This window comes from Oncorhynchus nerka, linkage group LG8 (genome assembly GCF_034236695.1).
Source record: "Oncorhynchus nerka isolate Pitt River linkage group LG8, Oner_Uvic_2.0, whole genome shotgun sequence".
NCBI lineage: Eukaryota > Metazoa > Chordata > Actinopteri > Salmoniformes > Salmonidae > Oncorhynchus > Oncorhynchus nerka.
The window spans coordinates 60,669,387-60,741,475 of record NC_088403.1 but is presented as its reverse complement, the minus strand read 5'-3'; positions in this window follow the sequence as shown (position 1 = coordinate 60,741,475).

Here is a 72,089-nt window from a genome sequence, read left to right as displayed (position 1 = left end):
TCACTTCCTCCATCATCCCCTCTTACTTCCTCCATCATCCCCTTCCCTCATCTTCCATCTTCCCCTCTTACTTCCCTCCATCTTCCCCTCTTACTTCCCTCCATCATCCCCTCTTACTTCCCTCCATCATCCCCCTCTTACTCCATCCTCCATCTCCCTCCATCCCTCTTACTTCCCTCTCCATCTTCCTCTTACTTCCCTCCATCATCCCCTCTTACTTCCCTCCATCTTCTCCCATCTCTTACTTCCCTCCATCTTCCTCTTACTTCCCTCCATCTTCCTCTCTTCCCTCCATCATCCTCCCTCCATCTTCCCCTCTTACTTCCCTCCATCATCCCCTCTTACTTCCCTCCATCATCCTCTTACTTCCCTCCATCTTCCCCTCACTTCCCTCCATCTTCCTCTTACTTCCCTCCATCTTCCCTCTTCTTCCCTCCATCTTCCTCTTCCCTCCATCATCTTCCCTCCATCATCCCTCTTACTTCCCTCCATCATCCCCTCTTACTTCCCTCCATCTTCCCCTCTTCCACTTCCCCTCCATCTTCCCTCCATCTTCTCTTCCCTCCATCTTCCCTCTTACTTCCCTCCATCATCCCCTCTTACTCCCTCCATCTCCCCTTACTTCCTCCATCATCCCCTCTTACTTCCCTCCATCTTCCCTCTTACTTCCCTCCATCATCCCCTCTTACTTCCCTCCTCCATCCCTCCATCATCCCCTCTTACTTCCCTCCATCATCCCCTCTTACTTCCCTCCATCTTCCCCTCTTACTTCCCTCCATCATCCTCCTTCCTCCATCATCCCCTCTTACTTCCTCCATCTTCCCTCTTACTTCCCTCCATCTTCCCCTCTTACTTCCCTCCATCTTATCCCTCCTCTTACTTCCCTCCATCTCCCATCCCCTCTTACTTCCCCTCCATCATCCCTCTTACTTCCCTCCATCTTCCCCTCTTACTTCCCTCCATCATCCCCTCTTACTTCCTCCATCTTCCCTCTTACTTCCCTCCATCATCCCCTCTTACTTCCCTCCATCATCCCCTCTTACTTCCTCCATCATCCCCTCTTACTTCCCTCCATCTTCCCCTCTTACTTCCCCTCCATCTTCCCCTCTTACTTCCTCCATCATCCCCTCTTACTTCCCTCCATCATCCCCTCTTACTTCCCTCCATCATCCCCTCTTACTTCCCTCCATCTTCCCCTCTTACTTCCCTCCATCATCCCCTCTTACTTCCCTCCATCATCCCCTCTTACTTCCCTCCATCATCCTCTTACTTCCTCCATCATCCCCTCTTACTTCCCTCCATCTTCCCCTCTTACTTCCCTCCATCATCCCCTCTTACTTCCCTCCATCATCCCCTCTTACTTCCCTCCATCTTCCCATCTTACTTCCTCCATCATCCCCTCTTACTTCCCTCCATCTTCCCCTCCCTTCCTTCCATCTTCCCCTCTTACTTCCCTCCATCATCCCCCATCCCTCCATCTTCCCCTCTTACTTCCCCTCCATCATCCTCTCCCCTCCATCATCCCCTCTTACTTCCCTCCATCATCCCCTCTTACTTCCCTCCATCTTCCCTCTTACTTCCCTCCATCATCCCTCTTACTTCCCTCAATCTTCCCTCTTACTTCCCTCCATCTTCCCCTCTTACTTCCCTCCATCTTCCCCTCTTACTTCCCTCCATCTTCCCCTCTTACTTCCCTCCATCATTCCCTCTCGCCTCACCCCCTTTCCTTTCCCTGTCCACGATGCCAGGGAGGGAGCATTATTAATTAGTGGGAGTTAATTAGGCCCACTACAACCTCTCTACATGGCAACCTCTTCACTGCAACCTCTCTACACTGCAACCTCTCTACACTGCAAACTCGCTACACTGCAAACTCGCTACACTGCAACCTCCCTCCCTCCCGAGCATGCGTCACTACAGACCAGGGTTCAATCCCGGACTGTATCACAACCGGCCGTGAACAGGAGTCCCATAGGGCGGCGCACAATTAGCCTAGTATCGTCCTGGTTAGGGGAGGGTTTGGCAGGGTGGGCTTTAAAAGTAGGCCTTCATTGTTATAATAAGAATTTGTTCTTAATTGACTTGCCTATTTAAATAAAGGTTAAATAAAAAATACAGCCTCTCCACACTGCAGCCCCTCCACACTGCAGCCCCTCCACACTGCAGCCTCTCCACACTGCAGCCTCTCCACACTGCAGCCCCTCCACACTGCAGCCCCTCCACACTGCAGCCCCTCCACACTGCAGCCCCTCCACACTGCAGCCCCTCCACACTGCAGCCTCTCCACACTGCAGCCTCTCCACACTGCAGCCAAATAGACACTACAATTCAGATTTAAACTAGAGAGAGAGCGAGAGAGCGAGAGAGTGAGAGAGAGCGAGAGAGAGCGAGAGAGACAGACAGCGAGAGAGAGAGCGCGAGAGAGAGAGAGAGAGCGCGAGAGAGAGAGAGAGAGAGAGAGAGAGAGAGCGCATGTGAACATAAGGCAGAGGAGGATAAAGAGAGATAAAGATAGGTCAGAGCCATGTATAAGTACAGTCTTAGTATACTGCATAATCTTGGCCATATTTCATTTTTGGCACTGATACACCGTTAACATATGTGATTAATTTTAAAAGTTGGATATCATCAAAAAGTCATCCACCCACAGCAATAAGTTGACTCACACAATGAGTTGTTTCCAACTGGTAAGACATTCTGCCAGCTTGCCAACTTTTGGCGATTATTCCGGCCTCTGGAGCACTTGTCCAATCACAGCTAAAGCAGAACACAAACGATGGTTGTGTCACAGACTATGTCAGTACCATAGAGTTGGGCAGACTGTGTCTATGCCCTGGTGTTGGGCATACTGTGTCAGTACCATAGAGTTGGGCAGACTGTGTCAGTACCATAGAGTTGGGCAGACTGTGTCAGTACCATAGAGTTGGGCAGACTGTGTCAGTACCATAGAGTTGGGCAGACTGTGTCAGTACCATAGAGTTGGACAGACTGTGTCAGTACCATAGAGTTGGACAGACTGTGTCAGTACCATAGAGTTGGACAGACTGTGTCAGTACCATCGAGTTGGGCAGACTGTGTCAGTACCATAGAGTTGGACAGACTGTGTCAGTACCATAGAGTTGGACAGACTGTGTCAGTACCATAGAGTTGGACAGACTGTGTCAGTACCATAGAGTTGGGAATCATTATACCACCCTGTCCCTGATCTTCTCTGCACCAGATGTGTGCCCTGCAGCAAGGAAGAAATGCCATTATGATGAAAAGAGGTGAAAAAGGGTGAAGGAGAGAATGAAAGAAGGTTCTGTACGGTCGTGATGAATGCTATATAACACAGAAAGGGGATTAGCTGAAAAACAGAGGTTTCACAGGACCAGTCCTTGAGACCAGCTGCCCTTTAGATAGTGTGGACAGTGTATTGCTGCTTGTACTTCTCAGGGGGAAAGATGGATTTTATGTTTGTTTCAGACTCTTTTTCCCTATCCCCTTTTGATAACTTCAACTTTCTGGTTTATCTTTATTTCACTGGTAATGGATATATACTCGTACTTTCAACTGTAAAAAGTGATGATTTAAAAAAAATATGATTAATGAGATTGGTGAAAACGACATCTGCCAGGGTGCTTTAAGACTGGGAACAAAAAAGAGTATCGCAGTTACCTCAAATTATCCCCCCCAGCATCATTCACAGTCTCTTTCCTGTAAATTCACCAGCTGTACTGAAGTAATACACGAGGTTCTGATGATGCGTCAGAAATATCAAGTCTATTTCTTTCCATGTCTGTTTCTCCTCCACTTCTTTGGCTCAGTTGAGTCTCAGCTCAAGAAGAAGAGACGTTAAAGTCGCCTGCAAAGGCCAAGGTGAAACGAGAGGCCTTTTGTGTCCAGACATTGTGTTACAAGCGGATGAGAGGGAGAGTACAATCACTCAGCAGGGCTGATATGACTTGAAATTATATATTTTAAAGATCTTACCCCCGGTTACTGGTTCCTGTGATAGTGAGAGGCATTTGTCGACAGATAGGCTTAACTCTACAAACTCATCTGATGCAAAGGGCAACTCAATGTTACGATCTTCAAACTTTCAAAAGTGTTGAGATGAACTATTGTGTAGATTGGGGCAATGTAAACACTTACTGGTGTTCAATTTAACACTTTGAGAGTTGAATTAACTCCATCTTTGTCAACACAAACCTTCATCAATCCCTCTCCTGATATAATTAAACACCTATGTTGTGTTATTCAACACTTGAAAGAGATTGGAGAATAGGAGAAGATGTTTACATGAACAAGTAGTCTAATGTACACAGTCTGAGCAGTTAGCCTAATGTAAACAGTCTGAGCATGTAGCCTAATGTAAACAGTCTTAGCATTTAGCCTAATGTAAAGAGTCTGAGTACGTAGCCTAATGTAAACAGTCTGAGTACGTAGGCTAATGTAATCAGTCGGAGCACAGTCTAATGTAAACAGTCTGAGTACATTCTAATTTAAACAGTCTGAGAACGTAGCCTAATGTAAAGAGTCTGAGTATGTAGCCTAATGTAAACAGTCTGAGCACAGTCTAATGTAAACAGTCTGAGCACGTAGCCTAATGTAAACAGTCTAAGTACAGCCTAATGTAAACAGTCTGAGTACGAAGCCTAATGTAAACAGTCTGAGTACGTAGCCTAATATAAACAGTCTGAGTACGTAGCCTAATGTAAACAGTCTGAGTACCTAATTTATGTAAACAGTCTGAGTACCTAGCCTAATGTAAACAGTCTGAGTACATAGCCTAATGTAAACAGTCTGAGCACGTAGCCTAATGTAAACAGTCTGAGCACGTAGCCTAATGTAAACAGTCTGAGCACAGTCTAATGTAAACAGTCTGAGTACATTCTAATTTAAACAGTCTGAGTACATAGCCTAATGTAAACAGTCTGAGTACATTCTAATTTAAACAGTCTGAGAACTTAGCCTAATGTAAACAGTCTGAGAACGTAGCCTAATGTAAACAGTCTGAGTACGTAGCCTAATGTAAACAGTCTTAGCAGTTAGCCTAATGTAAACAGTCTGAGTACATTCTAATTTTAACAGTCTGAGAACTTAGCCTAATGTAAACAGTCTGAGTACGTAGCCTAATGTAAACAGTCTGAGTACGTAGCCTAATGTAAACAGTCTGAGTACGTAGCCTAATGTAAACAGTCTTAGCAGTTAGCCTAATGTAAAGAGTCTGAGTACGTAGCCTAATGTAAACAGTCTTAGCAGTTAGCCTAATGTAAAGAGTCTGAGTACGTAGCCTAATGTAAACAGTCTGAGTACGTAGCCTAATGTAATCAGTCGGAGCACAGTCTAATGTAAACAGTCTTAGCAGTTAGCCTAATGTAAACAGTCTGAGCACATTCTAATTTAAACAGTCTGAGCACGTTCTAATTTAAACAGTCTGAGTACCTAGCTTAATTTAAACAGTCTGAGTACCTAGCTTAATGTAAACAGTCTGAGTACCTAGCCTAATGTAAACAGTCTGAGTACATAGCCTAATGTAAACAGTCTGAGCACGTAGCCTAATGTAAACAGTCTGAGCACGTAGCCTAATGTAAACAGTCTGAGCACAGTCTAATGTAAACAGTCTGAGTACATTCTAATTTAAACAGTCTGAGTACATAGCCTAATGTCAACAGTCTGAGTACATAGCCTAATGTAAACAGTCTGAGTACGTAGCCTAATGTAAACAGTCTGAGTACGTAGCCTAATGTAAACAGTCTGAGTACATAGCCTAATGTAAACAGTCTGAGTACATTCTAATTTAAACAGTCTGAGAACTTAGCCTAATGTAAACAGTCTGAGTACGTAGCCTAATGTAAACAGTCTGAGCACATTCTAATTTAAACGGTCTGAGCACGTTCTAATGTAAACAGTCTGAGAACGTAGCCTAATGTAAACAGTCTATTCTTTTTTAATGTAAACAGTCTGAGCACGTAGCCTAATGTAAACAGTCTTAGCAGTTAGCCTAATGTAAACAGTCTGAGAACGTAGCCTAATGTAAACAGTCTGAGCACATTCTAATTTAAACGTTCTGAGCACGTTCTAATGTAAACAGTCTGAGAACGTAGCCTAATGTAAACAGTCTGAGCATGTAGCCTAATGTCAACAGTCTGAGTACGTAGCCTAATGTAAACAGTCTGAGCACGTAGCCTAATGTAAACAGTCTGAGCACATTCTAATTTAAACGGTCTGAGCACGTTCTAATGTAAACAGTCTGAGAACGTAGCCTAATGTAAACAGTCTGAGTACGTAGCCTAATGTAAACAGTCTTAGCAGTTAGCCTAATGTAAAGAGTCTGAGTACGTAGCCTAATGTAATCAGTCGGAGCACAGTCTAATGTAAACAGTCGTAGCAGTTAGCCTAATGTAAACAGTCTGAGTACATTCTAATTTCAACAGTCTGAGAACTTAGCCTAATGTAAACAGTCTGAGTACGTAGCCTAATGTAAACAGTCTGAGTACGTAGCCTAATGTAAACAGTCTGAGTACGTAGCCTAATGTAAACAGTCTGAGCACATTCTAATTTAAACAGTCTGAGCACGTTCTAATTTAAACAGTCTGAGTACCTAGCTTAATGTAAACAGTCTGAGTACCTAGCCTAATGTAAACAGTCTGAGTACATAGCCTAATGTAAACAGTCTTAGCAGTTAGCCTAATGTAAAGAGTCTGAGTACGTAGCCTAATGTAATCAGTCGGAGCACAGTCTAATGTAAACAGTCTTAGCAGTTAGCCTAATGTAAACAGTCTGAGTACATTCTAATTTCAACAGTCTGAGAACTTAGCCTAATGTAAACAGTCTGAGTACTAGCCTAATGTAAACCGTGAGCCTAATGTAAACAGTCTGAGTACGTAGCCTAATGTAAACAGTCTTAGCAGTTAGCCTAATGTAAAGAGTCTGAGTACGTAGCCTAATGTAAACAGTCTGAGTACGTAGCCTAATGTAATCAGTCGGAGCACAGTCTAATGTAAACAGTCTGAGCACATTCTAATTTAAACAGTCTGAGCACGTTCTAATTTAAACAGTCTGAGTACCTAGCTTAATGTAAATAGTCTGAGTACCTAGCCTAATGTAAACAGTCTGAGTACATAGCCTAATGTAAACAGTCTGAGTACCTAGCCTAATGTAAACAGTCTGAGTACATAGCCTAATGTAAACAGTCTGAGTACATTCTAATTTAAACAGTCTGAGAACTTAGCCTAATGTAAACAGTCTGAGTACGTAGCCTAATGTAAACAGTCTGAGCACATTCTAATTTAAACGGTTCCTGAGCACGTTCTAATGTAAAGAGTCTGAGAATTTAGCCTAGTGGTAAACAGTCTATTCTTTTTTAATGTAAACAGTCTGAGTACGTAGCCTAATGTAAACAGTCTGAGTACGTCCATTTCCGCTCGGCTTCTAATGTAAACAGAGGGGAGCACGTAGCCTGGAAATGTCAACAGTCTTAGCAGTTAGCCTAATGTAAACAGTCTGAGAACGTAGCCTAATGTAAACAGTCTGAGCACATTCTAAGGTTAGTGGAAAACAGCATCTAGTCTGAGCACGTTCTAATGTAAACAGTCTGAGAACGTGAGGCCTAATGTAAACAGAAGGAGGCAGTAGCCTAATGTCAACAGTCTGGGGAGTAAAGTAGCCTAATGTAAACAGTCTGAGCACGTAGCATCTAATGTGAAACAGTCTGAGCGATAAATTCTAATTTAAAGGTCTGAGCACGTTCTAATGTAAAGGAGTCTGAGAACGTGCCTAAGGGGAGAAAACAGTCTGGGAGCATGTAGCCTAATGTCAACAGTCTGAGTACGTAGCCTAATGTAAACAGTCTGAGTACGTAGCCTAATGTAAACAGTCTTAGCAGTTAGCCTAATGTAAAGAGTCTGAGTACGTAGCCTAATGTAATCAGTCGGAGCACAGTCTAATGTAAACAGTCTTAGCAGTTAGCCTAATGTAAACAGTCTGAGTACATTCTAATTTCAACAGTCTGAGAACTTAGCCTAATGTAAACAGTCTGAGTACGTAGCCTAATGTAAAACAGTCTGAGTACGTAGCCTAATGTAAACAGTCTGAGTACGTAGCCTAATGTAAACAATCTTAGCAGTTAGCCTAATGTAAAGAGTCTGAGTACGCAGCCTAATGTAAACAGTCTGAGTACGTAGCCTAATGTAATCAGTCGGAGCACAGTCTAATGTAAACAGTCTTAGCAGTTAGCCTAATGTAAACAGTCTGAGCACATTCTAATTTAAACAGTCTGAGCACGTTCTAATTTAAACAGTCTGAGTACCTAGCCTAATGTAAACAGTCTGAGCACGTAGCCTAATGTAAACAGTCTGAGCACGTAGCCTAATGTAAACAGTCTGAGTACCTAGCCTAATGTAAACAGTCTGAGTACATAGCCTAATGTAAACAGTCTGAGTACCTAGCTTAATGTAAACAGTCTGAGTACCTAGCCTAATGTAAACAGTCTGAGTACATAGCCTAATGTAAACAGTCTGAGCACATAGCCTAATGTAAACAGTCTGAGCACGTAGCCTAATGTAAACAGTCTGAGCACAGTCTAATGTAAACAGTCTGAGTACATTCTAATTCAAACAGTCTGAGTACATAGCCTAATGTCAACAGTCTGAGTACATAGCCTAATGTAAACAGTCTGAGCACATTCTAATTTAAACAGTCTGAGCACGTTCTAATTTAAACAGTCTGAGTACCTAGCTTAATGTAAACAGTCTGAGTACCTAGCCTAATGTAAACAGTCTGAGCACGTAGCCTAATGTAAACAGTCTGAGCACGTAGCCTAATGTAAACAGTCTGAGCACAGTCTAATGTAAACAGTCTGAGTACATTCTAATTTAAACAGTCTGAGTACATAGCCTAATGTCAACAGTCTGAGTACATAGCCTAATGTAAACAGTCTGAATACGTAGCCTAATGTAAACGGTCTGAGCACGTTCTAATGTAAACAGTCTGAGAACGTAGCCTAATGTAAACAGTCTATTCTTTTTTAATGTAAACAGTCTGAGTACATAGCCTAATGTCAACAGTCTGAGTACATAGCCTAATGTAAACAGTCTGAATACGTAGCCTAATGTAAACAGTCTGAGCACAGTCTAATGTAAACAGTCTGAGTACATTCTAATTCAAACAGTCTGAGTACATAGCCTAATGTCAACAGTCTGAGTACATAGCCTAATGTAAACAGTCTGAGCACATTCTAATTTAAACAGTCTGAGCACGTTCTAATTTAAACAGTCTGAGTACCTAGCTTAATGTAAACAGTCTGAGTACCTAGCCTAATGTAAACAGTCTGAGCACGTAGCCTAATGTAAACAGTCTGAGCACGTAGCCTAATGTAAACAGTCTGAGCACAGTCTAATGTAAACAGTCTGAGTACATTCTAATTTAAACAGTCTGAGTACATAGCCTAATGTCAACAGTCTGAGTACATAGCCTAATGTAAACAGTCTGAATACGTAGCCTAATGTAAACGGTCTGAGCACGTTCTAATGTAAACAGTCTGAGAACGTAGCCTAATGTAAACAGTCTATTCTTTTTTAATGTAAACAGTCTGAGTACGTAGCCTAATGTAAACAGTCTTAGCAGTTAGCCTAATGTAAACAGTCTGAGCACATTCTAATTTAAACAGTCTGAGCACGTTCTAATTTAAACAGTCTGAGTACCTAGCCTAATGTAAACAGTCTGAGTACATAGCCTAATGTAAACAGTCTGAGCACGTAGCCTAATGTAAACAGTCTGAGCACGTAGCCTAATGTAAACAGTCTGAGTACCTAGCCTAATGTAAACAGTCTGAGTACGTTCTAATGTAAACAGTCTGAGCACGTAGCCTAATGTAAACAGTCTTAGCAGTTAGCCTAATGTAAACAGTCTGAGCACATTCTAATTTAAACAGTCTGAGCACGTTCTAATTTAAACAGTCTGAGTACCTAGCTTAATATAAACAGTCTGAGTACATAGCCTAATGTAAACAGTCTGAGTACATTCTAATTTAAACAGTCTGAGCACGTTCTAATTTAAACAGTCTGAGTACCTAGCTTAATATAAACAGTCTGAGTACCTAGCCTAATGTAAACAGTCTGAGCACAGTCTAATTTAAACAGTCTGAGTACATAGCCTAATGTCAACAGTCTGAGTACATAGCCTAATGTAAACAGTCTGAGTACATAGCCTAATGTAAACAGTCTGAGTACATTCTAATTTAAACAGTCTGAGAACTTAGCCTAATGTAAACAGTCTGAGTACGTAGCCTAATGTAAACAGTCTGAGCACATTCTAATTTAAACGGTCTGAGCACGTTCTAATGTAAACAGTCTGAGAACGTAGCCTAATGTAAACAGTCTGAGTACGTAGCCTAATGTAAATAGTCTGAGCATGTAGCCTTATGTAAACAGTCTTAGCAGTTAGCCTAATGTAAAGAGTCTGAGTACGTAGCCTAATGTAAACAGTCTGAGTACGTAGCCTAATGTAATCAGTCGGAGCACAGTCTAATGTAAACAGTCTTAGCAGTTAGCCTAATGTAAACAGTCTGAGCACGTTCTAATTTAAACAGTCTGAGTACCTAGCTTAATGTAAACAGTCTGAGTACCTAGCCTAATGTAAACAGTCTGAGTACATAGCCTAATGTAAACAGTCTGAGCACATAGCCTAATGTAAACAGTCTGAGCACGTAGCCTAATGTAAACAGTCTGAGCACAGTCTAATGTAAACAGTCTGAGTACATTCTAATTCAAACAGTCTGAGTACATAGCCTAATGTCAACAGTCTGAGTACATAGCCTAATGTAAACAGTCTGAGCACATTCTAATTTAAACAGTCTGAGCACGTTCTAATTTAAACAGTCTGAGTACCTAGCTTAATGTAAACAGTCTGAGTACCTAGCCTAATGTAAACAGTCTGAGCACGTAGCCTAATGTAAACAGTCTGAGCACGTAGCCTAATGTAAACAGTCTGAGCACAGTCTAATGTAAACAGTCTGAGTACATTCTAATTTAAACAGTCTGAGTACATAGCCTAATGTCAACAGTCTGAGTACATAGCCTAATGTAAACAGTCTGAATACGTAGCCTAATGTAAACAGTCTGAGCACATTCTAATTTAAACGGTCTGAGCACGTTCTAATGTAAACAGTCTGAGAACGTAGCCTAATGTAAACAGTCTATTCTTTTTTAATGTAAACAGTCTGAGTACGTAGCCTAATGTAAACAGTCTGAGTACGTTCTAATGTAAACAGTCTGAGCACGTAGCCTAATGTAAACAGTCTTAGCAGTTAGCCTAATGTAAACAGTCTGAGAACGTAGCCTAATGTAAACAGTCTGAGCACATTCTAATTTAAACGGTCTGAGCACGTTCTAATGTAAACAGTCTGAGAACGTAGCCTAATGTAAACAGTCTGAGCATGTAGCCTAATGTCAACAGTCTGAGTACGTAGCCTAATGTAAACAGTCTGAGCACGTAGCCTAATATAAACAGTCTGAGTACGTAGCCTAATGTAAACAGTCTTAGCAGTTAGCCTATTTTAAACAGTCTGAGCGTGTAGACTAATGTAAACAGTCTGAGCATGTAGCCTAATGTGAACAGTCTGAGTACAGCCTAATGTAAACAGTCTGAGTACGTAGCCTAATGTAAACAGTCTGAGAACGTAGCCTAATGTAAACAGTCTGAGCATGTAGCCTTATGTACACAGTCTGAGCACAGTCTAATGTAAACAGTCTGAGAACGTAGCCTAATGTAAACAGTCTGAGCATGTAGCCTTATGTACACAGTCTGGGCACAGTCTAATGTAAACAGTCTGAGCACAGTCTAATGTAAACAGTCTTAGCAGTTAGCCTAATGTAAACAGTCTGAGTACATTCTAATTTAAACAGTCTGAGAACTTAGCCTAATGTAAACAGTCTGAGAACGTAGCCTAATGTAAACAGTCTGAGCACATTCTAATTTAAACGGTCTGAGCACGTAGCCTAATGTAAACAGTCTGAGTACGTAGCCTAATGTAAACAGTCTGAGAACATTCTAATTTAAACTGTCTGAGCACGTTCTTATGTAAACAGTCTGAGAACGTAGCCTAATGTAAACAGTCTGAGTACGTAGCCTAATGTAAACAGTCTGAGTACGTAGCCTAATGTAAACAGTCTGAGTACGTAGCCTAATGTAAACAGTCTGAGCACGTTCTTATGTAAACAGTCTGAGTACGTAGCCTAATGTAAACAGTCTGAGTACGTAGCCTAATGTAAACAGTCTGAGCATGTAGCCTAATGTAAACAGTCTGAGCAGTTAGCCTAATGTAAACAGTCTGAGAATGTAGCCTAAAGTAAACAGTCTTAGCAGTTAGCCTAATGTAAACAGACTGAGAACGTAGTCTAATGTAAACAGTCTGAGGATGTAGTCTAATGTAAACAGTCTGAGCACATTCTTATGTAAACAGTCTGAGGACGTAGCCTATTGTAAACAGTCTGAGCACATTCTTATGTAAACAGTCTGAGGACGTAGCCTAATGTAAACAGTCTGAGCACGTAGTCTAATGTAAACAGTCTGAGACGTAGCCTAATGTAAACAGTCTTAAAGGTTAGCCTAATGTAAAGAGACTGAGAACGTAGCCTAATGTACACAGTCTGAGCATGTAGCCTATTGTGAACAGTCTTAGCAGTTAGCCTAATGTAAATAGTCTGAGCATGTAGCCTAATGTACACAGTCTGAGCATGTAGCCTATTGTGAACAGTCTTAGCAGTTAGCCTAATGTAAACAGACTGAGAACGTAGCCTAATGTAAACAGTCTGAGCATGTAGCCTAATGTAAACAGTCTGAGCATGTAGCCTTATGTACACAGTCTGAGCATGTACACAGTCTGAGCATGTAGCCTTATGTACACAGTCTGAGCATGTAGCCTTATGTACACAGTCTGAGCATGTAGCCTAATGTAAACAGTCTTAGCAGTTAGCCTAATGTAAATAGTCTGAGCATGTAGACTAATGTCAGCAGTCTGAGCACTTAGCCTAATGTAAACAGTCTGAGCACAGTCTGAGCATGTAGCCTAATGTAAACAGTGGTAATTACATACTGTAGCTATTGTACTCTAAGATGTGGCCATTGTGATATAACCCTGAGATTAAAAAGATATTAAACCATCAGTGTGGTGGTGTATGACTCACAGCTGCTGCACTAGATGATAGGATTAGCAATGGACTGTAGTTTACAACCACATGGACTTCAAAGTCAACTATATGGAAACCTTGAAGGCTAGGATCATTCTGTTTATTCAGACCTATGTACCTGTGCTGTAGTGTAACACTCCAGTGCTGCTTTGGTTAAGGTTGGGGTTAGGGATAGGGATAGGGATCAGGACAGGGTGACCGGGTTAGGGTGACTGGGTTAGGGATCAGACAGGGTGACCGGGTTAGGGTGACTGGGTTAGGGATAGGGACAGGGTGACCGGGTTAGGGTGACCGGTTTAGGGTGACTGGGTTAGGGTGACTGGGTTAGGGATCAGGACAGGGTGACTGGGTTAGGGATCAGAACAGGGTGACTGGGTTAGGGTGACTGGGTTAGGGATCAGGACAGGGTGACCGGGTTAGGGATAGGTTTAGGGATCAGGACAGGGTGACCGGGTTAGGGATCAGAACAGGGTGACTGGGTTAGGGATCAGAACAGGGTGACTGGGTTAGGGTGACTGGGTTAGGGATAGGGATAGGGATCAGAACAGGGTGACCGGGTTAGGGTGACTGGGTTAGGGACCAGGACAGGGTGACTGGGTTAGGGTGACTGGGTTAGGGATAGGGATAGGGATCAGGACAGGGTGACCGGGTTAGGGATAGGGTTAGGGATCAGGACAGGGTGACCGGGTTAGGGATCAGAACAGGGTGACTGGGTTAGGGTGACTGGGTTAGGGATCAGACAGGGTGACTGGGTTAGGGTGACTGGGTTAGGGATCAGACATGGTGACTGGGTTAGGGATCAGACAGGGTGACTGGGTTAGGGTGACTGGGTTAGGGATCAGACAGGGTGACTGGGTTAGGTATCAGACAGGGTGACTGGGTTAGGGTGACTGGGTTAGGGATCAGACAGGGTGACTGGGTTAGGGTGACTGGGTTAGGGATCAGACAGGGTGACTGAGTTAGGGATCAGACAGGGTGACTGGGTTAGGGTGACTGGGTTAGGGATCAGGACAGGGTGACCGGGTTAGGGATAGGTTTAGGGATCAGGACAGGGTGACCGGGTTAGGGTGACTGGGTTAGGGATCAGGACAGGGTGACCGGGTTAGGGTGACTGGGTTAGGGATCAGGACAGGGTGACCGGGTTAGGGTGACTGGGTTAGGGATCAGGACAGGGTGACCGGGTTAGGGTGACTGGGTTAGGAATCAGGACAGGGTGACCGGGTTAGGGATCAGGACAGGGTGACCAGGTTAGGATGACTGGGTTAGGGTGACTGGGTTAGGGATCAGACAGGGTGACTGGGTTAGGGTGACTGGGTTAGGGATCAGACAGGGTGACTGGGTTAGGGATCAGACAGGTTGACTGGGTTAGGGTGACTGGGTTAGGGATCAGGACAGGGTGACCGGGTTAGGGTGACTGGGTTAGGGATCAGACAGGGTGACTGGGTTAGGGTGACTGGGTTAGGGATCAGGACAGGGTGAACGGGTTAGGGTGACTGGGTTAGGGATCAGGACAGGGTGACCGGGTTAGGGTGACTGGGTTAGGGATCAGGACAGGGTGACTGGGTTAGGGATCAGGACAGGGTGACCAGGTTAGGGTGACTGGGTTAGGGATCGGGACAGGGTGACCGGGTTAGGGTGACCGGGTTAGGGATCAGGACAGGGTGACTGGGTTAGGGATCAGAACAGGGTGACTGGGTTAGGGTGACTGGGTTAGGGATCAGAACAGGGTGACTGGGTTAGGGATCAGAACAGGGTGACCGGGTTAGGGATCAGAACAGGGTGACTGGGTTAGGGATCAGGACAGGGTGACCCGGTTAGGGATCAGAACAGGGTGTCTGGGTTAGGGATCAGAACAGGGTGACTGGGTTAGGGATCAGGACAGGTTGACTGGATTAGGGATCAGAACAGGGTGACTGGGTTAGGGATCAGAACAGGGTGACCGGGTTAGTGATCAGAACAGGGTGACTGGGTTAGGGATCAGGACAGGGTAACTGGGTTAGGGATCAGAACAGGGTGACTGGGTTAGGGATCAGGACAGGGTGACTGGGTTAGGGATCAGAACAGGGTGACTGGGTTAGGGTGACTGGGTTAGGGATCAGAACAGGGTGACTGGGTTAGGGATCAGAACAGGGTGACTGGGTTAGGGATCAGAACAGGGTGACTCGGTTAGGGATCAGAACAGGGTGACTGGGTTAGGGATCAGAACAGGGAGACTGGGTTAGGGATCAGAACAGGGTGACTGGGTTAGGGATCAGAACAGGGTGACTGGGTTAGGGATCAGAACAGGGTGACTGGGTTAGGGTGACTGGGTTAGGGATCAGAACAGGGTGACTGGGTTAGGGATCCGAACAGGGTGACTGGGTTAGGGATAAGAACAGGGTGACTGGGTTAGGGATCAGGACAGGGTGAAGGTGACGGGTAAGCCATATGTGTATCTCACAGCAATGAGGTGGGAAAGGGGGATACCTAGTCCGTTGTACAACTGAATGTGTTCATCTGAAATGTGTCTTTGCATTTTACACAATCCTTCTGAATCAAAGAGGTGCGGGGGGCTGCCTTAATCCACATCCACGTCTTTGGCGCCCAGGGAACAGTGGGTTAACTGCCTTGCTTAGGGTCAGAACGACAGAATTTTACCTTGTCAGCTCGGGATTCGATCCAGCAACCCTTCGGTTATTGGCCCAACACTCCTACCTGCCAGGCTACCTGCCGACCCGAGTTGTGCATTATCACCAGGTCAAAGTTTGTAACCATACAATTGCACTCATGGGGGAGCAGCTAATTGTTTCTCAGCCTTGGAGTAAGAAGACGTGAAGAAAGAAAATAGGATAAAGGTTCTATTCGAGGCTGATAGTCATGGCAGGGTTTTCTCTATCATAATGACTCTGGTTCTGTTGTTTTTGTTCTGACTGAGGTACAACGACTATGTTGTACTAATCACAGTTTGCAGCTAGAGTTGTTTCCCCTTCCATCTGGCATTCCCCTGGAACCTGTGATTAGTCCTCCATTTATTTTGTTAACAATCTCTTTTTCACAATGTTGCTGGAAAATAAAAAATCCTATCACTGAAAAACAATTTGCTGGGCTAAGAATCAACAAGAGAGAGATTTAAACATGTGATTAATTCATTCGCTGTTGTTTCGCTGCCTCATGTGGAATGTTAACTATAGTTATTGACAGTTTGCTGATGAACACGCTGATTAGTTTAGTTTTCTCCCGTTAGTTTGTAATTAGTAGATCCTACTTTCAACAGATTTCCGAGCACTACTCATCGACCACATTTCAGAGCCAATGTATAGTATACCCATTTCCCTCAATACACTTTAGAGGGTTTGTGTGGACATGATGAGGGGGTAGGAGGGCTGATAAAGAGAACAGATCTTACTGAGAAATGTGGGATTTCATCTTGATTATGAGTTAATACACCATATGCTCCTCGCAATTACGCTGACCATGGATAACCTTCCACTAATTTGTTAGGAGTTCAATGAAGCATAAAATCTGGGGCAGGTCAGTCCCCTGTGTTTAATCTGCTCTTCAGAAAAAGACAGGGCTCCCCATGCAGGCTAAGTAGCTGGGCCGTGGACGAGTGAGTATGCTTGATAACACCTTCATCTTTTCAACCTGGTCCCTCCGCATTCAGACACTTACAATTGTAATCTTACCCAGTACTCATAGCTTTTCTCATCTTCTTGCTTGCCTCCTGTGTTTAATGAACTGCCAAATGCAATACATTTACTTCTTGAGTTCTATATGCCTTGAGGAGTGTGTGCTGGAATGTCTACGTACACTGAACAAAAATATAATGGCAACAAAAGGCCTTTATTATGGACAGAAATACTCCTCCCTCAAAACTTTTGACATTTGTAGCATTCTGGTATGTGACAAAACTGCACATTTTAAAGTGGCCATTTTATTGTCCCCAGCAGAAGGTGCACCTATGTAATCATCATGCTGTTTAATCAGCTTCTTGTTATGCCAGACCTGTCAGGTGGATGGATTATCTTGGTAAAGGAGAAATTCTCAATAACAGGGATGTAAACAAATCTGTGCACAAAAAGTTGAGAGAAATAAGCCTCATGTACATTTGGAACATTCCTGGGATACTCTGTCATTTGATCCAGCAGCACTGGTAACAACCACCTCTCGAGTGTGGTACACACTGGCTGAAGTTCCTCTCGCCATTATACACATTCAGACTGCCATTTGGCATGACAAATTGAGCTGGCAGATAATACATGGCTATAACAGGCTTTCTGAAGTGTCCAAAGAGCTTGACATGAGGAATGGGTTTTCCCCTTTAATCAAGGTTATGAGTTCCCAAGCCGGGAAAGGGATAGTTATTGGGAAAGGAACGTCATGGGAGACAAATCAATGGTGAAAGGTGGAGATGGAGCTCAGACCACAGGCTCATACACTACATCAAGAACTTACACTAAATGTACACCTCCAGGGGGAAATATCTGTTTTAGAGAAGTCTCAATGACTTATCGATTCGGGAATGAAATTACGCAAGCCACCCGCCTCCAGCTACTCTACACCAGGACTCTCCAACCCTGCTCCTGAAGAACTACCCTCCTGTAGGTTTTAATTTGGACTGAAAACCTACAGGAGGGTGGCTCTGATGGTACCTCTCCAGGAACATGGTTGGAGTTAACTAAAGGAGGGTAACACTCCAGGAACAGGGTTGGAGTTCAATCTACAGAAGGGTCTCTCTCCAGGAACAGGGTTAGAGTTAAATAAAGGAGGGTCTCTCTCCAGGAACAGGGTTGGAGTTAAAACCTACAGGAAGGTAACTCTCCAGGAACAGGGTTGGAGTTAAAACCTACAGGAAGGTAACTCTCCAGGAACAGGGTTGGAGTTAAAACCTACAGGAAGGTAACTCTCAAGGAACAGGGTTGGAGTTAAAACCTACAGGAAGGTAACTCTCCAGGAACAGGGTTGGAGTTAAAACCTACAGGAGGGTAACTCTCCAGGAACAGGGTTGGAGTTAAAACCTACAGGAAGGTAACTCTCCAGGAACAGGGTTGGAGTTAAAATCTACACGAGGGTAACTCTCCAGGAACAGGGTTGGAGTTAAAATCTACAGGAGGGTTATTCTCCTGTAACAGGGTTGGAGTTAAAAGCTACAGGAGGGTACCTCTCCAGGAACAGGGTTGGAGTTAAAACCTACAGGAAGGTAACTCTCCAGGAACAGGATTGGAGTTAAAATCTACAGGAGGGTACCTCTCCAGGAACAGGGTTGGAGTTAAAACCTACAGGAGGGTAACTCTCCAGGAACAGTTGTAGTTTTTGTTTAAGTTTTCTATTAAACTCCGTCTTAGGGGAAATGTCATGGAAGCAGCCCATGTTGTTGTTAGATTCATTATTCGTCATTGGTTTATATGTATTACTTAACAAATAATCACAAACTGTGTTTATGTGAGATTCAATTGTGCTGTTGTGTTGGTTTCTGCTGATTGTAAGCCCGTTCTGAATTAGTTGGGACCAGGCTGCTGTTGAAGTTTATTGGGATCCATTAGGAAGAAAATGTGATCCCGTAGCTTTTATGCAAGGGAACCCGCTTAAGCTTTACTATCAGGTTTCAGTAGCACAGACAGTGAAGCAATGTCATTTCTCCAACACAACAAATCAGAAAAGTTTGGTTTATCAATAACATCATTCATGAAATCCATCAAAAACTATTGTTAGTTTGATCCCCGGTGTGAATAAAGCTGGGGGAATTACAGCAATACCTTGCCATCTGTTTCAATGTTGTGCAATCAAATTAATACTCCAAGTGTTAGTCACGCCCAAAGCAACTAGTAATGAACCTTCAAATAACAAAATATTCAATTTCCTCCCAGATGTCACCACAGTTGAAGGAATAGATCAACATCTTGTCAATCGAGCCCTTCTTTCGACCCAGAGTAAGTTGAACTCAAAGATGGCTGCTCCCATAGACTTCATTGCTCTAATGCCAGTTAGCAGACGCTTCAGAAACTACCTTCAACTTCCTTTAAACTGCAAACAGAGACATACAAATGGTATCCATGAGTTGATCTGACTCTGGGGAAGTAGAAAGAATTACTTAACATTGCCACAATGTTAAGCACGTACTATGACACATGAAAACATGAAACAGTCGCCTTCCTGACGATGGATAAGTATTATTTTCCATACCTTCTGAAGTCCTGTTGTGTATCCCCACTAGGCGAGACAGAATAAATGACTGATTGAATCCATGGAACAAGTGCACCACACAGAAGCCATGCTGCATATTGACATATTGAGGAGAGGATCATCGAACTTAAAATAGGCCACTCGGAATATGAATGGAATTATTATCATCCAATATAGCTATGGGGAAATGAAATGCCGTGTGTCTTATTTAAAGGCCTAATTGAAATGAGCAAAGCCGTCTGGAGTGTAGGAGTCTTAGAAATGTTAATTGCTATGTTTAGAAAATTAATACAGTAATTAGAAGATGATGAAAATACATTTAAGCAAGTTAAATTGGGTGTTTGATTATGTTCTAAATGTAGCAGATTTTTGTGTTTTTTTTAGTTGTATTTTATTAGGATCCCCATTAGCTGATGCAAAAGCAGGGGTCCTGGGGTCCACACAAAACATGAAACATAATACACAATGTTATAATACAGAACATCAATAGACAAGAACAGCTCAAGGACAGAACTCTCTACATTTTTTTAAAAGGCACATGTAGCCTACATATCAATGCATACTCACAAACTATCTAGGCCTTGTGCAGATCTTACTAATGTGCTGTCATGTTGCTCTATGTGTGCCAGGCGAGAGCGTTAGGAGGATATATTTGGTGATACCATATACACCTGCTGTAGGAATAGGCATCAGGTCTAATTCGTGTGAATGCTTTTGCACCCTTATGTACTGTACAAACAGCTTGGCTTCCATCCAAGAGGATCATTCAGAAACATATATGGTGCCTTGTTAAATCAGCTCTAAAAGTGTTAGATTTAACAATTCAGAAGCATCCACCACCACCCCTACGGGAAATCAGCTTGATCAAACTATCTGTCACACACACACACACACACACACACACACACACACACACACACACACACACACACACACACACACACACACACACACACACACACACACACACACACACACACACACACACACACACACACACACGCACGCACACACACACTATTTTCTTTATGCTGACATGGACAATCAGAGGGATTTCAGTAAAGGGAGACTGCTGACGTAACTCGAAGGATTGGAGGAGGAGGAGGAGGATGATGGTGTTTACCGTATATGTGTCTGCCAGAATCAATACATACATCAAAGCCATGGCGGATGTTTCACTCTTCTTTCCACTGTTTTATTTATTCATCCCTTGTTTATCTCTAAGAAGCCTTTGGCTTAGACTGCCAGAAAATGGGGGGGAAAGCTGACAGACAAAATTTGTCGGAGCAATTCAATGCTGCAATGTCTTTATTTGCTTTGAATCAAAATAGCTGCCCGCCACGAAGGTCCAAAAATGTACAGTCGCTGCAGTGACCTCTGTCATTTGACGTACCTGGGTTTTCACCCACAGCATGAAACTTGTCCACATCAGGGGAACACAACTGATTTCAGGACCTTGTTCTGTTGGACCCAATGTAGTGAAACATTTTGCCACAGAACATTTTAATAAACATTTCTTAGGTTACATTTTCATGTACTACCTTTCAATTTCAAAACGTCATCTCATTTCAATTGTCTCCGGCCAGGGAGACGGTCAGGTAAGGCCCACCTAAGAGTGGCCAGTGGTGAGATGGTTCAGGCCAGGGAGACGGTCAGGTAAGGCCCACCTAAGAGTGGCCAGTGATGAGATGTTCAGGCCAGGGAGACGGTCAGGTAAGGCCCACCTAAGAGTGGCCAGTGGTGAGATGGTTCAGGCCAGAGAGACGGTCAGGTAAGGCCCACCTAAGAGTGGCCAGTGGTGAGATGTTCAGGCCAGGGAGACGGTCAGGTAAGGCCCACCTAAGAGTGGCCAGTGGTGAGATGGTTCAGGCCAGAGAGACGGTCAGGTAAGGCCCACCTAAGAGTGGCCAGTGGTGAGATGGTTCAGGCCAGAGAGACGGTCAGGTAAGGCCCACCTAAGAGTGGCCAGTGGCGAGATGGTTCAGGTTGTTTTCTATGTCTTGTGTATGACTAAGTCAAGGTCTGGTAGCATATGGATATTCCTTATCTCTCCTGAAAGGCAGAGCCATCGATTGTGTATGACCAATAAGATTAGAGCATTAGCCAGCAATTGAGTTAAAGATCAGAATTGGGCTACCTGTGTAAACGCAGCCACTAGGTAGAATTTATTGAAAGGGGGTACTCATTTTATTTCGAGACCTTGGGACTATATGGTTCTATCCAAATTTGAAAAATGAGTTAGTCATATAATTCATCTTAAAATGGTTATTCATGTGTCTGTGAAGTTAGTTTTTTTTAAAGTAAATTTTAGGTTAAAAAAAAATGAATCTGCTTAAAACCAGTTTGAACTTGGCGCTATAAGATTCTTTCTGCAATCCAATCACAAGCCTGAACAAATACGGACATCTACCTCTAAGTACTAGCTAGGGTAGTCTAGATAGCAATAATGGCTCCCAAACAACAAAACAACACTGTCAGAAATCTTAAAGTACATTATGTTGCCACTCTTCTTAAAAACTGAACATGTCTAATTCAGTAGTGTCCTTATGGCTGAACCCAGATTGACATTTCAGAGCCATAAGGTTCATAAGGTTCATAAGGTTCGTAAGGGTCATAAGGTTCACCCCTCCTGTACTTGCGTAAATACCTTTAAGGTAAGGACTTTAATGGGTTATGAAAGAAGAATTCACAACAAAACAGTTCTGAGATCTGGGATGTGAAAGCTTTAATGCTCGATATCTCAGAACTATGCTTTGCGCAGATGGAACCTTCTGGTCCCAAGGTTATGATTTGCTATAATAATAATGATAAGACAAATGTAATAAGAGTTCTCAATCTATACCACTGTTTCCTCTGTTTTTACCTGTCCATTGCATGTCCTTGATTTTCATTGCCATTACAGCTGAAATCAGAGCAGGCGAAATCAGCCTCCATTGACTTGTAATTAGAGGGACATTTGAAATCCACTTCTCTCTCTATCTGGTTTTGGGCTCATCTAAAATGACCCCCCTTGATCCATCCCTCCCTATTTCCCTCCATCCCTCCCTCTCTTTCGCCCAGCTGAAAACTCTACCGTTTCCCCTACGGTTATCAATAACATTGAGAACAGGGCTGGTCAAAAGCTAATTAAGCTCCAGTCAGCAGTTGTTTCGCTTCCCTTTTAACTGTTATTGTATTCTGGCAAAGGGAAAGATTACCATTCTAACTGGTAAAAAAAGAGTAATTTTAGTTTAATAATCCAACCAGAAATATGCATCAAAAGAAATTCTTGTCTACCAATCTAACAATCCCAAAAGCAAAAACCGACTTCTTCATTATAACTTGCCTTCGAGGGGAGAAATCAGACATCAAAGCGATTGTTAATTTAGTGGAGAGATATTTTAGAATTCTAGATCCAACATTGTAGTTGGGGGTTTGAGTGGAGAGTGATATTGATGGTATCTTGTCTAATGTGTCCAGATCTATCTCTTTTACCATCATCTTCAACCTAAAATCATTGAGATCTTCCAATAGATTGGAAGAATAAAGAATAGTATCATGGCCAGATTGGCTTTAACAAGCTAGTATTGTACGCAGTATTGTCTAATCGTGCACTATATATAGCAATAATTACATACCCAACTCAGGTCATATACTGTAACAAAGTATCTCATTAAAATGTACCCTGGATTTACTTTATGGGCTAAAATGCCAAGGGAATTCAGAAAATTATTATGTGATTTATAATATCACAAAGCTATATTATGTCAGCTATTGATGTTAGAATTTTTACTGAAATGTACAAACCTGTCAAGTACCTTTATAACTTTCAGTCGAGTAATATTTGCTTTCATCATTTGCATGACTCTTATTAGTGTTTTTTCCCCCATCTAGATGTTTCTTTGGCAGTACCTTTATGGCACAACGAGGTGGCACAACTTTCCTCTATTTAAAAAAAAAAAAAGATTTTTCTTTTCATGTCACTTGAATTTGCATTTCACAGAGGCCTCGGCATCCCGGCTCTCAGATCTGCTTTTCCTGTAAAAGAAACAAAATGATTTGGTCGGATCAGATGTTAATCCACTTGCATCGCAATTTACTTGTGTTTTGAGCTTTTCCTTTGAACCACATTTTTTGCCTTTGATTTTTTTTGTGTTGCTGTAGGAATAAAAAAAGGGAAAAAAGAAGTCCTCCATGAAAATCCATCAGGAGGCAGTGAGGGAAACAGATCTAACCTAACCTCTCTAAAGGAGACAGGGAAGTAGTAATTGCAACGGTTTATGAAACTAAATCAAAAATGAATGATTTTATCAGATCTTTTATCAGATTAGGTATAGAAGCTGTTTTTTTGAGACTGACCAAATTCCTTTCAACACATAAGCTATATAAAATGTGAATATAAGAAGTGTTTGAATGTGATGTATTGTATCTACTCCATTGACTGTAAGGAGAAGAAACTTTCTCTCTGTGTGTGCTCTCTGTGCGCTCTCTCTCTCTCTCTCTCTCTCAATTCAATTCAAAAGGCTTTATTGGCTTGGGAAAAATATGTTGACATTGCCAAAGCAAGTTAAATATACAATAAAACATGTGAAATAAACAATAAAACATGTGAAATAAACAATAAAAACATGTGAAATAAACAATAAAAACGTTGTCCTGTATATTTTATAACTCTCCCTCTCTACCCCTGAGTGGCTCCAAATGTGGCTAAGCAGTCTAAGGCACTGCATCTCAGTGCAAGATGTGTCACTACAGTCCCTGGTTCGACTCCAGGCTGTATCTCATCCGGCAGTGATTGGGAGTCCCATAGGGCTGTGCAAAGTTGGCTCAGCATCGTCCGGGTTTGGCCGGGGTAGGCCGTCATTGTAAATAAGAATTTGTTCTTAACTGATATTCCTAGTTAAATAAAAATGTAATAAAAACAATTTGTGTACAGCGAACTGTGAAAGCATATTCTGACCGGTGGAGCTCTCAACCTCTTTTTGGCCATCACTGAGATCCTGTCTTTTACATAACATAGACAAGTCTTACCCCATAGACTGAGCTTTGGCTCTGCTACTCAGTTTGTGTACCAAACCTGCCAGTGGACCGGAGATGCCAGGGTGGTCGAGGTTGACCCATAATGGGTTTGCTCCTATCACAAAAAAAAACTGACAGGATCCCATGTTTGGGGCGCCATGACAACCAAACCCCTGCCATGCCAATAACCTTGCCCCCATCCATGGGAGATAGGGCTGTCTCTGCTCGGAGCTGTCTGTTTGACGCTTCCCCCGCTGGTCTGAAGTACCAAAGAGGCATATGCCCTCTGCAAGGCAGACGTCACGATGTAAACAAACCAACAGTAGAAACACATTTTGTGTTTTTACATCATTACCATATTTCCTATCTAATGCCTGTTTACCTCTGACCATGACGGAATAGGATTAAATGGACGCTGTTTCACCTCTGCTGAATCATTTTTTAGAGGTTAAAAGTTCACAGTGGAGTTGTACAACAGCCTCTGTCTCCTCATTGGCAGGGCTATAGGTAGAAATATACTTCACCTGTTACAGTGGCCCACACTGTCCGTCTTTGTCAGTAGCTTTAGGACAATAACTGTGGGTTAAAATCTGTGACAGTTGAAACGCCTACTGCCATTAAACCACAAAACCAGTGCAGCATCATGTCTCCATATAAATCTAGTCCCTGTCAATATACTGTACGCTGGCACCTCTGCCAAATCCCTCCATTTAAGGGCTAGTCTGTCTGCTTGAATGAGAGGGGAAAAGAGCACTATTTTCTGACGAATATTACCTTATGACAGGAATCTAGAAAAAAATCTGAGTTTAGTGTGTGCTCGCTTGTGTGTGTGGGAGGGGTGGGGGGAGGGATGCAGCAGTAGAAAAATGTTTTAACCTCTTGGAGCTGCTGTGGTGTGCGGTGTCAGATTTTTCACCCAGGGACTGTGGAGCACTTAACTCGGTGCTGTCGTGATTCCTCCAATTACGGGTGACAGCTTCCCTTCGGCGTAGGAGGTGGATCACCCCTGTAAGTGACAGGCAGAATACGAAGCCACCACAACATTAATAATTCAATGGAGGTGCATTCATATTCAGCCCTTACCTCCACACTTTGGGCCCCATTAGAGATCTGAGGTAACAGTGGCTTGGCGCTCGATACTTTCCCGACTTGATGTTTTATCGCTACGAATTGGAACGCCTTTAATATTTTATCTTTTTACGACATCTGCCGAATGCTTTTCAGTTCACTGATTTTGAGGATGGGGGATGGGCTACTTATGACGGTATTTTGGGTTTTCAGAGGTCTGAGCCAGTCATCGAGGTTTGAAGTGTTTTGTTTAGCTATTTTTCCTTCGGTTGACGTAGGTGTTGTGGTAGTAGGCATTGTCATGATTACCACTACTCACATGTTCTCATATAAGTGTGTTTTTTGGGGAGCAGCCTGCCACGCATGACTAATGGAATAATTTAGGCCGCCAGAACAACATAGGATCTCAAACAAAGAGTGAGTAATGAGGAAAACAGGAACAGAAACAGAGAGAATTGGATGGGGAAATATAAGGACATAAAGAGAGAAAGAGAGACAACGTTTGTGTTTACACAGGCAGCCCAATTCTGATATTTTTTTCAGTAATTGGTCTTTTGGTCAATTGGTCAGATCAGCTCTGAAAAATATCTGATGTGAAAAGACCAATACGTGTAAAAAAAAAAAAAAAAAAAAGATCAGAATTGGGCTGCCTGTGTAAACGCAGCCAGCGAAACAAAGAAACAGAGAGAGGAACTCACAAGTAGCCAGAGCAAAAACCATTGCTAGAGATAATTACAGTCGACGATGCCAGGCAATGAAAGAGCTCACCAAGCACAACGTGTACCCAGCCAACCAACCGCCCAAGAGCCCAGCAGCCTCAGGCAACCGCTGCTTTCTGTGAAACCACCCAAAATGAAATACAACAGTGCAATCAAATGATGTATAGCCGCCACATGAAAAAATGAACTGGACTTTGTAAGAGAAAAGTCCATGATGATAATGCTAGCGATCGGAAGGACAATGATCTGATGTGAATCAACAGTTTGAGAAGATATATTATGAAAGGAGTCAATTTAAGCGAGAGGGTGAGGTCATTGGATTGGACACCGCATGGTGAGAGAGTGAGGTCATTGGATTGGACACCGCATGGTGAGAGAGTGAGGTCATTGGATTGGACACTGCATGGTGAGAGAGTGAGGTCATTGGATTGGACACTGCATGGTGAGAGAGTGAGGTCATTGGATTGGACACTGCATGGTGAGAGGGTGAGGTCATTGGATTGGACACTGCATGGTGAGAGAGTGAGGTCATTGGATTGGACACTGCATTGTGAGAGAGTGAGGTCATTGGATTGGACACTGCATTGTGAGAGGGTGAGGTCATTGGATTGGACACCACATGGTGAGAGAGTGAGGTCACTGGATTGGACACTGCATGGTGAGAGAGTGAGGTCATTGGATTGGACACCGCATGGTGAGAGGGTGAGGTCATTGGATTGGACACTGCATGGTGAGAGAGTGAGGTCATTGGATTGGACACTGCATGGTGAGAGGGTGAGGTCATTGGATTGGACACTGCATGGTGAGAGAGTGAGGTCATTGGATTGGACACTGCATGGTGAGAGGGTGAGGTCATTGGATTGGACACTGCATGGTGAGAGAGTGAGGTCATTGGATTGGACACTGCATTGTGAGAGAGTGAGGTCATTGGATTGGACACTGCATTGTGAGAGGGTGAGGTCATTGGATTGGACACCACATGGTGAGAGAGTGAGGTCACTGGATTGGACACTGCATGGTGAGAGAGTGAGGTCATTGGATTGGACACCGCATGGTGAGAGGGTGAGGTCATTGGATTGGACACTGCATGGTGAGAGAGTGAGGTCATTGGATTGGACACTGCATGGTGAGAGGGTGAAGTCATTGGATTGGACACTGCATGGTGAGAGAGTGAGGTCATTGGATTGGACACTGCATTGTGAGAGAGTGAGGTCATTGGAATGGACACTGCATTGTGAGAGGGTGAGGTCATTGGATTGGACACCACATGGTGAGAGAGTGAGGTCACTGGATTGGACACTCCATGGTGAGAGAGTGAGGTCATTGGATTGGACACCGCATGGTGAGAGGGTGAGGTCATTGGATTGGACACTGCATGGTGAGAGAGTGAGGTCATTGGATTGGACACCGCATGGTGAGAGAGTGAGGTCATTGGATTGGACACTGCATGGTGAGAGGGTGAGGTCATTGGATTGGACAACGCATGGTGAGGCAAATCTTAAGAGAGTAAGAACAGGTGTCTTCTTGCCCTCACATTACCCACTTATCCTGCTACTGATTTGAGTTGAGTACCTTGAATGTGTGTACAAGAGAGGTAGCTAAAACTCTCACAGCACCTGGGTGAGAGAACATTCGTCTCACTATTAGTCATGACTCTTTCCAAAGACGTCACCAAGAAAACCCTTTGTCTTCTGCGAAAATGTCAGACCTGAGAAAGAGAATATCTAAGCACACTAGAGTAGGAGAGAGAGAGAGAGAGAGAGAGAGAGAGAGAGAGAGAGAGAGAGAGAGAGAGAGAGTGACATAGAGAGAGTGACAGAGAGGGAGAGACCAGTTGCTGAATTTGTCTTTTTACAAATGCACTGCTTCTCTATTTGTCATCCCCTACCACTGTCATCATACAACAACAGGCTACTAACTGGATAATAAGATGCTAGGTTATCGTAAGACTGTTCGGCATGTTGCAGAAGTCAAAGACCAACACGTTATCACACATGTTGTAAAGGAGTTATGATCGGGTGTGGGGTTTTTTTGTGCTCTGACATGCACTGTCAACTGTGTGACCTTATATAGACAGATGTGTGCCTTTCAAAATCATGTCCAATCAATTTAATTTACCACAGGTGGACTCCAAGTTGTAGAAACATCTAAAGGATGATCAATGGAAACAGGATACACCTGAGCTCAATTTCGAGTCTCATAGCAAAGGGTCTGAATATATATTAAAATAAGGAATTTGTAAAAGCGCGATAAATTATAAAAACCTGTATTCTCTTTGTCATTTTGGGGTATTGTTTGTAGATTGCTGAGGATTTTTATTTGTATTTAATTCATTTTAGAATAAAGTGGTAACATAACAAAATGTGGAAAACGTTAATCGGTCTGGATACTTTCAGTACATATAAACATATTTTTAAAATATATTTTCTTTCATTATTTTCCACTAACCAGCCCTCCCCTCCCCTAATTGGAGTAAACTGTATTACCCAGTTCTAATTTCTCATTTGCCATCCCATTTATTTATCTCTTTTGAGTGAGGGGCTTTTACAACTGCGGCTAGTTTAATTCATTCTACGAATCAGATTTTCGTCTGTGTTGCTCGTGGCATTATTCATTATAAATATAAACAAGATCAGATTACCATATTGTGAGCTTGGGACCAATGTTGTGATCTGATGTTGCCCCGGTTACCTCCACCTCTCCATCCCGAACAGCACAATGAAGTCTCGTCTGATCTGCAAAAAGACTTAATACCAGTGGTGGTCGGTGCCTTTTAATCCTCTTGTTGTGTTCGTTCCATGTTAATTCATTATGTATTCTCCTGACAAAATGGCCGCCCCATTATAGCTGATTTTAAATCCATAATAATACTTATATTATCACCTAATGTTGTGTTAGATCTTTTTATCAACTTAAGTTCTTGTGAACATTACAAGTTTTTAACTTCTATTTGCTATTTATGGCCTGTAGGCCTCATTGACCTGAGCTCTATCAACTTGTTTTTTTTTGCAAAAAAAAAAGCACAATGTAATTATTTTGAGTAGAACAAATACACCGATTAAACATTTTTTATTTTACCTTTATTTAACTAGTCAAATCAGTTAAGAACAATTTCTTATTTTCAATGACAGCCTAGGAACAGTGGGTTAACTGCCTGTTCAGGGGCAGAACGACAGATTTGTACCTTGTCAGCTCGGGGATTTGAACTTGCAACCTTCCGGTTCCGGTTACTAGTCCAATGCTCTAACCACTAGGCTACCCTGCCACCCCACATATTTTAATTTTTATCACAGACTATTTTGTGTCAAAGTTTAACATGCACTCTCTCCTCCTCAACAGTGTCATGATCAAAGATATGATCAAGAGCCTCACATACATTATATTCTTTGGTCATTGTGCTGCCACAGAATAAACTGTGAACAAGTTCTCAAAAAAGCTTTACATACCAGAGCTGCGATGAAAATGAGATATATTATTGAAACTATGTTGCGATTATTTGTTAGAACAACAGTTGTGTTTCCCGTGGGGGAAAGATTCTATTGGGGAAAGGTTCCAATGGGGGTTGCCATGGAGGCCAAGAAGGGGAGTGAGGTGTGTGTTTGTGCCTGAACTCAATTTTATACACTAATTGTAGTCTCACCCATTCATTTCTAATGACTGGTCATTTTTGACCGGGAGCACCACAAGTGTATAAATGACTAGTGACTTCTTAGGGCTAGGCGTCAACATCCGGTGAAACTGGAGGGAGTGCAATTCAAATAAATAATCATACAAATTATGGATATTAAACATTTAGGTACATATAAGTGTCTTATATCGGTTGAAAGCTTCAATTCTTGTTAATCTAACTGCACAGTCCAATTTACAGTAGCTATTATTGTGAAAACATGCCATGCAATTGTTTGAGGACGGCGCCCCACATCAAAATACTTTTTCCACCGGCACAAGTTCACAAAAAGTAATTAAATATTCACTTACTGTTTGAAAATCTTCCTCTGATTTGTCATCCTAAGGGTCCCAGATATAGCATGTAGTTTTGTTTGGTTAGATAAAATCCTTCTATATATCCCAAAAAGTCTGTTTAGTTGGCACCATCGATTTTGAGTTATCTACTCGTTCAACTAAGGAATCTAAAAATCTACCCCTTAGCTTTGTTTCAACAAGTCAAAATATGTTTCTATTTACACCTCAGATACCCTAAAATGTCATCAAACTATAATATTTCTTACGGAAAGAAGTATGTTCAATAGGAAACCGATTTTATCAGGTGCGTCCTGTCTTCGTAGCGTGCTCAAACACGAAGACTGTGTCCCTGTACTAAAATGGATATTTCTTATTCATTTTGGAAGTTTCAAGCCTAAAACCTTGAACACAGACTGCTGACACCTTGTGGAAGCCATAGGAATTGCATCCTGGGAGCTAATGTCCAGTATGCCCTTATACCTGCCATTGAAAGAGCATAGTCTCTCAAAAAAAAAACAATTCTGGTTGGTTTTTCTTTGGATTTTCTCCTACCATATCCATTGTGTTATATTCTCCTACATTATTTTTTACATTTTCACAAACTTCAAAGTGTTTTCTTTCCAATTATATGCATATCCTGGCTTCAGGGCCTGAGCAACAGACAGTTTACTTTGGGCACGTCATTCAGGTGGAAATTAAGAAAAAGGGGCCTAGCCCTGATAAGTTTTTAAAAATAAAACACCCCAAATTGTATGAAAATCATCTAAATGTATTATGTTTGTTCAGATGCCCTGTGTGAACAAAGTCATTGAACCGTATGACAATCAGATTAACTGAAATACATTTTTCAGAGAGAAAACTTGTAAATCTGTCCAATTCGAACGGAACACAGCAGGAGAGTTAAGATTAGGAAGGAAGCACATATTTGGCTTCATGTCTCTTACAGCATATTGGATGGCTGTCAGTCATGTTCCATTCACCCAGCTCAATGTAACATCAATAGGTTTAGTTTACTACTTGATACTCGTATTTGCCATGTAGCATTCACGAGGTTGCTACAACTAGCCTATGAATGACATTTTAAAATGTAGGTAGAGAGAAATTTGAGTAATCAAGGTTATAGACAGTGACACATTCCATACTGACTTGCACACTCTTGCCTGCATCTGTCTGATCTAGGGTGTAATCATTAGTTCAACAGTTGCAAATGAGATTTTCTATTGGACAAATTCAAGTATGTTTAAGTGTAAACCTATGAAATGGGGTGAGAACCATGAGCCTCCTATGTTTCGTATTGAAGTCAATGTACGAAGAGGAGGACGGAAGCTAGCTGTCCTCCGGCTACACCATGGTGCTACCCTACAGAGTGATGTTGAGGCTACTGTAGACCTTCCTTTCAAAACAGTGTATTTTAATAAATTATTTGGTGACATGAATATATTTATCACACTATTATCTAAAAATTTGAATATTTCATTATTTTCATTATTATGAAATTCACTGAGGAGGATGGTCCTCTCCTTCCTCCTCTGAGGAGACTCCACTGCTAAACACAATATGTACTTGTCACGATCGTCGTATTGAGTAGACCAAAGCGCAGCGTCGTGTGAATGCATGATTTTTTAATAAAGGACGAAAAAACACGAAGCACACTAACAAACAAACAAACTACCAAGACGAACGTGACTGCTAACATGCAACGTAACATAGACAATAACCCACGAACGACAATACAAAACAGGCTACCTAAATATGGTTCCCAATCAGAGACAACGACAAACACCTGCCACTGATTGAGAACCATATCAGGCCAAAACACATAGAAATAGACAAACTAGACATACAACATAGAATGCCCACTCATATCACACCCTGACCAAACAAAACATAGAAACACACAACGCAAATCATGGTCAGAGTGTGACAGTACTGTAGGTTAAAAATGGATATAGTTCTACTGTTTTTTTGGCTCACCCAGAATTGCAAAAGCTCCCTCTAAAGCTGGCTGCATTTATATAAAAAAATGTCCCCTGATATCTTTATGTCCTCAGTAAGTCTTTATTTGTGATGGGAAAATAATGGCATTTCTCCTTCAAAGTAAAGCCTGTGAAAATGATTGATAGGATGAATCGTAATGGAGTGTGTGTGTGTGTATTTTTTTTGCGTGCGTGTGTGCGCTTGTGCGCGTGTGGGCGTGTGTGCATGTAGGCGTGTGGGCGTGTGCGCGTGTGGGGTGTGGGCGTGTGCATGCATGTGCTTGTAAGTTGATATGTGTGTTTAAGTAGCAATGATATCCACCTGTCACTGGGCAAGTATGAGCATGATGAGAACACACTGACCTTTTCACACTAAACCCCACCACCGACAGACAGTCAGAGATGGAGGAAAAGGGAGGACAAATACTCCCCATTTAAAGAATGGAAAGTCTGTATCAATGGTCGCCTCATCCAATGCCAACACTTGGATGCCTAATAACATGATTTCTTCAAATGTGCAAGCTGAGTGCATTTACATTTAAAAAGGATAGAGATTGCCTTCATTTCAAATGTTTTCTCAACTAAAGGGGACTTTTTATTTTTTCAATGGTTTGTCATTGTGTGATGTCACTTCAGCATATGTTTGGGTATTTTTGAATGTCCTTGGGTGTCATTGGGAAACAGTTACATCAAATGTGTTTGTTTGCTTCCATCACGACTCAAATATTTTTTGGGTGCAAAGAATGTCAGATTTAAGCTTTCAACATATCATGGTGGGTTTTCAACACATCAGGGTGGGTTTTCAACACATCAGGGTGGGATTTCAACACATCAGGGTGGGCTTTCAACACATCAGGGTGGGTTTTCAACACATCAGGGTGGGATTTCAACACATCAGGGTGGGCTTTCAACACATCAGGGTGGGATTTCAATACATCAGGGTGATTTTGAAAGAAAGGCAAAAAAGGGGAGTAGGTAGATCTACCTGACTTATCTTATGGTAGCTATTATCATAGTTTCTCATTACCATATTATCATATTATCATAGAATCATATCATATTATCATTTTACCATATTGTCGTATCTTATTATAGTATTATCATATAATCGTATTATCATATTTTCTTATTCTAATGTTATCATATTATAAAATTTTCATAGTATCCTATTATCATGTTATCATATTACCATATTGTCATAGCTTATTATCATATTATCAAAATATCATGTTATCATTTTCTTATTATAATGTTATCGCATTATCTTATCATCATAATATCTTATTATCATATTATCTTGCATGCATTGGCACAGTTTACCTTCATTATTTGGTTTTGAGCAAAGCTGATTTCCATCCATCACATGGTTGTTCACAACATGTTTGGTAATTAAACAACTTTGTTTGTTCCTTTCACGTTTACGGTCCTAACTTGTCACCATAACCACGTCTATTCCAGAGTGCACCATGACGTCTCAACCGATCTTTACAGATACTTTGAACAAGTTGGGCAACATGTCAAAATAAACAGCAGGGTCTTGAACACACCCCGCCAGGAATAAACAGCACCACAGGGTCTTGAACGTACCTCCACCAGGAATAAACAGCACCACAGGGTCTTGAACGCACCTCCACCAGGAATAAACAGCACCACAGGGTCTTGAACGCACCTCCACCAGGAATAAACAGCACCACAGGGTCTTGAACGCACCTCCACCAGGAATAAACAGCACCACCGGGTCTTGAACGCACCTCCACCAGGAATAAACAGCACCACAGGGTGTTGAACGCACCTCCACCAGGAATAAACAGCACCACCGGGTCTTGAACGTACCTCCGCAGGGAATGAATACCGTTATGATCACTTTTAGGTTGGAGAAGTTGTTTGGCGAAAAAAAGAAAATGACAGAATAAATGAAGACTAATGAATCAGTGTAATCACATCACTCCAGTGCCCCACTTCACCATTAACTTCCCATGCTGAGGGCTGTTCATCAAACTCAGCCAAGGAGTTCGTTAGTTCCTCTGACAGCCTCCGCCCCTTCTTCATTAGCATTTAGATCACAAGCTGATCAGACAGAAGAAAACGATTCATACTGTGACCCAATGACCAAGGTTCTGGGTGGACAGACAGAGCGCTTCGCAGACCTGGGTTCAAATAGTATATGTTTTCTTTCAGAGACATTAGCTGTGAATGACTGAGTTTATCTGGCACAATGGAAGCAATGGAATAGTCCCAAAAGGACAAACCCCGTCCACCTGGTACTCCAGGCAGGCTCAATACAAATGCTCAAAGTATTTTAAACAAAAATAAATACAATTTGAACCCATGTAGAGAAAGAGAGGTTAACAAAGATAAATTCTGAGTGCAGAGTGGGAGGGATGAGAATAAAAATGTAAGGCAGAACATAGGGTGTTGAACTGAACGGGGGGCGAGAGAGCACCGCAAACAAATACATAAATATTAGGAGCATTCGGTACAGAGAGAGGCAAGCAGCTGCTAAGAGGGAGCAGACGTCAGGGAAATCACCACGTTTCATTTCATCTCCTCCAGTTAAACATGTTCCCCCTCTCTGGCACTCGCCGCTCCCTGTTTGTCTGCTTTCCTCCTCAGGAGTGCTTTTGAAGAAACAATTATAAACCTAAACGCACACACATTATACACTTGCAAACACAAATTGCAAACAGACACAAACACTTGAGGAATATTTTTTTGTTCACAATACACACACAAGCAAGGACGTGCACACACACACACACACACACACACACACACACACACACACACACACACACACACACACACACACACAAGGGATAGATTCTTCTTTAAACTGTAGCAGAGGTTAGCCAGGGTCAGGAGTGGCTTTAGGCCAGTCTAAATGATAATCCAATAGACTGCTCCTGTGAGAATCACATTAATGTGAACTAATCATCATATCCCCCCACATGTTAGCCCTGCATAATATCACGGTTTCAAAGAGCAAAGAACATAAACTCTTGCCAGCACAATTAAGACATATCCCAAAAATCCATCCCAATTTACAGTAATATATTTATTTATTCTCAACCGCAAGTTCAATATAAAGTACTTCAGTCCTCAGTAGAATATCTAGTGTGATCACATTTTAAATACCAACATGTGGGAAATTAACGGGACAGTGTAGCCTACATTAATACAAAAAAATGTTGGCAGCACCACAAAACTCTCCCTCCTACTGCACACAAAACTCTCCCTCCTTCTGCACACAAAACTCTCCCTCCTACTGCACACAAAACTCTCCCTCCTACTGCACACAAAACTCTCCCTCCTACTGCACACAAAACTCTCCCTCCTTCTGCACACAAAACTCTCCCTCCTTCTGCACACAAAACTCTCCCTCCTTCTGCACACAAAACTCTCCCTCCTTCTGCACACAAAACTCTCCCTCCTTCTGCACACAAAACTCTCCCTCCTACTGCACACAAAACTCTCCCTCCTACTGCACACAAAACTCTCCCTCCTACTGCACACAAAACTCTCCCTCCTACTGCACACAAAACTCTCCCTCCTTCTGCACACAAAACTCTCCCTCCTTCTGCACACAAAACTCTCCCTCCTTCTGCACACAAAACTCTCCCTCCTACTGCACACAAAACTCTCCCTCCTACTGCACACAAAACTCTCCCTCCTACTGCACACAAAACTCTCCCTCCTTCTGCACACAAAACTCTCCCTCCTACTGCACACAAAACTCTCCCTCCTTCTGCACACAAAACTCTCCCTCCTTCTGCACACAAAACTCTCCCTCCTTCTGCACACAAAACTCTCCCTCCTACTGCACACAAAACTCTCCCTCCTTCTGCACACAAAACTCTCCCTCCTACTGCACACAAAACTCTCCCTCCTTCTGCACACAAAACTCTCCCTCCTTCTGCACACAAAACTCTCCCTTCTACTGCACACAAAACTCTCCCTCCTTCTGCACACAAAACTCTCCCTCCTTCTGCACACAAAACTCTCCCTCCTTCTGCACACAAAACTCTCCCTCCTTCTGCACACAAAACTCTCCCTCCTTCTGCACACAAAACTCTCCCTCCTTCTGCACACAAAACTCTCCCTCCTACTGCACACAAAACTCTCCCTCCTTCTGCACACAAAACTCTCCCTCCTACTGCACACAAAACTCTCCCTTCTACTGCACGCAAAACTCTCCCTCCTACTGCACACAAAACTCTCCCTCCTACTGCACACAAAAGTGAGCTAATTGAAGCACACATAGCCTAGTACTATTTTAAGTGAGCAACTACTGAGCATGGAGCGCCTCGCAAGTTTGACGAAATGACCTTGTATCTTTCGGCCTAACATGGCTATGTAGGTCTACTTACTTGTATAGCTCTTCGTTAGAAGCACATTTTTAGTTATCTGTCCTCACCAAATTTTGCTGGGATTAAGCCTGAAAGGATTTGACAAGTGGATTGGCTTGAAAATATAACATTTGCCTATGTCTCATTTCTCGCTGTGCAGAATATCAGATCTCAACAACGATTGGAGAAGTTTTCAACAGTACCGGTATCACATTCTTATGATATACAGTTGAAGTCGGAAGTTTACATACACCTTAGCCAAATACATTTAAACTCAGTTTTTCACAATTCCTGACATTTAATCCTAGTAAAAATTCCCTGTTTTAGGTCAGTTAGGATCACCACTTTATTTTAAGAATGTGAAATGTCAGAATAATAGTAGTTAGAATAATTTATTTCAGAATTATTTCTTTCATCAGATTCCCATTGGGTCAGACATGTACATACACTCAATTAGTATTTGGTAGTATTGCCTTTAAATTGTTTAACTTGGGTAAAACGTTTCGGGTAGCCTTCCACAATGTTGGGGGAATTTTGGCCCATTACTCCTGACAGAGCTGGTGTAACCGAGTCAGGTTTTGTCGGTCTCCTTGCTCGCTTTTTCATTCCTGACCACAAGTGTTCTATAGGATGGAGGTCAGGGCTTTGTGATGGCCACTCCAATACCTTGACTTTGTTGTCCTTAAACCAGTTTGCCACAACTTTGGAAGTATGCTTGGGGTCATTGTCCATTTGTCCATTTTTCTTACCTTATGCAACCATATATTTTGTGAAGTGCACCAGTCCCTCCTGCAGCAAAGCACCTCCACAACATAATGCTGCCACCCTTGTGCTTCACATATATTCTTTGGCGTGAAAGCATACCCTTTGGCGTGAAAGCATACCCGGTATTCTTTGGCGTGAAAGCATACCCTTTTAACGACAAACATAACGATGGTCATTATAGCCAAACAGTTCTATTTTTGTTTCATCATACCAGAGGACATTTCTACAAAAAGTACGATCTTTGTCCCTATGTGCAGTTGCAAACCGTAGTCTGGCTTTTTTATGGCAGTTTTGGAGCAGTGGCATCGTCCCTGCTGAGCGGCCTTTCAGGTTATGTCGATATAGGACTCTTTTTACTGTGGATGTAGATACTTTTCTACCCGTTTCCTCCAGCATCTTCACAAGGTCCTTTGCTGTTGTTCTGGAATTGATTTGCAATTTTCGCACCAAAGTACATTCATCTCTAGGAGACAGAACACCTCTCCTTCCTGAGCGGTATGGCGGCTGCGTGGTGCCATGATGTTCATACTTGCATACTATTGTTTGTACAGATGAACGTGGTACCTTCAGGCGTTTGGAAATATCTCCCAAGGATGAACCAGACTTGTGGACGTCTACAACTTTTTTCTGGGGTCTTGGCTGAATTCTTTTGATTTTCCCATGATGTCAAGCAAAGAGGCACTGAGTTTGAAGGTAGACCTTGAAATACATCCACAGGTACACCTCCAATTGACTCAAATTATGTCAATTAGCCTATCAGAAGCTTCTAAAACCATGACATAATTTTCTGGAATTTTCCAAGCTGTTTAAAGGCACAGTCAACTGAGTGTATGTAAACTTCTGACCCACTGGAATTGTGATACAATGAATTATAAGTTAAATAATCTGTCTGCAAACAATTGTTGGAAAAATTACTTGTGTCATGCACAAAGTAGATGTCCTAACCGACTTACCAAAACTATAGTTTGTTAACAAGAAATTTGTGAAGTGGTTGAAAAACGAGTTTTAATGACTCCAACATAAGTGTATGTAAACTTCTGACTTCAACTGTATACAGTATATGTTGTCATAAGCACAACGTGACTGCAAAAAGACAGGTTGGATTGTCTGACTGAAATACGGGACAAATCAACCTTTTTTAATTTTAATTTGTGGATTAAAGGCGGGACATGATCCTTTGGTTGCGAGACGCGGGACTTGGGACAAAATGTGGGACAGTCCCACACGATCTGGGACATTTTGTGACCCTATATCCAGTATATAGTTTGCTTGGGAAACCATGGCCACATGAAGGATTGGCGATCATGATGTGAAGTTAAAAAAAACATCCCCAACCTGTTCTTGTTACGGCTGAGTCACTGCGGTCCTCACTGTGGTGGCGTGTTATAGCCCACTCATTTGCATAGGTTAATTTCAAACAGCACCTCAAATTAGGCTTGAAAGGATAATTACTTACCCTCCCCCTTCTCCCTACTTAAACTCACTCTGTTTTTCTTCCATTCCAGGTTTTGTAAATGTATCTTTCCACCCTTCCTGTTGTCCCGTGTTATGTAGTGTATAGGCCAACAGGAACTTGTCCTTTCTCTCTCTCTCTCTCTCTCTCTCTCTCTCACTCCTTTTTTTCTTCTCTGTACTAGACATATTGATTTAGAGTTCCTTTAATTCTCTCCCACCCATGTGCCTCGTAGTAGGAATGAAGGAGAGCAAATTGGTTACAGAACCCAGGTAATTCCTACAATAACAGAAGCCATCATAAGTAATTTAAATGAGCTAGCTAGGGCCCATCCCTATTCCATTATTAACATGATACATCCACACCTCTGGTGCTAAACATGATACATCCACACCTCTAGTAGCTAACATGATACATCCACATCTCTGGTAGCTAACATGATACATCCACATCTCTAGTAGCTAACAAGATACAGCCACATCTCTAGTAGCTAACATGATACATCCACACCTCTAGTAGCTAACATGATACATCCACACCTCTAGTAGCTAACATGATACATCTACACCTCTAGTTGCTAACATGATACATCCACATCTCTAGTGGTAAACATGATACATCCACACCTCTAGTAGCTAACATGATACATCCACATCTCTAGTAGCTAACATGATACATCCACACCTCTAGTTGCTAACATGATACATCCACATCTCCAGTGGTAAACATGATACATCCACACCTCTAGTAGCTAACATGATACATCCACATCTCTAGTAGCTAACATGATACATCCACACCTCTAGTAGCTGACATGATACATCCACATCTCTAGTAGCTAACATGATACATCCACACCTCTAGTAGCTAACATGATACATCCACATCTCTAGTAGCTAACATGATACATCCACATCTCTAGTAGCTAACATGATACATCCACATCTCTAGTGGTAAACATGATACATCCACATCTCTAGTGGTAAACATGATACATCCACACCTCTAGTAGCTAACATGATACATCCACATCTCTAGTGGTAAACATGATACATCCACACCTCTAGTAGCTAACATGATACATCCACACCTCTAGTAGCTAACATGATTCATCCACATCTCTAGTTGTAAACATGATACATCCACACCTCTAGTAGCTAACATGATACATCCACATCTCTAGTGGTAAACATGATACATCCACACCTCTAGTAGCTAACATGATACATCCACATCTCTAGTAGCTAACATGATACATCCACATCTCTAGTGGTAAACATGATACATCCACATCTCTAGTGGTAAACATGATACATCCACACCTCTAGTAGCTAACATGATACATCCACATCTCTAGTGGTAAACATGATACATCCACACCTCTAGTAGCTAACATGATACATCCACACCTCTAGTAGCTAACATGATTCATCCACATCTCTAGTTCTAAACATGATACATCCACACCTCTAGTAGCTAACATGATACATCCACATCTCTAGTGGTAAACATGATACATCCACACCTCTAGTAGCTAACATGATACATCCACATCTCTAGTGATAAACATGATACATCCACACCTCTAGTAGCTAACATGATACATCCACACCTCTAGTAGCTAACATGATACATCCACATCTCTAGTGGTAATCACTTAATTGTCATTTCTTTATCCAGCAAACATTCATGCAAAGTTCTCACAAAGCATGTTGAATGTACTTTATATGCATAATAGTATTGCATGTTAGGTGATTTCTAATACATAACACGTACTAGTATTGTAAGTTGAGATATCACTGGGGTTGTTGAATAACATGTCAATAATAATAGATGAAAAGATAAATATAATGGTTTGAGTCATGGACAACCAATTATTGCCAAATATCTCTCCCACCACCTACTCCCACTTCAGCTTTCTCTTTTTCTTTGCTCTCCTCTTGATGCTAACGTGCTTTCATGTTGTATGCATTCAGTTGACCCAGGGAAAAGTAAGATAAAAGTACATATGCACTGTTTTATTCTGTATGTGTGTATGGCCGACATGCACTAGTGAATGGATAGTTGTGACCTGTACCTCATTATCCACACATTTTATATTGTGTTTAGTCAGCTATTCTAGTGAGGCTATAGGTAACATGTCATGTGTGTTTGTTTTTATGTCTGTTATTGTTTACATTCCCTATACTGGGTAGGATGTTTGATACCTTCATTAAATATATATATATTGATCCAGACAGGTTGTTAACAGTGCTTGCTGCACACACCTTCACATTGGTCTTTTGCAAAGAGAGAATGTGTGTGGCTTTGCTATTCTGCAGGTAAAGCCTATGTTCTGTATCATTCCAGTCAGTGACCCTGTTCTCTGCCCTCCACCACTAACAAACAGCATGTACCCTACCAATCTCTACCGTCCCTCAGTCCATCCACAGAATCCAAGAGTCCGGTGGTGTTGCCCTACTGAGGTGGACAGAAAATCAATGATAAAGCCCTAACATTGAATCAGCTAGGTAGTGCTACAGTTAGCACTGTAGTTACTGGCTACAATGTTATCCACAGTACAGTATATATTGCTATACCGCCATGCACTGGACCTTCATAAAATGATCCAAGTGAAAATAGATATTTAAATAGCCATTATTTATTTAATTTAAATTGTGTGTATCTTTATTCAGATCAGGTCTACAGTCTACAGGTTTGGTATTTATTTTGAATTTTTTAAATTGTTTTATTTCACCTTTATTTAACCAGGTAGACTAGTTGAGAACATGTTCTCATTTGCAACTGCGACCTGGCGAAGATAAAGCATAGCAATTCGACACATACAAAAACACAGAGTTACACATAGAATAAACAAAACATAGTCAATAATACAGTGGAACAAAAGAAAACAAAAGTCTGTATACAGTGAGTGCAAATGAGGTAAGATAAGGGAGTTAAGGCAATAAATAGGCCACGGTGGCGAAGTAATTACAATATAGACACTGGAATGGTAGATGTGCAGAAGATGAATGTGCAAGTAGAGATACAGAGGGGTGCAAAGGAGCCAGATAAATAAATAAATACTGTATGGGGATGAGGTAGGTAGACAGATGGGCTGGTTACAGATGTTTACAGATGGGCTATATCTGTCTGTATATACTGTATATTTATATCAGTCTGTTGATTCCACTCTGTTTTTCTCTTCAGTCTGAACTCTGCTCCATTTGGGTAGAGGATCTCTGCTCTGTGTGATTGAGGACATACAGCAGATAAGAAAAACATAATTACACCCACAACAGAGGGTGAACATTGTCTTGTAACTTGGGGCCAAATCTAAATGCTGTGCTAGGACAAATATTACTACTCATCTCCTGCAGATGTCTGAGCTAACACTGCGATTACAAAGGCAATGTGAACTATCACTTACCATCACTCTCATTTATCCTGTGCTCCCTGCACTACCTCACAACACAACCTATCCCCGCCAGCTAGCAGCGCTAGGCTAAAAACATCATGTACTCAATCCAACTTAATCTTCTGGATGTTTTGTAATATTTCATCTCCTTCTTTCTTTTACCCTTTACTCTTATTTGTTTTGCTCACTTTCAGGGGAATCGTGTGTAGCGCATCTTTCGGCATGCCCACTTCCTTCCCCGAGACTACCCAGGATGCACTGTGTCTTAACCACCACTTATCCCAGCGGGGTGTGGTGCCACTGACTGCAGATATACTCCATCCCCTATAATCAAAGTAGCAGCCTCTTCCTGACTCAGAGCGCAGGTGGTACAAAACCTCTTCATTGTGTTACAGAATGGAAGTGAACAAAGCCATTGGAAATGCTCATTGTTTGTGACAGTCATTAACAAAATATTGCATACAATGACAAACATGTATTAGAGTTTTTAGAGTCGATATTTATTATATTAATCCTTAAGACTCTATTTAGGCACCGGTGCGTCAATCTAAGTAGCATAAGCTAGAGATATATTTTTTGGCATGGTCTGCGTCTCAATCTATCACATCCGCCTATTGCGGCCTTCCACATAAGCGGTGAAAGGTGGCCGAGCTACAGAGGTGATTTTATTTCCTCAAAAAAGGATTTGACAAATGCTCTACATCTACTTCCACCACAAGAGTCAAGGGACTCATCTGAATGTAACCGGTATTGGTTTGAAAAATGAATGCAAGTATGGAGGTAGTTTTGCGCCTAAATGTTTTTATTTTATATCAACTACCATTGAAAAGTTTGATCAGAAATACAGTGTAGACATTGTTAATGTTGTAAATGGCTATTGTAGCTGGAAACGTCTGATTTTTTATGGAATATCTACATAGGCGTACAGAGGCTCATTATCAGCAACCATCGCTCCTGTTTTCCAATGGCACGTTGTTTTAGCTAATCAAGTTTATCATTTTAAAAGGCTAATTGATCATTAGAAAACCCTTTTGGAATTATGTTAGCACAGCTCAGAACTGTTGTGCTGATTAAAACTGGCCTTCTTTAGACTAGTTGAATATCTGGAGCATCAGCATTTGTGGGTTCAATTACATGCTCAAAATGGCCAGAAACAAAAAACTGAAACTCATCAGTCTATTCTTGTTCTGAGAAATGAAGGCAATTCCATGCGAGAAATTGCCAAGAAACTGAAGATCTCATACAACGCTGTGTACTACTCCCTTCACAGAACAGCACATACTGGCTCTAACCAGAATAGAAAGAAGAGTGGGAGGCCCTGGTGCACAACTGAGCAAGAGGACAAGTACATTAGAGTGTCTAGTTTGAGAGACAGATGACTCACAAGTCCTCAACTGGTAGCTTCATTAAATAGTACCCGCAAAACACCAGTCTCAACGTCAACAGTGAAGAGGCGACTCCGGGATGCTGGCCTTCTAGGCAGAGTTCCTATGTTCAGTGTCTGTGTTCTTTTTCCCATCTTAATCTTTTATTTTTATTGGCCAGCCTGAGATATGGCTTTTTGATTGCAACTCTGCCTAGAAGACCAGCATCCCGGAGTCGCCTCTCCACTGTTGACGTTGAGACTGTTGTTTTGCCGGTGCTATTTAATGAAGCTGCCAGTGACCCCAAACTTTTGAGCGTATATTTGTATATTTCCTGAGCTTTCTTATATCTCCTAGACAGACACTTCAAAAACCTTATTCCGCATGAAAAAGTGTTTTATATCTTTGATTTTGCCATTTATGAATCTGTTTTTCAATGCGTTTCTATGGGTTTTGGTAGTAAAGGGCAAATTCAATATTTTATCCATAAAAAATGTATATGCACAAAACACATTTTTTATAAGCTCAAAACATACTGTATCAAAATCAGATAAACTTTATTGGTCATTGTACACAAGACCCACCCGAAGTTTGACTTCCACTTTTAAACCAACTCCTCCGAAAGACACACATACAAGCACATACAGTGCATTCGGAAAGTATTCAGTCCCCTTGACTTTTTCCACATTTTGTTACTTTATAGCCTTGTTCTAAAATGTATACAATTATTTTTTCCCCTCATCAATCTTCCCAATAATGACAAAGCGAAAACAGGTTTTTAGACAATTTTGCATATTTATAAAAAATAGAAATATCCCATTTACATAAGTATTCAGGCCCTTTATGCAGTACTTTGTTGAAGCACTTTTGGCAGAGATGACAGCCTCGGGTCTTCTTGGGAAAGATTCTACCAGCTTGGCACACATGTATTTTGGGGAGTTTCTCCCATTCTACAGTGCAGATCCTCTCAAACTCTGTCAGGTTGGATGGGGAGCGTTGCTGCACAGTTATTTGCAGGTCTCTCCAGAGAGATTGGGCCGCGCAAGGACATTCAGAGACTTGTCCCGAAGCCTCTCCTGCATTGTCTTGGCAGTGTGTGGAGGGTCATTGTCCTGTTGGAAGGTGAACCTTCGCCCCAGTCTGAGTTCCTGAGCGCTCTGGAGAAGGTTTTCATAAAGGATCTCTCTGTATTTTGCTCCGTTCATCTTTCTCTCGATCCTGAATAGTCTTCCAGTCCCTGCCGCTAAAAAACATCCCCACAGCATGATGCTGCCACCAACCATGCTCCACAGTAGGGATGGTCCCAGCATTCCCCTAGATGTGATGCTTAGCATTCAGGCCAAAGAGTTCAATCTTGGTTTTATGGTCTGAGTAATTTAGGTCCCTTTTTACTGAGGAGTGGCTTCCGTTTGGGCACTCTACCATAAAGGCCTGATTGGTGGAGTGCTGCAGAGATGGTTGTCCTTATGGAAGGTTCTCCCATCTCCACAGAGGAACTCTGGAGCTCTGTCAGTGTGACCATCGGGTTCTTGGTCACCTCCCTGACCAAGGACCTTGTCCCCCGATTGCTCAGTTTGGCCAGGAGGCCAGCTCTAGGAAGAGTCTTGGTGGTTCCAACTTCCATTTAATATGGAGGCCACTGTGTTCTTGGGAGACGTTTGTACTCTGCCCCAGATCTGTGCCTCGACACAATCTTGTCTTGGAGTTCTATGGACAATTCCTTTGACCTCATGGCTTGTTTTTTTCTTGGACATACACTGTCAACTGTGGGACCTTATATAGACAGGTGTGTGCTTTTCCAAATCATGTGCAATCAATTGAATTTACCACAGGTGGACTCCAATCAAGTTGTAGAAACATATCATGGGTTATCAATGGAAACAGGATACACCTGAGCTCAATTATGAGTCTCATACAGTAGCAAAGGGCACAACGTTTTACATTTTATTATTCATTTGCAAACATTTTAAATACCTGTTTTCACTTCATCATTATGGGGTATTGTGTGTAGATTGATGAGAATTACCTTGAAACGTAACAACATGTGGAAGAAATCAAGGGGTCTGAATACTTCCCGAATGCACTCTACATATGCAATTTTCATAGGGGGAGAGGTAAGGGGGGGATGCAACACTGGGTACCTGGGGAGCTGATGTTGTACTGCCTTTCTTAAGTGGACAACAGCAGGGAATGAACTGGGATTTGATTTTAAATGGTAACCCTCCAGTCAGTGATGGCCTCTCTAACCGCTAGGCTGCCTGTTGCTAACAGAGAAGATTTAACCTTTGTGTAGTCTTAACATTCTGTATACTCCCCTAAATGTCAAAAATGACCTACCTTCACTAAACCCCTCAAATAAAGCAGCTTAATTGAATTTTAAACCCCAAATACTTTTGGGCATGAAGAAACAACCTGTCATTTTTAGTAAGTAGACACGGCTCGTTTTTAATTACAACAGACCTGTCATAATCTTTACTAAAATAGAGGTTTATTTTTATTATTCTTATTGCAAAGGTGTAAACATACATTTTTTAAGCAAGAGATAGTACTTGTATAGCCTAAGAAAGTAGCAGAAATGTGCAGAAAGTTTTGAATGCATTTCATTGAAGGGAAACAATAACAGTCTTGAACTTTTTTTGGCAACATAGTGATTGATTATATTCTGTACAATGAGGATTTCAACGACAAAATACTAGTCTAATCCCATTTTTGAACCATTGCCCCCATCCACATGGGTGAATAAATAATAATAAGATAATATATACAAAGAACACGAATCAATCAACTCTGATTAGCACATGTAGGACAGTATGCAAGTGTGTGTGCATGGACTTGGCAGATGTATTTCTCACATGTGCAGCACATAGTATTTGGTTATAGTATTGGTATCTCCTCCTCTTGCCTGCCCCAGCTGCAGCCTCAGGTGGATCAGGACAAGATTCAGCCCCCCGAACAGCTTTCACAAGCGCTGCAGAGGCTACTGTGCGGGGGAGGCGCTCCCTTCTTTGAATGTCTGGGGTTAAATGTGCCTTTCCCAGCTGCTCCAGGAACACCATCCTCTTGTTCCGCTTATCAGGCAACCAGGTAAGGTTGATCTTGTTCCATATCACAAAGGCATTGTATGAGGACACATCAATTATGTTATTGAAGATGACCAGGGGCCAGCGGGCTGTCATCCTCCTGCAGCTGTAAGTTCCAATCACCTTGTCCAGGTTGTCCACACCTCCTTTGTTGTGGTTGTAGTCCAGGATGATGGCTGGCTTCCATCCTCATGATCTCTGATCTCAGCTGTTTTGTGCAGTGTGCTTAGGAGGACCACATTCTTGTTCCTCAATGGGAGGTAAGAAACTAGAATGGTGGTGGGGGTGAAGGCAAACTTTGATGAGAAGGCCTCTCTCCCCCTTGTTGCGAGGAGTGCAGGCGGGAGCTCAGGCTTGTTCTTTCTAACTTCCTCCTCAGGAGCTGCTGGCTGAGTTCAATCATTAGAACACATCATCTCAATTTCTCATTGTGTGTGTGTGTGTGTGTGTGTGTGTGTGTGTGTGTGTGTGTGTGTGTGTGTGTGTGTGTGTGTGTGTGTGTGTGTGTGTGTGTGTGTGTGTGTGTGTGTGTGTGTGTGTGTGTGTGTGTGTGTGTGATTCTTTGTGGTTTTTGTGGTGTGTAAATTATATTATAAATTCCCGGGTGAAAAATGACCCTAAGACAATTTTTGCACAGCTGATGGTGTACAGCTTTCATGGACAAATGAGTAAAGGCGATGTTTCACTTTTTCTAATGTTCGGATCACCCTAAGAAAAGTAATCAAATTTCAAGTTGAAAAAATATCATTTAGGGGGTTTTCTCTGCTCGTGTTTCACCCTTAAGACAGCACAAGAGTTAACACTACTTCAAATACATTCTTTCACTTTCTCAATGTTAAACATGGCTATCCTCCCGTCCTCCAGTCCTCCAGTCCTCCACAGTATAACAGCTCTCTCTCTCTCCTCTCAGGAGATACAGAGTACTTGGGCTTTTGTCCCAGTGCCTCCTAATGTGCCACCGGGAACAATGTCACCTGCACATGCAGTCTCTCTTTTACTCCCTTTGTCTCTCTCTCTCTCTCTCTTTCTCTGTTTTTCTCCCTGTCTCTCTATCTCTCTTTCTCCCACTCTCCCTCTGTCTCTTTTTCCCTCTCTCCCTATCTTTCTCTGTCTGTCTCTCTTTCCCCTCACTCATTCTCTCTATCTACAGTATCTCTCTCTCTCTCTCTCTCTCTCTCTCTCTCTCTCTCTCTCTCTCTCTCTCTCTCTCTCTCTCTCTCTCTCTCTCTCTCTCTCTCTCTCTCTCTCTCTCTCTCTCTCTCTCTCTCTCTCTCTCTCTCTCTCTGTTTATCTGATTGTGAGATGTTTGCTCCAGCTTCTTGCCATATGGATTTCATGTCAAACACTGGCTTTTGCATCAGTCACCTGGTATGTGGTCAGCAACATGCTCCCTCTCCACTGATTGCACCACATTTGAATAGGCTCACCCCCTATTTGTGTCCATTAGCAATGTTTTAGCATAAATTGTTTTACTTCAGGGAACACACAGGAGAAAGAGAGAGAAAGGGAGATCAGGACGCACAACCAGGGATCAATATGTAGCAATCTGCCACACTAATTTAGATTCAAATAGCCATGTCTCCGTTCTGTACTCCCTGTTCACCCATGGCTACATGGCCAAGCACGTCTCCAACTCAATCATTCATTTTGCAGACGACACAACAGTGGCAAGCCTGATTAACAACAACGACGCAACAGCCTACAGGGAGGAGGTAATGGCCCAGGCATTGGTGCCAGGAACATAACTTCTCCCTAAACGTCAACTTAACCTAGGAGCTGATCGTTGACTTCAGGACACACCCCCATCCACGTCGACACGGCCACAGCGTCAAACCCAGAAGACACAAGGGTGTAATCGCTGTCAAAGGTGCTTCAACAAAGTGCTGAGGAAAGGTTCTAAATACCTGGTTATGTAAATGTGATATTTCCATTTTTTGTAATTTTCTTTTTGCAAAAATGTCTTAAAACATGCATTGTGTGTAAATTGAGCAGAAAGAAAAAAACATTTCATTCATTTTAAAAATGAGTCTGTAACATAACAAAATGTTTTAAAATAAGTCTGTAACATAACAAAAGTACCCCTTGAAAAAGTCAAGGGGTACTTTCCTAATGCACTGTATATATGTATATATATATTTATATATACTGAACACAAATCTAAACGCAACATGCAACAATTTAAAATATTTTATGGAGTTACAGTTCATATAAGGAAATCAGTCAATTGAAATAAATTAATTAGGCTAGGGAGGCAGGCCCAGCCAATCAGAATGAGGTTTCCCCTACAAAAGGGCTCTATTACAGACATAAATACTCGTCAGTTTCATTGGCTGTCCGGGTGGCTGCTCTCAGATGATCCCGTAGGTGAAGAAGCTGGTTGTGGACGTCTTAGTCTGGACTGGTTGCTCCCTCAACATTTGAGACATTTGTGGAATTGTGTTGTATGACAAAACTGTACATTTTAGGGTTGCCTTTTATTACCCCCAAGATGGGACCAACACTTTACATGTTGCGTATGTATTTTTGTTCAATATATATATGTATATCCTTATATGTCTTTATTTCTTAATTTCATTATTTAAGTTTTTAGATTAGTGTGTATTATTGTATTATTGTGTATTATTAGATAGTATTGCACTGTTGGAGCTAGGAACACCAGCATTTTGCTACACCCGCAGTAACGTCTGCTAAATATGTGTATGCAACCAATAAAATGTGATCAAGGCCTTGGAAAAATCAGCAGGTTAGTGGTTTTTCATCATGAATATTGTTCTGGGGGCAGCTGAGTGGTCACTAGATGTCACAGCCACAAAAACATAACATCTTATATTAAACCTATAGTTGAAGTCGGAAGTTTACATACACTCAGGTTGGAGTCATTCAAACTCGTTTTTCCAGAAATTTCTTGTTAACAAATTATAGTTTTGGCAAATCAGGTAAGACATCTACTTTGTGCAGGACACAAGTAATTTTTACAACAGTTGTTTTCAGACAGATTATTTCACTGTATAACAACTAAAGTGGGTCAGAATGTACATACGCTAAGTTGAATGTGCCTTTAACTTCTTTGGGACTGAGGGGCAGTATTGAGTAGCTTGGATAAAAAGTTGCCCAGAGTAAACTACTACTCAGGCCTAAAAGCTAGAATATGCATATAATTAGTAGATTCTAAAACTGTTTGAATGATGTCTGTGAGTATAACAGAACTCATATGGCAGGCAAAAACCTGAGAAAAAATCCACACCAGGAAGTGGGAAATCTGAGGTTAGTAGTTTTTCAAGTCATTGCCTATCAAATATACAGTCTCTCTGGGGTCATATTGCACTTCCTACGGCTTCCACTAGATGTCAACAGTCTTTAGAACCTTGTTTCAGGCTTCTACTTTGAAGGAGGGGGGAATGAGAAATGATTGAGTCAGGTGTCTGGCAGAGTGCCATGAGCTCAATCTCGCGCGCTCCCGTGAGAGTTAGTTGCGTTCCATTGCATTTATACAAACAAAGGAATTCTCCGGTTGAAACATTATTGAAGATTTATGACAAAAACATCCTAAAGATTGATTCTATACTTCGTTTGACATGTTTCTACGAACTGTAATATGACTTTCATCTGAACTTTCGCCTGGACCTGAATGCGCCTCCTGAGTTTGGATTTGTGTACTAAATGCGCAAACAAAAAGGAGGTATTTTTACATAAATGATGGACTTTATCAAACAAAACAAACATTTATTGTGGAACTGGGACTCCTGGGAGTGCATTCTGATGAAGATCATCAAAGGTAAGTTAATACCTATAATGCGATTTCTGACTTCTGTTGACTCCACAACATGGCAGGTGTCTGCATGGCTTGTTTTTGTGCCTGAGAGCCGTACTCAGATTATTGCATGGTTTGCTTTTTCCGTAATTTTTATTCAAAATCTGACACAGCGCTTGCATTAATAACACTTGTATCTTTTAGCAATGTTTATTAGTGAGTTTATTTATAAGTATTTCTGTAAATTGATGTGGCTCTCTGCAAAATCACTGGATGTTTTGGAACTACTGAACATAACACACCAATGTAAACTGAGATTTTTGGATATAAATATTAACTTTATCGAACAAAACATACATGTATTGTGTAACATGAAGTCCTATGAGTGTCGTCTGATGACGATCATCAAAGGTTAGTGATTAATTTTATCTCTACTTCTGCTTTTTGTGACTCCTCGCTTTGTCTGAAAAAATCGCTGTGTTTTTCTGTGACTAAGTGCTGACCTAACATAATCGTTTGGTGTGCTTTCGTCGTAAAGCCTTTTTGAAATCGAACACTGTGGCTGGATTTACAACAAGTGTATCTTTAAAATCGTAAAATACTTGCATGTTTGAGTGATTTCTGTTGTTTTGAATTTTGGCACACTGCAATTTCACTGGCTGTTGACGAGGTGGGACGCTACCTCACAGAGAGGTTAACCTCTTCAGTCGACCCTCTACTTTTTTGAACATTCTGTTAAAAATCGCGCAACATTTCAGCGCCCTGCTACTCATGCCAGGAATATGGTATATGCATTTGCTTAGTCTGTGTGGATAGAAAACACTCAGACGTTTAAAAAACTGGTTAAATCACTGCTGTGGCTTTACCAGAACGGCATTTACATCGAAAAGCACAGGAAAAACTGATCACTGAAAATGGGGAAAATATATCCATGCGCTACTTCAACCCATTGATAAACGTGAACCACAATTAATTGACTGAGGTTGCAGTACCTACAGCTTCCACAGGGTGCCTAGAGTCTTGTCATTTCCCTTCGATTTTTTTCTTGGTCAAACACATACAGGACACCGTATCTAATCCGGTCTAGGACCGGATATTTTCGTTGAGTTTCTAGCCGGACATTTTTCCAGACGGACAGCTAATGATCTTTACATCGCCTCCTGATGAATTTTATCGCTTATTAGCGTTTACTAATACCTAAAGTTGCATTACAAACGTATTTCGAAGTGTTTTGTGGAAGTTTATCGTCGACTTTTTGAATTTAAAAAAATGACGTTACGTTTTGAAACAATGTTTTTTTCGTTTATCACACAGTCTACATATAACAATATCTAGGCTTTATATGGACCGATTTAATCGAAATAAAGACCCAAATAGTGTTTATGGGACATCTAGGAGTGCCAACAAAGAAGATGGTGAAAGGTAATGAATGTTTTCTATTTTATTGTGCGGTTTGTGTAACGCCGAAATGATAATTATTTTGTTTACGTCCCCTGTGGGTCTTTTGGGGTGTTGCATGCTATCAGATAATAGCTTCTCATGCTTTCGCCGAAAAGCATTTTAAAAATCTGACTTGTTGCCTGGATTCACAACGAGTGTAGCTTTAATTCGATACCCTGCATGTGTATTTTAATGAACTTTTTAGCGTAGCGCATTTAGCGTAGCGCATTTGCATTTCCAGAGCTCTAGTTGGGACGCAAGCGTCCCGAGTAGAAGCAACAGGTTAAACAGCTTGGAAAATTCCAGAAAACGATGTCATGGTATTATGCAAGGCGATCCCCGAGGGGAACTCCACCCCCCCATTCAGCTGAAAAGGTGGCGCAGGGAATTCAAAAACATTCTTTAGAAATATTTAATTTTCACACATTAACAAGTCCAATACCTCAAATGAAAGATAAACATCTTGTTCATCTACCTATCATGTCTGATTTTTTAAATGTTTTACAGCGAAAACACAACATATATTTATGTTAGACCACCTCCAAATCAAAGGAAAAACGCAGCCATTTTTTCCAGCCAAAGATAGAGTCACAAAAGCAGGATTAGAGATATAATTAATCACTAACCTTTTCAAAATCTTCATCAGATGACACTCATATGACATGTTACACAATACATTTATGTTTTGTTCGATAATATGCATATTTATATCCACAAATCTCGGTTTACATTGACGCCATGTTCAGAAATTCCTCCAAAAAATCCGGAGGAATTATAGAAAGCTACGCCAGATAACAGAAATACTAATCATAAACTTTGACTAAAGATACATGTTCTACATATAATTAAAGATAAACTGGTTCTTAATGCAACCGCTGTGTCAGATTTTTTGTAAACGTTACGAAAAAAGCCTACCATGCAATAATCTGAGACAGCGCTCAGACGTAAAAGTATTTCTCCGCCATGTTGGAGTCAACAGAAATACGAAATTACATCATAAATATTCCCTTACCTTTGATGATCTTTCATCAGAATGCAGTGCAAGGAGTCCTAGTTCCACAATAAATCGTTGTTTTGTTCCATAATGTCCAATACTAGTGTCCAATTAGCTGCAATTGCTATCACTTTCAGCTCACGTGCACAAAAGCTGACGCTGGTCCAGGACAACTCGCACGAAAACTTCAAAAAGATATATTCCAGGTCGAATAAATTGGTCAAACTAAGTAGAGAATCAATCTTCAGGATGTTATTATCATATATATCCAATAACGTTCCAACCTGATCATACGTTTCCAGCTGCAGCCAAATGGAATGATGGCGGTGGCACCCACAGAGAAATGCACCACAGGGAAATTGCATTCTGCCAAGACCGTGACTATTTCCTCTCCCATTCGGTCAAAGTTCACACCAAAAGCTCCATTCCACGTTCTACTGAATGAGGACATCTAGTGGATGGCGTAGGAAGTTGTAGTAGATCCATATCTTGTTGGGAAAGGAAGGGGTGATGATGTCAAAGTTGACCCACATTCAGAATTTCACTTCTTGTTTGGAAGATTGCCTGCCCTATGAGTTCTGTTATACTCACAGACATCATTCAAACAGTTTTAGAAACTTCAGAGTGTTTTCTATCCAATAGTAATAATAATATGCATATATTCGCAATCTAGGACAGAGTAGGATGCAGTTCACTATGGGCACGCAATTCATCCAAAGTGAAAATACTGCCCCCTATCCTCAACAAGTTAAACAGCTTGGAAAATTCCAGAAAATTATGTCATGGCATTAGAAGCTTCTGATAGGCTAATTGACATCATTTGTGTCAATTGGAGGTGTACATGTGGATGTATTTCAAGGCGTACCTTCAAACTCAGTGCCTCTTTGCTTGACTTTATTTTTTTCCATTATTTTACCAGGTAAGTAGACTGAGAACACATCTCATTTACAGCAATGACCTGGGGAATAGTTACATGGGAGAGGAGAGGGATGAATGAGCCAATTGTAAACTGGGGATTATTAGGTGACCGTGATGGTTTGAGGGCCAGATTGGGAATTTAGCGAGGACACCTGGGTTAACACCCCTACTCGTACGATAAGTGCATTGGGATCTTTAATGACCTCAGAGAGTCTGGACATCCATTTAACGTCATCATGGGAAAATCAAAAGAAATAAGCCAGGATCTCAGAAAAATTATTGTAGACCTCTACAAGTCTGGTTCATTCTTGGGAGCAATTCAAATCAATCCCAGACAAATCAATCCCAGACAACAGCAAAGGACCTCGTGAAGTTGCTGGAGGAAACAGGTACAAAAGTATCTACATCCACAGTAAAACGATTCCTATATCGACATAACCTGAAAGGTTGCTCAGCAAGGAACACTGCTCCAAAACCGCCATAAAATAGCCAGACTACGGTTTGCAACTGCACATGGGGACAAAGATCATACTTTTTGGAGAAATGTCCTCTGGTATGATGAAACAAAAATAGAACTGTTTGGCCATAATGATCATCGTTATGTTTGGAGGAAAATGGGGGTAAGGGGGGGGGGCTTGCAAGCCGAAGAACACCATCCCAACAGTGAAGCATGGGAGCGGAAGCATCATGGTGTGGGGGTGCTTTGCTACAGGAGGGTGTGGTGCACTTCACAAAATAGATAGCTGCATGAGGTAGGAAAATTATGTGGATATATTGAAGCAATATCTCAAGAAATCAGTCAGGAAGTTAAAGCTTGGTCGCAAATGGGTCTTCCAAATAGACAATGACCCCAAGCATACTTCCAAAGTTGTGGCAAAATGGCTTTTAAGGACAACAAAGTCAAGGTTTTGGAGTGGCCATCATAAAGGCCTGACCTCAATACCATAGAAAATGTGTGGGCAGACCTGAAAAAGCGTGTGCGAGCAAGGAGGTCTCCAAACCTGACTCAGTTACACCAGCTTTGCCAGGAGGAATGGGCCAAAATTCACCCAACATTGTGGGAAGCTTGTGGAAGGCTACCCTAAATGTTTGACCCAAGTTAAACAATTTAAAGGCAATGCCAATCAAATACTAATTGAGTGTATGTAAACCTCGACCCACTGGGAATGTGATGAAATAATTAAATCTAAAATAAATCATTCTCTCTACTATTATTCTGACATGTCACATTCTTAAAATAAAGTGGTGATACTAACTGACCTAAGGCAGAGAATTTGTACTAGGATTAAATGTCAGGAATTGTGAAGAACTGAGTTGAAATGTAATTGGCTAAGGTGTATGTAGTAAACTTCCTACTTCAACTGTCACCCTATGTCACGTTCTGAACTTAGTTCCTTTTTTATGTCCATGTGTTAGGTTGGTCAGGGCGTGAGTTGGGGTGGGTAGTCTATGTCCTTTTTTCTATGTTATATTTCTATGGGTTTGGCCAAGTATGGTTCTCAATCAGAGGCAGGTGTCATTCGTTGTCTCTGATTGAGAATCATACTTAGGTAGCCTGTTTTCCCCATTTTGGTTGTGGGTGTTTGTTTTCTGTTTTGTGCGTATTCCTTACAGAACTGTTTCGTTTTTGCTCTTTATTATTTTTGTCTTTTCAGTGTTCAGTTTATTTTGTTTATTAAAATGAACACTTACCACGCTGCACCTTGGTCCTCTTCTCCTTCACCAGACGAAAACCGTTATACCCTAACCTTAACCACAGTGCTAACCCTAAGGCCTAAACCAAATCTTAAATTAAGGCCAAAAAAACAACAACACAAAAATCATTAATGTTTATAATATAGCCAATTTTGACTTTGCAGCTATCCCATCTAGCGGAAATCGCTCAATTCTGCCCTTGGGGCAAGATTCATGAGAAGAAAGTTCAACAGGCAAAAAAAAATCCCCTGTCCAGAAGAGAAGATGTCTAATTTGAGGGTCAAAACAAACCAGGATGTCCACTATAGGCCTCACTGGTATTTAGTGAAACAAGCTGTCTTTCTTACATTAAAGAGGCCTCACGGACATGACTGAATCGACACATTATCCCCCCCCTCCCTCCCCCTCCCTTCTCCTCACTTTTGTAACTTGGTAAACAGGTAAATTAAGCCGAGACAACATAAAAAAGAAAGTATCTTGTAATGAATTGAAAGCCTGTTGGCAGCCCTTACGAGGTGAGCGGATGTAAAATAAATAACTCAATAACAACGAGGAAATAGCAAACAACACCGACATAGGGAATTGATGCACAACCTGGCGGAGGAGGTGGCTGGGTTTCTTGTTTGTCGCCTGTAGGAATAGCTTTTTCGTTCATAGTTAATAAAAAAAAATTCAGGCTGCCGACCTAAATGTTTCAGATGAGTGGTGATGTACTGTATTCCCAACATGAAGGTTTGGAATCAATGCCCCAAGAGTACAAAGAAACCCAGAGGGAGTGTTTCTGACTCATTGCTTGTTGTCAGACTTCCTTCACTCTGCCCCTCTCTTCATCAATAGACATCAAGATTGAGAGAACTTGAGAGGGCCTCGTGTACACACTCGATGGGGACAAAAGAGGTTATTTGGCGCAGGAAAGAAAATGTTGATGTGAAGATTGTTGAAGTTTCTTTCTGGCGTTCGCTTTCTGGCGTTCACAGACTAGAACAGGATAACTCTATGTCAAATGTTCTCGTTATATTTTTCTTTTACATCTTGATTAATAATCCGTAAAGTATTTATAATCTCAAACTAGTTTACATTTGTTTAATTAAGTAGATTGTTTAATTATAAACATGAATAGTGTTTTATCATGAGATGTTTTTCTTGATAATTTTCTTGACTTGGTTGTTTTATTACAGGGTTTGTTCTCAAGATAGACATGTGACACATCATGTCTGTAAAGGAATTATCTGTAGTTATATTAACATACATTTTTTTTCTAATTAGAATGTAAGTTTCTTTCATTTAACATGTATGTGGCCCGTAGCTTGTCATCTTCTTCGGGTATAAATCTTCTTTGAAGTTATACCTTTTCTCGAGGTGAGCTTGAAAACAGCAATGTGCTTTTCAGAGTTCAAAGTCCCACACTACCATTTTTTGTAATCTCTCTGACATGAACAAATATAATTATACCCACTGACATTCATTATCGTCTCTTTAGATGTCTGCACAGAATAAAAAATACACTAAAGGTAAACCTGTCAAAGGCTTCTTTCTCTGTCTTTGGCATCATTACACCAAGTGGCACACAAGGCCTCTGCAAAGTCTCTACAAGGCTGTACACATAAACCTTACTTGAAATTCAGCATTTTTTTCGAGTCACATACAATGAAGGGAAAAAAACGTATCCTCTACAGACATCTCTCATATCTTGGTCTCAATACTCCTGAGTTCCCTATCTATGTTTTTTTGTTTGTTTCCATGTACCTACCTCGCCCCTTTTCCCCCACAGTCTTTCTCTCGCAGCCTTCCCCTACTCCTCCTGTCCTTGTCAGCGGCTCTCATTTCAGCACTAGCAGTCAAAAGACACATTTACCGTGGTGTTGAGGCTATTGGCCAATGGGGGGCTCAAGCCAGCGGCACTATCTCCATAAATTACCTGGGTGACGGGGCACGTAAGCATGCTTGTTAAAATTGTAAACGAAATAAATGGATTGATGAAGGGAGGGAAGGTGGGATAGGTTGTAGGAGAGGAAAGGGGGAAAGAGGTGGTGGAAGTGGTTGATACCGATACACCAACATGAAGCTGTCCAGGGGATTGAGATCAGATACTCATTTTGAGCGAAGCCATGCTACATCAAAGGCATTCAAATGAAGTAATCTTCTATCACAAATTAAGCTCCAAGTGTGTGTGTGTGTGTGTGTGTGTGTGTGTGTGTGTGTGTGTGTGTGTGTGTGTGTGTGTGTAAATGTGAAGTGTGTAACAAGTTGAGGCATTTAATAGAGACTAGGGCCGTATCCACAAAGCATCTCAGAAAAGGTCCTAGGAATCCTGTTAAAACCTGTTTTAAGACAACAAGTTTTAGGATGTTAGGACAAACTGAGCCAGGAGTAAAATCAACTCTTACAAGTTTATCACAGCTGACTTTCATGACAGTTTGAGGTACAGCAAAGGAGAAATTGTCATTGACATTGTTGCAAGTGATGGGGAATAACCAATCATGATGAGGCATCGCCAGCTGGGAATTCTAGGCTTCAGAAAACACTACTGGCTCTGATCTGGATGATTCACTAAACAGAGAACACCCTGGTCATCCCTCTGCCTCTGATCTGGCAAACTCACTCATGCTTCGTTTGTAAATGTTTGAATGTTGGAGTGTGCCCATGGCTTTCCATAAATAAAATAAAAATATGTAAAATTGTGCCATCTGGTTTGCTTAATTTGAAATTATTTATACTTTTACTTTTAATATTTAAGTACATTTGAGCAGTTACTGTTACGGTTTTCTTCTATCTCCTTCTCTGACGAGGAGGTGTAGCAAGGATCGGACCAAAATGCAGCGTGGTTACTTAGAACACGAACAGTACAAAAACAATAAATGTAACACAATAACCTAAACAGCCTATCTGGTGCAAACAAACACAGAGAAAGGAACAATCACCCACAAAACACTCAAAGAATATGGCTGCCTAAATATGGTTCCCAGAGACAACGATAAACACCTGCCTCTGATTGAGAACCACTTCATGCAACCATAGACTTTTCTAGATAACCCCACTATACCACAATCCCAATACCTACAAAAAACGCCAAGACAAAACACACCACATAATTAACCCATGTCACACCCTGGCCTGACCAAATTAATAAAGAAAACAGAAAATACTAAGACCAGGGCGTGACAGTTACATTTATTTTTGATACTTAAGTACGTATATATTTTGAAGCAAAACCTTTCGACTTTTACTCAAGTAGAAGATTACTGGGTGACTAACTTTTACTTGAGTCATTTTCTGTTAAGGTATCTTTCCTTTTACTCAACTATGACTACTTAACGCCAAACCAAGTGATTTCAAATTATAATATCACAATCACAATATCAAGGGGTAAAAAAAATAGGCCTAAATTGGGAATGCCTATAAATTGGTCAATTGAAGGCATCTAGGGCTTATGTTAACTTTGATTGTTTTCAATTAAAATGATTGACCTTTCAAAAGTTGAATGCAACATGAATGCAACATGTCTTGTGTCTACTGTGCCAAAGAGATTCAGAGTTGTTAAACGGCAGTGACGAGTGTGTCGATATAACGATAATATTGTCAAAATTCTGCTTTTAACTAACATTAGAATTAGTTGAAAAAAAGAAGGTTATGGATGACAACATATTAGGTAAAAATTAAGAGAAGCCAAAGTGATCGTGTCAGATGGAAATGATACCAAACGTTTTACCATTGCAACATGAAGATGTACATTCACACCAGATTAGAGGCAGTAGGGATGACCAGGGATGTTCTCTGTTTAGTAAGTCCACCAGATCAGAGGCAGGAGGGGTGACCAAGGATGTTCTCTGTTTAGTAAGTCCACCAGATCAGAGGCAGTATGGATGACCAGGGATGTTCTTTGTTTAGTGAGTCTACCAGATCAGAGGCAGTATGGATGACCAGGGATGTTCTCTGTCTATTGAGTGCACCAGATCAGAGGCAGTAGGGGAGACCCAGGATGTTCGGTGCGTGAATTGGACACATTTCCTCTCCTGTACTTTTGGGTGTCGAGGAAAATGTTTGGAGTAAAAAGTAAAATTGAATCTAGTAAGTTAAACTTGTCAAAAATATAAATAGTAAAGTACAGATACTCCCAAAAAACGACTTAACTTCTTGGCGCACCCATCCCGTTAGCGGGATCATTTTCGTCAACATCCGCTAAATTGCACAGCGCCAAATGCAAATTAAATTACTAAAAAAATATTTAATTTTCATGAAATCACAAGTGCAGTATAGCAAAACACAGTTTAGCTTGTTGTTAATCCGCCTGGCATGTCCGATTTCAAGAAAGTTTTACAGCTAAAGCAAACCAAGCGTTTATGTAAGGACATCTCTCTTAGCAGACAAAACATTACAAACAGATAGCAGCAAAGTAGATTGGTCACGAAAGTCAGAAAAGCAATAAAATAATGGCTTACCTTTGATGATCTTCGGATGTTTGCACTCACGAGACTCCCAGTTACACAATAAATGTTCATTTTGTTCCATAAAGATGATTTTTATATCCAAAATACCTCCATTTGGTTGGCGCGTTATGTTCAGAAATCCACAGGCTCGAGCGGTCATGACGGGGCAGAAGAAAATTCCAAATTTTATGCGTAAAGTTCGTAGAAACATGTCAAACTTTTTTATAATCAATCCTTATGTTGTTTTTACAATAAATAATCAATAATATTTCAGCGGGATCGTAGCTTTTTCAATGGGAGAGAGAGAGAAAATATCTGCTCCAAGCTGTTGTGCATGCAATACTCTGCTGTCACCCAGCCATCCACTGACGCGATGTGATCGTTCTCGCTCATTTCAGAATAAAAGGCTGAAACTATATGTAAAGACTGTTCACACCACGTGGAAGCCATAGTGAAAGGAATCTGATTGATATCCCTTTAAATAGAGGGAAGGCATGCAATGTAACAGGGAGCTTTCAAAATAAGAGGCACTTCCTAGTTGGATTTTCCTCAGGTTTTCACCTGCAATAGCAGTTCTGTTATACTCACAGACAATATTTTGACCATTTTGGAAACGTTAGAGTGTTTTCTATCCTAATATGACAATTATATGCATATTCTAGCTTCTGGGCCTGAGGAATAGGCAGTTTATTTCAGGTACGTTTTTCATCCAAACATCAAAATACTGCCCCCTACACTCAACAGGTTTTAAGTAGTACTTTAAAGTATTCTTACTTAGGTACTTTACACCACTGCAAAGGCCTCATGTGAAATCATTGTCAAGAGCACAAGAGACATTGTTACAGGTACGTCTAGATTATTTATGGCTTGATCATATAGAAATATTATAACATTATTTTAACAACTCCTAAGCAATGTCCTGTCTATACTGACTCGCTGCCTTTACAATTTACCAAGACACTTGCTGTCTCTGAACTGGTTAGGACAGATCATGAGGTCTCCGAAACATCTGTCGACTAGGTAGGACTCTTATAACCAGCTAATTAGCTACAAGCTATTTAGTCATTGTTAGCCACTGCTAGCGGCCTTTACTTTCTGCACAGGTACCAGCCCTTTTTTTAGCTTGGATAATACTCGCCAGCCTACCAGTAACGGACTGTCTCTCCACTACAATGCCATATTCCTGCCGTAATCCCTGGACCATTCTCCTGATCTTCACAGCTAGCTAGCACCCACCGAGTTACCCAGTACCGAAACTATCCCTGAGGCTCACCTCCCGGCCTACTCAGTTGTTCACCCGGACTCAACCCAAACACGGCTATAATCCACTACTCCACCGGATCCTTGCCGTAAACTCTGGACCTTGGCACCAGATCACCGCTGCTACAGAGTGGCTATAGTGGCTAATGCCCCTGCCCCGAATCTAGCACTGGTTAGTCGTGAGCAAGGCGCATCTCCAGGATAGAAAACTAAATTACTACAACTACAATACCTCTTTCGCCATCTGGCTTGGATCCTTAGTCGACACGGCGCACCACCACAACAGGTCTGCCTACGAATACTCCATCCACTGTGCCTTCAACCGGCCTCTGTCGGATGTCGGAGCAGACGCTACTACTAGCCCTGGGCTACTAACTTTAAATGCTGTGTCGCCCGCGTGCTAGCGTAGTAACGAATACACTGCGGCTTCCCTGTTCCAACTATTGCTGCCCCCTGGACCCTATGATCACTTGGCTACATAGCTAATGCCCGCTGGATTGTCCATTAATCACGATACTCCATTCTGTTTGTTTTATTTTTTTGTTTATGTGTCGGCCCCAGCCGCGAACTCAGGCCCTGTGTGTAGTTAACCCTCTCTGCCAAGTCATCGCCATTTTACCCGTTGTTGTTTTAGCTTATTAGCTGTTGTTGTCTCACCTGTTGTTGTCTTTGTTAGCTCTCCAAATCAACACCTGTGATTGCTTTATGCCTCGCTGTATGTCTCTCTCATATGTCAATATGCCTTGTATACTGTTGTTTAGGTAAGTTATCATTGTTTTAGTTTACAATGGAGCTCCTAGTTCCACTCATTATACCTCTAATACCTCCTTTGTCCCACCTCTCACACATGCGGTGACCTCACCCAACTTGCCCTCCAAATACACCTCTGCTGTCTTCAATCAGGATCTCAGTGATCACTGCCTCATTGCCTGTATCCGCTAATCGACCTGGCCCTGGTACCTGGAAGGATATTGACCTCATCCCGTCAGTCGAGGATGCCTGGTCATTCTTTAAAAGTAATTTCCTCACCATCTTAGATAAGCATGACCCGTTCAAAAAAAATCAGAACTAAGAACAGATATAACCCTTGGTTCACTCCAGACCTGACTGCCCTTAACCAACACAAAAACATCCTGTAGCTGACTGCAATAGCATTGAATAGTCCCCACGATATGCAACTGTTCAGGGAAGTCAGGAACTAATACACACAGTCAGTCAGGAAAGCAAAGGCTAGCTTTTTCAAGCAAAAATTTGCTTCCTGTAGCTCTAACTCCAAAAGGTTTTGGGACACTGTAAAGTCCATGGAGAACAAGAGCACCTCCTCCCAGCTGCCCACTGCACTGAGGCTAGGTAACACGATCACCACTGATAAATCCATGATAATCTAACATTTAAATAAGCATTTCTCAAAGGCTGGCCATGCCTTCGTCGTGGCTACCCCAACCCCGGACAACTGCTCCGCATCCCTTGCAGCTACTTGCCCTGCAGCAACTTGCCCAAGCCTCCCCAGCTTCTCCTTCACTCATATCCAGACAGTAGATGTTCTGAAAGAGCTGCAAAACCTGGACCCGTACAAATCAGCTGGGCTAGACAATCTGGACCCTCTCTTTCTAAAACTATCCACCACCATTGTTGCAACCCCTATTACCAGCCTGTTCAACCTCTCTTTTGTATTGTCCGAGATCCCTAAATATTGGAAAGCTTCCGCGGTCCCCTCTTCAAAGGGGGGGACACCCTAGACCCAAACTATTACAGACCTATATCCATCCTGCCCTGCCTATCTAAAGTCTTCGAAAGCCAAGTTAATAAACAGATGACTGACAATTTCAAATCACACCGTACCTTCTCCCCTGTGCAATCCGGCTTCCGAGCCGGTCACGGGTGCACCTCAACCACGCTCAAGGTACTAAACGATATCATAACCGCCATCGACAAAAGACAGTCCTGTGCAGCCGTCTTCATCAACCTGGCCAAGGCTTTCACTCTGTCAATCACCGTATTCTTATCGGCAGACTCAATAGACTTGGTTTTTCTAATGACTGCCTCGCCTGGTTCACCAACTACTTTGCAGACAGAGTTCAGTGTGTCAAATCGGAGGACATGTTGTCCAGACCTCTGGCAGTCTCTATGGGGGTACCACAGGCTTCAATTCTCGGGCCGACTCTTTTCTCTGTATACATCAATGATGTCGCTATTGCTGCCGGCGATTCCCTGATCCACCTCTACGCAGACAACACCCTTCTGTATACTTCTGGCCCTTCCTTGGACACTGTGCTAACTAACCTCCAAACGAGCTTCAATTCCATATAACACTCCTTCCGTGGCCTCCAACTGCTCTTAAACGCTAGTAAAACCAAATGCATGCTTTTCAACCGTTCTCTGCCCGCACCTGCCCGCCCGACTAGCATCACCACCCTAGACGGTTCCGACCCAGAATATGTGGACATCTATAAATACCTAGGTGTCTGGTTAGACTGTAAACTCTCCTTCCAGACTCATACTTAACCTCTTGCTCCTACCTGACACGCAGGCGTCCCATCTAGACATCTGGAAATGCAAATGCGCTACGCTAAATGCTAATAGTACTCGTTAAAACTCAAACGTTCATTAAAATACACATGCAGGGTACTGAATTAAAGCTACACTCGTTGTGAATCCAGCCAACAAGTCAGATTTTTAAAATGCTTTTCGGCGAAAGCATGAGAAGCTATTATCTGATAGCATGTAACACCCCAAAAGACCCGCAGGGGACGTAAACAAAATAATTAGCATAGTCGGCGCTACACAAAACGCACAAATAAAATATAAAACATTCATTACCTTTGACCATCTTCTTTGTTGGCACTCCTAGATGTCACATAAACATCACTATTGGGTCTTTTTTTCCGATTAAATCGGTCCATATATAGCCTAGATATCGATCTATGAAGACTGTGTGATCAAGGAAAAAAATTGCGTTTTATAACGTAACGTAATTTTTTTAAATTAAAAAAGTCGACGATAAACTTTCACAAAACACTTCGAAATACTTTTGAAATGCAACTTTAGGTATTAGTAAACGTTAATAAGCGATCAAATTGATCACGAGGCGATGTATATTCTATAGCTGTACGTCTGGAAATAATGTCCGGGTAAATCTCAACCAAAATATCCGGTCGGATATTAAGAGGTTTTAACCTCTCCAATCAAAAATCAAATCTACAATCGGCTTTCTATTTCGCAACAAAGCCTCCTTCACTCACGCCACCAAACTCACCCTAGTAAAACTGCCTATCCTACCGATCCTCGACTTCGGCAATGTCATCTACAAAATAGCTTTCAACACTCTACTCAGCAAACTGGATGCAGTCTATCATAATGCCATCCTTTTTGTTACCAAATCACCTTATACCAACCACCACTGCGACCTGTATTCTCTAGTCGGCTGGCCCTCGCTACATATTCGTCGCCAGACCCACTGGCTCCAGGTCATCTATAAGTCTATGCTAGGTAAAGCTATGCCTTAACTCAGTTCACTGGTCACGATAACAACACCCACCCGTAGCACATGTTCCAGCAGGTATATCTCACTGATCATCCCCAAAGCCAACACCTCATTTGGCCGCCTTTCATTCCACTTCTCTGCTGCCAGTGACTGGAACGAATTGCAAAAATCGCTGAAGTTGGAGACTTTATTTCTCTCACCAACTTTAAACATCAACTATCTGAGCAGCTAACCAATCACTGCAGCTGTACATAGTCCATCTGTAAATAGCCCACCCAATCTACCTACCTCATCCCCATACTGTTTTTATTTTATTTACTTTTCTGCTCTTTTGCACACCAGTATCTCTACTTGCACATCATCATCTGCTCATTTATCACTCCAGTGTTAATCTGCTAAATTGTAACTATTCGCTCCTATGGCCTATTTATTGCCTACCTCCTCATGCCTTTTGCACACACTGTATATAGACTTTTTTCTACTGTGTCATTGATTTGTTTATTGTGTTACTGGCTTGTTTATTGTTTACTCCATGTGTAACGCTGTGTTGCTGTCTGTGTCACACTGCTTTGCTTTATCTTGGCCAGGTCGCAGTTGCAAATGAGAACCTGTTCTCAACTAGCCTACCTGGTTAAATAAAGGTGAAATAAAATAAATAAATAAATCATTAAAGAGGCTTCATGCATAGCTTTTATTTGTACCCATAGTAACAGGAATAAAATGTCTCTATCCTCAGCACTTACGCTAGAGTAAAGACTCAAAGAATTTTAAAGATTTATAATAGTATACTAGGGTGTGGATCAGGTCTGGACCAGGTATGGACTAGGGTGTGGACCAGGTCTGGACTAGGCTGTGGACCAGGTCTGGACTAGGGTGTGGACTAGGTTGTGGATCAGGTCTGGACCAGGTCTGGACCAGGACTGGACTAGGGTGTGGACCAGGTCTGGACTACCGTGTGGACCAGGTGTGGACCAGGTCTGGAGTAGGGTGTTGACTAGGCTGTGGACCAGGTCTGGACTAGGGTGTGGACCAAGTCTGGACTAGGGTGTGGACCAGGTGCTTTTACACCTGCATTGTTTGCTGTTTGGGGTTTTAGGCTGGGTTTCTGTACAGCACTTTGAGATATCAGCTGATGTACGAAGGGCTATATAAATAGATTTGATTTGATTTGATTTGATTTGGACCAGGTCTGGACCAGGTCTGGACTAGGGTGTGGACGAGGTCTGGACCAGGACTGGATTAGGGTGTGGACCAGGTCTGGACTAGGGTGTGGACCAGGACTGGACCAGGTCTGGACTAGGGTGTGGACCAGGACTGGACTAGGGTGTGGACCAGGTCTGGACCAAGTCTGGACTAGGGTGTAGACTAGGGTGTGGACCAGGTCTGGACGAGATTATACTGCTAACAATAAGGGTGCTTGGCTGTATATAGACCCTGTTAAATGTACTTATTTATAGTTCTACTTAAGTCGTTTTTTGGGGGCATCTGTGCTTTACTTTACTATTTATATTTTTGAAAATGTAACATACTTTTTACTTCATACATTTTCCCTGACACCTAAAAGTCTTACATTTAGATGCTCAGGCAGGACAGCACCATGGTCCAATTCGCTCACCTATCAATACAACACAACATCCCTACTGCCACTGATCTGGTGGACTGAATAAACACAAATACAGAGTTTGTAAATTATGTCTGAGTGTCTGAGTGTCGGAGTGTCGGGTGTCGGAGTGTCTGAGTGTCGGAGTGTCGGAGTGTGCACCTGTCTGTCCGTAATTATCATCATTTTATATGGTGCCATCTGGTTTGCTTAATATAGGAATTTGATGAATTGGGTTTAATGGTACTTTTCACTTTTACTCGTGTATGGCAATTGATGACTTTTCCCACAAATGTACTGAAGTACATTTAAAACTAGACACTTTTAGACTTTTACTCAAGTAGTATTTTACTGGGTGACTTTCACTTTTACTCGAGTCATTTTCTATTAAGATATTAATGGGTGATTTTCACTTTTATTCGAGTCATTTTCTATTCAGATATTTTGTTGCGTTACAAAGTGGGATTGACATAGATTCAGCTGAAAAGGTGGCGCGGGGAATACAAAAAATATTATTTCGAAATATTTAACTTTCACACATTAACAAGTCCAATACAGCAAATGAAAGATAAACATCTTGTTAATCAACCCATCATGTCTGCTTTTTTAAATGTTTTACAGCGGAAACACAACATATATTTATGTTAGACCACCACCAAATTAAAAAAAAACACAGCCATTTTTCCCAGCCAAAGATAGAGTCACAAAAGCAGAATTAGAGATAAAATGAATCACTAACCTTTTGATAATCTTCATCAGATGACACTCATATGACATGTTACACAATACATTTATGTTTTGTTCGATAATATGCATATTTATATCCACAAATCTCGGTTTACATTGACGGCATGTTCAGAAATGCCTCCAAAATATCCGGAGGAATTATAGAAAGCTACGCCAGATAACGAAATACTCATCATAAACTTTGACTAAAGATACATGTTATACATATAATTAAAGATACACTGGTTCTTAATGCAACCGCTGTGTCAGATTCTTTTTAAACGTTACGAAAAAAGCCTACCATGCAATAATCTGAGACAGCGCTCAGACGTAAATATATTTCTCCGCCATGGTGGAGTCAACAGAAATATGAAATTACATCATAAATATTCCCTTACCTTTGATGATCTTTCATCAGAATGCAGTGCAAGGAGTCCTAGGTCCACAATAAATCGTTGTTTTGTTCCATAATGTCCAATACTAGTGGCCAATTAGCTGCATTTGCTAGCACTTTCAGCTCACATGCCCAAAAGCTGACGCTGGTCCAGGAGAACTCGGATGAAAACTTCAAAAATATATATTCCAGGTCGAATAAACTGGTCAAACTAAGTAGAGAATCAATCTTCAGGATGTTATTTTCATATATATCCAATAATGTTCCAACCGAAGCATAGGTTTTCATCTGCAGCCAAATGGAATGATGGTGGCACCCACAGACAAATACGCCACAGGGAAATTGCATTCTGCCAGGACAGTGACTATTTCCCCTCCCATTCGGTCAAAGTTCACACCAGAGGCTCCATTCCACGTTCTACTGAATGAGGACATCTAGTGGAAGGCGTAGGAAGTGCTAACAGATCCATATCTTATTTGGAAGGGAAGAGATGATGACTTAAAATTAGACACGCATTCAGAATTTCACTTCCTGTTTGGAAGCCTGCCCTATGAGTTCACAGACATAATTCAAACAGTTTTAGAAACTTCAGAGTGTTTTCTATCCAATATTTTTACTTTATTTTTTATTTCATCTTTATTTCATCTTTATTTCAACCTCATAGTCCGCCCAAACCCGTATGCGGTAGCGTAACTACAGCCTCAAGCTCATTGCCATAACGCAACGTTAGCGATTTCTAAAAATTGCAAATTAAATGAAATAAATATGCCTGTTCTCAAGCTTATCCTTTTCTTAACAATCCTGTCGTCTCAGATTTTCAAAATATGCTTTAGAACCAGAGAAAATCACTAATTTGTGTAAGAGTGGTGATAGCTAGCTTAGCATTAGCGTTAGCATTTAGCACGCAACATATTCACAAAAACCAGCCAAGGAATCAAATAAAATAATTTACCTTTGAAGAACTTCAGATGTTTCAATGAGGAGACTCTCAGTTACATAGCAGATGTCCAGTTTTTCCTGAAAGATTCTTGTGTAGGACACATCGTTCCCTTTTGTTACTATGCATTTGGCTACCGAAACTAACCGAAAATTCAGTCACCTACATGTCAAACTTTTTTCCGAATTAACTCCATAATATCGACTGAAACATGGAAAACGTTGGTTGAATCAATCCTGAAGGTGGTTTGTCATATTTCTCTCCATTGAAAGCACCGTCCTTGTAGCCTGGTTTGTTCTGAGATTTGAATGGAAAAATACCGGGACCTGACTTTTGCGCACCAATTGCCACACAGACACCAAGGGGACACTTGGCAATTGTAGTCTCTTATGGTCAATCTTCCAATGATATGCCTACAAATACGTCACAATGCTGCAAAGACCTTGGGGAAACAAGAGAAAGAGTCCGTTCATTCCTGTCGCATTCACAGCCATATAAGGCGATCATGGAAAACGTAGCCTCAGAAATCCTGTGCATTTCCTGGTCGGTCATACATCTTGGTTTTGCCCGAAGCATTTGTTCTAAGGGACTCACAGTGAAAATCTTTGCATTTCTGGAAACGTAAGACTGTCTTCTTTCCAAAACTATCAATTCCAAGCATATTCGAGCATCTTTTCGTGACAAAATATTGCGCTTAAAACGGGCACGTCTTTTTATCCAAAAATGAAATACTGCCCCTAGAGTCTTAACAGGTTACCAGGTAGGCTAGTTGAGAACAAGTTCTCATTTGCAACTGCGACCTGGCCAAGAGAAAGCATAGCAGTGTGAACAGACAACACAGAGTTACACATGGAGTAAACAATTAACAAGTCAATAAAAATAAATAAAATAAAAATAGTAATAATAATATGCATATATTAGCAATCTAGGACAGAGTAGGATGCAGTTCACTATGGGCACGCAATTCATCCAAAGTGAAAATACTGCCCCCTATCCCCAACAAGTTTTAATTGTTGTTGTTTTTTGTCATTATCTACAACAAAATAATCCATAATGTCAAAGTAATAAGAAAATTCGACAAACGTTCACAAAATTAATAAAAATGTATAAAAATATAGTAGTTTGTTATTACAAGCAAAATATGGCTTAACAAATCATACAACATCTGTAAGGTCCCTCAGTCAAGTTTTTAATTTCAAACACAGATTCAACTGCAAAGACTAGGGAGCTTTTCAGAAGCCTCATGAAGAAGAACAGTGATTGGTAGATGTCAGATGTTGAACATCTCTTTAAGCACGGTCTAGTTCATATTTATGCTGTGGATGAAGTATTAAACCCCCCTGACGCATCAACGATGCAGTCGTCCTTTTGAACTGAGCTACAGGAAAGGAAGGAAACTGCTTAGGGATGTCACTATGAGACCATTGGTGATTTTACAGAAGGCAATGGCTGTGATGGGAGAAAACTGAGGATGGATCAACAACATTGTAGTAACTTCACAATAATGACCTAAATGACAAAGTGAAAAGAAGAATACAAATATACAGAATAAAAATAGTCCAAAACATGCATCTGTATGCAACAAAGTACTAAAGTAATACTCCAAGAAAAAAGCATGGCGTAGTTATACATTTTTTGGCCTGAATGCAAACTCTTATGTATGGGGCAAATCCAGAACAATACATCACTGAGTAAATGCCTATTTTCAAGCAAGGTGGTGGCCTCATCATGTTATGGTAGCTTAATAAAGCTTAATAAACCTGCTTGACATTGGCAAAGACTGGGGAGTTTTTCAGGATGAAAAGAAATGGGAGGGGATCTAAACACTGGTTAAATCCTAGAGGAAAAACCTGCTTCAGTCTGCTTTCCACCAGACACTGGGAGACAAATGCACTGTTCAGCAGGATAATAACCTACAACACAAAGCCGACTCTACACTGGTGTTGCTTACCAAGAAGACAGTGAATGTTCGTGAGCGGCGGCTAAGTTACAGTTTTGACTTAATAAAGCTGCTTGAAAATCTATGGAAAGACTTGATCTGTCTAGCCATGATCCCCCCCAACACCTTGACAGAGCTTAAAGAATTTCTAAAAGAATAATGGGCATACATTGTAAAATACAACTGTGCCAAGCTCTTATGAGACTAGCCCAAGAAGACTCAACGCTGTAATCACTGCCAAAGGCGTTCCTGATATGTATTGACTCAGTGGGGTGAATACTTAACTAATCAAGGTACATTGGTGTTTTATTTTTCATTACCCCCCCCAAAAAAAAAAAATGTATTCAAAGTTTGAAATGACAGAGTATTTGGTGTAGATCGTTGCCAAAAACAAGACAGATGTCTCCATTTGAATCACACCTTGTAACACAACAAAATGTGAAGAAATCCAAGGGGAGTGATGACATTATACCGCAGTACCATTTATACTATCAGTGTACAATGGAATGGGCCTGGGGTTTACAGTAAGGGCCCTTCAGGAAGGGAATTCATAGTGCAGTAGATAGGGCCCTGAGTTTACCATAAGGGCCCTTCAGGAAGGGAATTCATAGTGCAGTAGATAGGGCCCTGAGTTTACCATAAGGGCCCTTCAGGAAGGGAATTCATAGTGCAGTAGATAGGGCCCTGAGTTTACCATAAGGGCCCTTCAGGAAGGGAATTCATAGTGCAGTAGATAGGGCCCTGAGTTTACCATAAGGGGCCTTCAGGAAGGGAATTCATAGTGCAGTAGATAGGGCCCTGAGTTTACCATAAGGGGCCTTCAGGAAGGGAATTCATAGTGCAGTAGATAGGGCCCTGAGTTTACAGTAAGGGCCCTTCAGGAAGGGAATTCATAGTGCAGTAGATAGGGCCCTGAGTTTACAGTAAGGGCCCTTCAGGAAGGGAATTCATAATACAATAGATTGGTCCCTGAGTTTACCGTAAGGGGCCTTCAGGAAGGGAATTCATAATCATTGTCATATACATGATAACAGTCATAGAGTTTATATTCCCATGTAATAATGTCCTTGAAAAGGTAAGGTTTTTAATTAATTAAGGTGGGAGTGTACTATACACAGAGACATAGTCAGGTACAAATGAAGAGAGATGAATTGTGATCAGGTAAGGTGTTTCTACACAGCCTTATTAAAATGTGAATCACCGACACTACAATTTAAGCAACTTTATTTTGAAACTAGATGTGTATTGCGGTGCTGTGTGGATTTTTGCAGAGTGTGTGGACCTATGCCTCAGCCTTTTACATCTTGATGTTCAAAGCAAAACATCTGCTAAATGAGAGAGAGAGAGAGCGAGAGACAGCGAGAGAGAGAGAAAGAGAAAGGGAGAGAGAGAGAGAGAGAGAGAGAGAGAGAGAGAGAGAGAGGCTCAGGATGCTTTCATTCTATTTATTTTCTAAAATGTCCTCAATGAGCTGCGTTAAAACCTTGGTTGTTTTTTCAGATTGGCAACCAACCTTGCTAATGCTCCTAATCCCATGGCAAAGCTTTGAGCTGGGCCTTAGTCACAACACGTGACTCCCCAGCCGGTCAAAACTTATATGGTAGTGTATTATGCGCTGTCACACCACCTTCAAAGGGCTACACCGCTATCTTATTTCAACAGAGACAATCAGAGGATTTATAAAAACGCAGGTTGGATATCTTGGGTCTAAAATTATTTATTTTTTAAAATCCCCTTGTATATTTCTGAGTTGAGTTTGAAGCATTCCAGGTGCTCAAGGAAGGAAAGTCTCTCGCTTGGACCTGCCAGTGGAGGAACTAATCTTTTGGTGATATACACAAAACCTTTTTACCGGGACGCATCTCCCGGTATCATTAATGCAGGGACTTATTTTGTTTTCACCAGGACCAAATTAATATATGTCTCCCCGAACCAGCACTGTGACAGTTTGAGCTGATAAGTAAGTTGTCCTTATCTTCTTTTCCTATTTTTTTAATGGCAGTAATCTCATTCTTTCACCGGTTTAATGACGTGAATTTATTGGACAATTTATGAGTTTTC